At 37.4% G+C, this 60,948-nt stretch overlaps 1 protein-coding gene and 1 long non-coding RNA gene across 4 annotated transcripts; one reads left to right on the forward strand and one right to left on the reverse strand.

Moving 5' to 3' along the window:
- Positions 1–14,134: 14,134 nt before the first annotated feature.
- Positions 14,135–60,726, forward strand: ITGB1 (integrin subunit beta 1). 3 transcript variants are annotated; one of them, XM_019465175.2, is made up of 17 exons: positions 14,135–14,399; positions 31,772–31,838; positions 34,781–34,866; positions 37,382–37,604; positions 39,318–39,488; positions 39,985–40,223; positions 43,186–43,341; positions 44,121–44,216; positions 44,548–44,637; positions 46,296–46,436; positions 46,617–46,816; positions 48,277–48,515; positions 48,738–48,960; positions 49,573–49,805; positions 51,946–52,112; positions 53,056–53,136; positions 59,516–60,726. In XM_019465175.2, the coding sequence occupies exons 2-16, from the start codon at positions 31,772–31,774 to the stop codon at positions 53,128–53,130; spliced, it is 2,406 nt and encodes an 801-aa protein (XP_019320720.1). In that variant the 5' UTR covers positions 14,135–14,399; the 3' UTR covers positions 53,131–53,136; positions 59,516–60,726. The 3 variants fall into 3 exon arrangements, with proteins under 3 accessions (XP_019320720.1, XP_019320721.1, XP_019320722.1); XM_019465177.2 differs by lacking the exon at positions 14,135–14,399 and adding an exon at positions 14,841–14,860; XM_019465176.2 differs by lacking the exon at positions 53,056–53,136 and having other exon boundaries at positions 14,138–14,399.
- On the reverse strand, positions 20,921–27,260 carry LOC109276312 (uncharacterized). The gene is made up of 2 exons (XR_008419684.1): positions 26,708–27,260; positions 20,921–22,687 (listed from the first exon to the last, which is right to left on the reverse strand). It is a non-coding gene; the product is annotated as an uncharacterized LOC109276312 (long non-coding RNA).
- Positions 60,727–60,948: the final 222 nt, after the last annotated feature.

A 60,948-nucleotide genomic window follows, 5' to 3' on the forward strand; every position in this document is an offset into this window, starting at 1 on the left:
CACCATACAACACTATCACAATACCACTGACTGTATTCCCTACGCTGTACCCTTCACCCCATGACTTAATCTTTCCTTAACTGGAGGCTTTCAACATTTTTAAAAATCAATTTTCCACTAATTGTGTACATAACTCATAGTTTATACACCATAAAATGTAGTGTCTTTTTTCCAAAAAGTTATATTTTATAAGGATGTCATTATAATCACCAGATATTTAATGTCCAGAAGGGTACAACTGGTGCTTCATTGATTTGCTTCAGTCCAAAAGCCAGGGTATTTGAGAGAATAAGTTTTTTTCCCAGAGATATCAGAATTTACTCTCTTGAAAGAGGAAATTTATTTTGAAGTAGGTACTTATATTCAGTTTGGGTGGGAGGAAGAAGATGAAGTGATCAATTTATATTTTTATGAATGTGTAATTTTAATAACTAAATTTAAAGTATAAAAATTGCCTTCCTTATTATTTTCATTAATATTTATTTACTCTGATTATGGTTAAATTAAAATTAAAGCTCTTTGGTGTGTCCATTAATTTAAAGAAAAACAACAGAAAAGATGAAGTGCAGTGGACAAACCTACTCAAGGCATAAAGTTAGAATAAGATTGGAAGAAAAATCCAGGAAAATAAGGGGAGTTTTATTTGTTGAAATGGTGTTACTACATGTTTCAATTTAATAATACAGCATTTGTAATATATGATAACTCTAAATTTATAAACACGCACAAAAGCAAGCCTACTATTTTGAATAACGATGTGTACTACCTCCGTTCAATAATTACTAATCTTTTGTCATGCTTACTTCATCCATCTTTTTCTTTCTTTTCTTGTATTTTAAAACAAATCCCTGAGATATTCTATTATTTCACCATTTTTTCATGTCCTGTCACTCTTAAATATTTGCCTAAAAAAAGTTTCTTACATAATCACAATAGCAGTAACATGCCATCAAAAGAAATATTAATTCTTTAATATAATCCTCAGTCTATATTCAGTTCCCCCAGTTATCTTAGAAATATCTTTTTATACTTGGTTTGTTCATCAGGATCCAAAAAAGTTCCACTCTGAATTTGATAGTTAGGTCTCTTAAATCCCTTCACCTTTTTAGGTTTTCTTTTCAAGATCTTTCCTTATAAAACTCAAATCAGTCGTCCTGTAGAATATACCACAATCAAAGATTTTTCTGATGCTTTCTTGTAGTGTCATCTAAATTGTTTTTCCCTCCCCTGTATTTCCTATTAACTTGAAGTAATATCTAAATGTGATTAGATTCTGCATCATTTTTTTTCTCTTTTTTTTTTTTTTTGGCATAAATATTTTACAGGTAGTGCTCTGTACTTCACAATATATCACATTAAGGAGCACGTGTCTGGTTGACACACTTTTAGTGATGCTAAGATGGACCTCTGAGTTCAGATGAAAGCAGTCAATGCTTCCAGTGTGTAGCTCTCCATTAAACGTTACCCTAATAGTTCTTAGAAGAATCAATTATTTCAATAGAGATTGTCAAATAGTAGTTTTCTACTTTTATCATTCCTCTGTAGTTCTCAGCTGTCATTCTTCTTTAAAAAGAGCTTTGCTTAATAAACACATCAATTTAGATACCTTGTCAATTAATTTATACAGGAAAGGGAGGATAAATGATTAAGTCTTTTGTTCTAATTACATTTCCAGACTAAGAAGTTAGTTCTCTAGCCACCTCCAATGGCCTTTTCTTTTTTTTTAAAAAAAATTCTTGTTTGTTCAGTTTTTTAACTTTCCTGTTTTTTTCTTTTTTAAAAATAATGAACTCATAAATTTTTATAAATTCAGTGTGTTTGAATCAAGTAGTCACTTTTCCTTTGATGATCAAATTGTCCCATTTGTAACAGTTGGAAGGGCCTTTTTAATCTGGCTCCTATGTCCTTTTGAAAAAACCCAACTAATGCTTGATAGTTTCTTTGGTTTCTGGTATGCACACAAGTGCGCGCACACACAAACAGTCTCAATTCATCTCCTATATTTGCTATTTGAGGTTTGTAATCAATCATTTTCCAAGCTTCTAACTGGTTGGGAATTTCCAGTAGATAACAATTTGGATACCGGAAGTATTCCTTGCTTCCAACTTATTACTGTTTCTAGGCATGTCCAGTGTATTGAAGTAGGAAATACACATTTAAAAAATTGTGATAAAATACATATAAAATTGACCGTTTTAACAATTAAAATTTTTTTTCCTAATGTTTATTTATTTATTTTTGACAGAGAGAGAGAGAGAGAGAGAGAGAGAGAGAGAGAGAGCACAAGTGGGGGAGAAGCAGAGAGAGACACACACACACAGAAACCAAAGCAGGCTCCAGACTCCAAGCTGTCAGCACAGAGCCCAACGTGGGGCTTGAACCCATGAAGTGTGAGACCACGACCTAAGCTAAAGTTGAACGCTCAACCGACTAAGCCACCCAGGCACCCCTTAACTATTTTTTTAAATTTTTTAAGTTTATTTATTTATTATTGAGAGAGAGAGAGAGCACAATCTGGGGAGAGGCAGAGAGGGAGGGAGACACAGAATCTGAAGCAGGCTCAGCTGTCAGCACAGAGCCTGACTCAGGGCTCAAACCCACAGACCCCGATATCACGACCTCAAGCCAAAGTAAGACACTTAACTGACTGACCCAACCCAGGCACCCTATCCCTTAACTGTTTTGAAGTGTATAGTTCAACAGTATTAACTTCATTCATATTGTTGCATAACCAAGCTCCAGAACTCTCATTATCTTGCAAACCTGAAACTCTATGCTCATTTGTTGTTGTTTAAACTCCCCATTTCCCCAGCCTCCTAGCCCCTGGCAACCACATTTCTATTTTCTGTCTCATAAATTTTACTCTAGGTACCTCATACAACATTTGGTTTCTTTGTGACTGGTTTCTTTCATCTAGCATGATGTCCCTCGGGCCCATCCCTGTTGTAGCATGTGTCAGAATTCCCTTCCTCTTAGGACTGAATTAATATTCCCATTGTATTATGTATTATATGCCATATTTTGTTTACTCATTCATTCACCAATGGACAGCTGGGTTGCCTCCCCATTTGCCTGTTGTGCATAATGCTTTTAACATAGGTGTACAAACAGCTTTTGGAGACTCTGCTTTCTGTTCCTTTAGATATATAGATATATACCCAGAAGTGGAATCACTGGATTATATGGTAATTCTATTTTCCACTTTTTTAAAATTTCATTTATTTATTTTGAGAGAGAGAGTGCACTGATGGAGCAGAGAGGGAGAGAGAGAATCACAAGCAGGCTCTGCACCATCAGCGTGGAGCCTGATGCAGGGCTAGAGCTCACGAACAAGATCATGACCTGGACCAAATCAAGTCTGACACTTAACCGACTGAGCATCTATTGTCCATTTTCAAAGAAACCACCATACTTTTTCCATAGCAGCTGCACCATTTTACATTCCTGTCAATAGTCACAAAGTTTCCAATTTTTCCACCTCCTTGCCAATACTTATTTTTCTTTTTTAGTAATAGTCATCCTAATGGGTATAAGGTGGTATCTCATTGTGGTGTGATTTACATTTCCTTAATGGTTGGTGATGCTGAGCATGTTTTCATATGTTTGTTGGACATTTTTATATCTTCTTTGGAGAAATGTCTATTTGATCTCTTTGCCCATTTTTTATTGGCTTGCTTTTACTTTTGTTGAGTTGTGGAAGTTCTTTTTTTTTTTTTTCTGATGTTTATTTTTGAGAACGACAGAGAGACAGCATGAGCAGGGGAGGGAGAGAGTCAGAGAGAGTGGGAGACCAAATCTCCAGGCTCTGAGCTGTCAGCACAGAGCCCAGCGTGGGGCTCAAACTCACAAACTGTGAGATCATGACTTGAGCCAAAGTTGGATGCTTCACTAACTGAGCCACCCAGGAGCCCCTGGAAGTTCTTGATATATTCTGAATATTACTCCCTTATCAGATATATGATTTGAAAATATTTTCTCCCATTCCATAGGTTGCCCTTCATTCTGCTGATTGTGTCCTTTGATGCACAGAAGTTTTTAATATTGATGTTGTGCAATTTGTCTACTTTTACTTTTATTGCCTATGTGGGGTTTTGTTTTGTTTTTTTGTCCAACTAGTCTTTGCCAAATCCAATGTCATGAAGTTTTTCCCCTATGTTTTCTTCTTAGAGTTTTATAGTTTGGGGTCTTATGTTTATGAATCTTTGATCCATTTTGAGTTAATTTTTTATATAGTGTAAAGTAAGGATCCAACTTCATTCTTTTCCATGTGGCTATCCAAATTTCCAAATACTATTGGTTGAAGATACTGTCCCTTCCCCATTGAATAGTCTTGGCACCCTTGTCAAAAATCATTTGGCCATATATATGAGGACTTATGGTCTCTCTAGTCTGTTCCATTGATCTATATATGTCTGTCTTTATGCCAGCACCACACTATTTTGATTACTATATCTTTGAAATCAGGAAATTTGAATCTTCAACTTTGTTCTTCTTTTTCAAGATTATGTTGGCTATTCAGACTCCTTTGAAATCCAATACTTTAGGATGAATTTTTCTATATAAAAATTGCCATTGGGATTTTGATAGAGATTTTGTTGAATCTATAGATTACTTTGGGTTGACATTTTTACAATATTAAGTCTTCCAATTCATGAACAAGGGATGTCCTAAAATTTAGTTGTGTCTTCTTTAATTCAGCAATGTTTTACAGTTTTCAGTGTATAAGCCTTTTACCTCCTTGATTAAGTTTACTCCTGAGTAGTTTATTCTTTTTAAAGCTATTGTAAATGGAATTGATATCTTAATTTCCTCTTTTGGATTAATGTATATACATACAAAAAAGATACAACATACAAAAAACATACAACTGGTTTTTGTGCATTGATTTTGTATCCTACAACTTTCCTGGATTTACTTGTAGTTCTAACAGGTGTGTGTGTGTGTGTGTGTGTGTGTGTGTGTGTGCATGAGTGAGAGAGAGAAAGAGATCTTTAATGTTTTCTACAAATAAGATCATGACCTCTTCAAACAATCCTAATTTTACTTCCTCCTTTCATTTTGGATGCATTTTATTTCTTTTTCTTGCTTAATTACTCTGTTTGGAACTTCCAGGACTGTATTGAATAGATGTGGTGGAAAAGAACGCTCCCCTGAGCATTCTTATCTTGTGATCTCAGGGGAAAAGTTTTCAGTTTTTTACCACTGAGTATGGGTTTTTCACAAATTGCCTTTATTTTGAGATGATTTCCTTCTATCCCTAGTTTGTTGAGTGTTTTTATCAAGAATCACATGGAATATTTTAAGGAATAAGATTAAGGATGAAAGCTACACTAAATAATTGCTTTTTAAGATGTTATTTTAATGTTGCTTTGTAATCTTCACAAGGTATTGAAATAACCATAATATTTGTTGTTAATAGTAAACAAGCATTTACTCATTCATTGAATTGTTTACTCTCTGCATGTGTCAAGTACTTCTGGGAACTGGGTGAGGTAGACAAAGCAGTTACTCTCATGGAGTTTGGACTTTAGGGGAGGAATATAGAAAATAATCAAAGAAACAAATAAATAGAAAAATATCAGATAGTGACTGGTGCCATGTGGAGAATTAAAATATGGCAATGTGATGGAGAGGGTCAGGGGAGACTATTCTAAATTTTAAGGTAGGGAAGACCTTCTAAAGAGGTAATAGTTAAACTGAAACCTGATAAGAAGGAAGTAGACATATGAAGAGAAAGCATTTCAGAACGACAAAGACAGAAACTCCAAGATAAGAACACACCTGGTGAAGTCAGACTTCACGAAACAGAGAAGATCAATGTGATCAAAGTACAATGAGCAAAGGGGAGATGGTTTAAGATGAGGTCAGAGAAGAGTGGTAGTTATTTTACCTTAAATGTAAACAGAAGCAATATAATCATATATGTAAAGCCCTATGTTAAACACAAAAGCACTTAAGATATACTCACTGCCCTTAAGAAAGTTAGAATCTTACAAGGTCTCTAATAAAAAATATGTAACAGACCAATATTGGAATGTGTTTGAATAATCTTAGCTATGCGTATATGGTTGTTTACATTGATATATAACAATTAGAATCTCATGTCACCCTTTCCTTTTTGATATGTACATATCAAATATGTATATCTGATATATATTTATATAAATATAATATTCATATATTATACAAATATATATTAAGTTATTTATACTTATACATATAAAGAGATAAACAAGAAGTAACAGAGGGAAGTGAAAATGTCACCTTACTATTATTGAAAATGCTGGTATTGAAGAACATGGCTTATATCTAGAATTACAGACTGATCTGCCTAGTCACAGCAGAGATGTAACAGGGAAGACAATATCTCTATAAAGTTACACAAGGGATCAGAGACACTAAAGTACAATGAACACACATGTGAATCCTAGAGCCAGACTGCCCAGGTTCCAGTCTCGGTGCTCTAACTTTCTAGTGTTTCAGTGCAACCACTTGCTTCCATTTCCTCACCTATAAAATGTGGAAAATACTAATGTTACTTCTTATAAGGGATTATGCCATAATATGTTCTGCATCTTGCTAATAATGCACACATAATCTATATCAAATATCTTTACATATCCATACATTCAGGTCCAATGCATTATTTTTTTTTTTTATTTATTTTTGAGAGAGAGAGAGAAACAAAGTACAAGCAGAGGAGGATCAGAGAGAGAGGGAGACACAGAATCTGAAATGGGCTCCAGGCTCTGAGCTGTTAGCACAGAGCCCAACGTGGGGCTTGAACCTGTGAACTGTGAGATCATGACCTGAGCCAAAGTCGGATGCTAAACCAACTGAGCCACCCAGGCACCCCCAACGCATTGTTCTTTTTTAAGCTGCTGATTGTTATATTCCATGGATATATTAGAATTTAGTTAATCAATTTTGTCTTTTCCTGAATGTTACATAGTCCGAATCATACTGGAGGTAACCTTTTTAGACTGGCTTCTTTCACTTAGAATTTGCATTTAAGTTTCCTTGGCTTGATAGTTCATTTCTTTTTAACACTGAATAATATTTCATTGTCTGGATGGACCACAGTTTATTTATCCATTCATCTACTGAAGGATATCTTTGTTGCTTCCTGGTTTTGGCAATTACAAAGAGTGATTATAAAACATCTGTGTGCAGATTTTTGTCTTGACATAAGTTTTTACCTCCTTTTATCATATCACCAAGGAGGGTGATATGGGCAGAGTATGTTTAGTTTTGTATGAAAGCACCAAATTGTTTCTCCAAAGTGGCTATACCATTTTGCATTCTCACCAGCAATGAATGGAAGTTCCTATTGTTCTATATCCTCACCAGAGTTTGGTGTTATCAGTGTTTGGATTTTGGCTATTCTAGTAGGTGCATAGTTGGGACTTGTTGTAATTTGCAATTCCCTAAAGACATATGACATGGAACATCTTTTTCATATGCTTATTTGCCTTCTCTATATATCCTTTGGTGAGGTATCTGTTAAGGTCTTTGGTCTAATTTTATTTTTTTTTATATATTAAAACAAATTTTATTTTAGAGAGAGAGAGAGAGTGCACGAGTGGGGGAGAGGGGCAGAGGAAGAAAGAGAGAGAATCTTAAGAAGGCTCCACACTCAACACAGACCCCAATATCAGGGCTCCGTCCCACAACCCTGGGATCATGACCCGAGCCAAAATCAAGACTTGGATGCTTAACCAACTGAGCCACCTAGGCGCCCCTGGCCTATTTTTAATCAGGTTGTTTGTTTCCTTACTGTTAAGTTTTAAGGGTTCTTTATATATTTTGGATAACAGTCCTTTATCAGATATGTATTTTGTATGTATTTTCTCCCTGCTGGTGAAATTGAAGTGTTTCATTTCCAGAGCCAATGATCTGAGTACAGAAGAAACAGTTTAGTTGACATTTTAGGCATGTGGCAGCCATAAGCAGTTCTAAATAGGGAATTCTTGTGATCATAGAGTGAAAAGCCTATGACATCAGCCAGAAACAATGCAGAAATCCTAAAGTAGAAAAGCCACAGGGCTTATTCTTCTGAATGTTATATGGAAAATATTCCTAGGAAATATAATTAAAGTTTATTTAGAATTGTTATCTAATTAAAAATTTACAACGATTTTTGATTAGGAAAATTTTTAGATATAATTTGAAGGCATTTAAGTCCCAGTATATAAATTGGAGATTTGAAATAACAGGGTTCTAGTTTCTCTTTGAAGGATCATTTTACCTTAAAAATTAAATACAAACACTCTTTAGTTGTATGGTTTGGTCAAAAATGATTCTATTTTTTCTGTTCTACTTCCTACAGGTTAGATAACACTGCAGTGAATATCTTGTTATAACAAAATATTTGGACATTTATCTGATGTTTAAAAAATTAGATAAGACTAACCAATATTCAACTCAAAAATCTAGGGCAAAAAAAAAAAAATTAGTCTCTTGGTCTGTAAAAGGGACTGATTGCATCTGGGCTTAAAAAACTGATTCTTAATGTTTTGAGGTTAAGATCCCATTAAAACAAAAAATATCTGCAAAAATACAGAGCTGAATAAGTGAAATTCTATCTACAATTTTGGGAATTAATGTATTCATGGGTTGCCTGTGTTGACATATCAACAACTCTGTCTTAAATAATATGTTATGGGGATTAATCTGGGGGAGGAGGGTGCTTTTACTTCCAAACAAATATACCTTATATACCTTTCTACCTCTAATGAATCTGGCCTAAAATCAAGCTATTCTTAACTCAAAATAGCAAATTTTCTCGATACTCAAAAGTAATTAAATAAAGAAAGAAAATAACACTGTTTTATAGTCACTTGCCATAACTCACTGGTAGCACCACCATTTCCCGCACTGAATGACCCCGGTTCCTAAAAATAACTCCAGTGCTGTTCAACTGCTTATATTTGGCATATTCTTCATTCTTATTTGGGAAAGCACATTCCCTTCTCCAGCTGAAGAAACTCATGAAAAGAGCTGCTTAAAAACACTGCTCCCTCTGGGCTCTTAAAAATGTTCAGCATCTGAATGCTGGGAGAGAATGCTCACACCCAGTGGAAGCAATACTGGATGGATTGAGCAAGAGAAAAATGGGGATGCTATATATGGAAGACAGGAAACAGAACTAGTTGAGGAAGACTCACTCGTAAGTGACCCATCTTTACAGTCATAATCCAGCAACTGTTATCTAGAAAAGGAAAAGCTTGGGGCGCCTGGTGGCTCAGTCGGTTAAGCGTCCAACTTCGGCTCAGGTCCTGATCTCATGGTCCGTGAGTTAGAGCCCCGCGTCGGGCTCTGTGCTGACAGCTCAGAGCCTGGAGCCTGTTTCAGATTCTGTGTCTCCCTCTCTCTGACCCTCCCCCATTCATACTCTGTCTCTCTCTGTCTCAAAAATAAATAAAGGTTAAAAAATTTTTTTTTTAGAAAAGGAAAAGCTTTAATAGCTAGCCTAAGTTATAAGGGACACATTGAAAATCAGGCCAGACTGTTCTGACATGTTCCACCCTACTTTTAAATAAGCAAAAAGTAAAGAACTAAGTAAAGCCTCAGGACAGGACAGTCAACTACCCAGACACACACCATGTATACTGATGGTAGCTGTCTTGCTTCACGGTTGCTCTGGCAATTAGGGTATTGAGGAGTGTTCATGAAATCAAAGTCCCAAAGCCAAAAATACAAGTTGCAAAATAAATGAACTTCCAGTTTCTCTGCATTATATGATTATTTGCATGTTATTTATATATTTGGAGACAGAAAAAGAAGGAACTGGAAGGTCTGTCTCACCCTTTCTTGTTTTTCAAAAAGCCAGTAATTCCCATGGCTGTTTTGTTTTGTTTTGTTTTGAACCAAAGCACACAGATTCACATTTTAATAGAGAGATTTTAGTTTCCTAGGAAAAGAAATGGAGTTATTTGTGATTAACCCAGGGGAGTGTGGGTGGCTCAGTTGGTTAAGCATCTGACTCAATTTTGGCTCAGGTCATGACCTCATAGTTCATAGGATCGAGCCTGGCATTGGGCTTGGTGCTGACAGCACAGAGTCTGCTTGGGGTTCTCTCTCTCTCTCTCTCTCTCTCTCTCTCTCTCTCTGATTCTCTCCCTCCCTCCTTCTCTGCTCATGCTCTCTTTCTCTTCTCTCTCTCAAAATAAAGGTGTTCTTTTTTAAAGCACTTCCACATTAGCATTTTAAGACATTATCAGAGACTTTTTAGTCCTTCTCTCCCCATCCACTCATCTTTGTCCTTTTTGTTTTTTTAATGTTTAAAGAGAAGTTACAATCTAAGTGGCTGGAGATGGCAAATGAGGAAAATATACCTAGGTCACTCTGTAGAAACAGTTCTTAGAAAAGTAAATGAAGACTCACCTAGCCGTTGTCAATTTGTTCCAGAAACCACCACATACATTTATCATGGTATTTAAAACAAGTCTTGTTGATCAACCAGGTTACTGTCAAAGATTTTCCTCAATTAAAGTTACTAGTAGGGCATTTTCATCAATACAAACTGCTTCATTTACCACACTCATCCCTACACAATTTTCCCTCCCTATCATTAATGTTAGAATTGGTTTTCACCTATAAACCTGGAACGTGACTTGCAATGTGTCCCTATGTATCCTCTTTGAATTTCTAACACTATTTCTCATTCCTTATTGTCTGGACATTCTTATTTATTGGGCAACCACAGAATCTATCATCCATATCTTGGATGTACTTTTGGGAATTATGCATGGACAACAAACTGTGACTATCTTGGGCATACCAGGACACAAAGTCTCCCTGCTTATTTAAAAGTGATCTGGGGTTGGTGGGGGGAGGCGGGGGTGCCTGGGTGCCTCAGCTGGTTAAGCATCCAGCTCGTCGTTTCAGCTCAAGTCATGATGTCACCATTCTGAGATCAATGGAGCCCCGTGTCCAGCTCTGTGCCTGCTTAAGATTCTCTCTTCCTCTCCTTCTGCCCCTCCCTGGGTCTCCCACATGTGCTGCTCACTCTCTCTAAAAAATTTAAAAATAGAGGCAATCTGGTATATTGTGTGAGAGTGTGCCAGTCAGTAGCCAACACCAAGAAAAATTTGGTCTTAGGTATACTTCTATTCCTACAATGCAGACATTCATCCTTTGTTCTAATCCCACAGGATCCCCTGATGATTATTGCACGTTGAAAATGATTTATAGATGAACATGTACTAAACTATTAGCCCACAAAAGTTTATACTACTTAGGGTTATTTCTACTCTCAAAGATTGAAAAGCTGTCAAGTTATCATGGGATGCCTACTAAACACATTGATATGTGAGAGGGTAAGTCCCAAGACTGCTCAAACTGCAAGGGAAAGACAGCTATCCACTCCTGAAGCCAACATCGGCTTACTCACTCCCAATCCTGTATTTTATAATCACGGGATTAAATACAACCTGCTAGTTCTAAAGGTCAGTAATCAAATTGTGATCCTGCTGCTTAAAAGAGATAATCAAGTTCATAGAGAACCTTTAGTTTCTTTTGTGCCTCACTAAATATTAGTGGTTCCTTTCATTTATGTAAGCCTATCCTTTAATTATACATAGAAGTAGGATTAAATGCTGATTGAAAGGAACCTGAGTATCCAATAGTCTTTGCTGGTGAGCAACACTGAAACTTCACTTTGGAAAACGGGGTGAATAAAGATACATTTCAAAGAACATATAGTAGTGTGGTGGCAAAACTAAAGAAAAGGCCAACTTTTAATTATCTGACGTAATGACTTATGAGATAGAAGACAATTCACAATAATTGGGAGACAGTATAGGTACAATATAATTTGAAACATAAGCTACCAATAGATGTTCTATCATGATTTGATCTGGCAATGTGACTTGCACTATTCCTACTTACTAGGATTTCCTGTTCAGCATGGTAAGACTGACCAACCCTTTTATAGAGTATTCATAAATTTTATAGTTAGCTATCAATTGATTAATATTTTATGAAATCACAAGTAGAGCCATACTCTTGACCAATCACTGCTTTTCTCAATTACCATATTTCTTTAATTTCTCCTCTTCAGGGCTCATGACTTCTGTACATAAATTGCTACTCACACTTCAGTTTCGCCAAATGGTCTAACCTATCCCAAGGGAGCAAAAGGACCTTTTTATTTATTCATTTACCATACATTAGCTGAGCCACTATTATGTGTCCTGGAATAATGTTTGACCCTGGAATTAGACAGATGATTAAACTGCCCTTGAACTCATTTAGTTTAGGGTTGTACAAATCCAAACCTCATATTTTTTTTTTTTAATTTTTATTTTAGAGAGACATAGAGAGAGCATGAGCGAGGGAGAGGGGCAAAAGGATAGAGAATCTTAAGCAGGCTCCATGCTCAGCAGGGAGCTGAACGAGGGGGCTTGATCCCACGACCCTGGGATCATGATCTGAGCTGAAATCACAAGTCAGACACTCAACTGACTGAGCCACCCAGGCGCCCCTAAATCTCATAATATTCTTGTGGCAAAGAGTGCCTCCTCAAATCACATAAGAAAGAAAATTCTGGGAAATGTAGTGCAAAATCAGGCATATATCAATTATGCTTTATCTTTGAACTTCAGTCTCCCATGTTGAGACTAGGCCAATTCTTAGTAATTTTGAATAGTGGTATAACCAAGAATCCAAGATTCTTTAAATCCAAGAATGTTGAGGTCTTGTAGCAGCTTTACTCTTGGGATAACAATAAACATCATTTAGCGTCATCCATTAAGTGGGAAAAATCAAGCTCATCCCTTCGAGGTCTTCAGAGATTATCTAATCAACAGATTTGAATTTGCTGGTGAGCAATATGCAAACTTTCCATAAGTAGAATTATCTTATTTTATCTTATTTAAAATTGGCAGCCAAGGGGCACCTGGTGGCTGAGTCCGTTAAGCATCTGACCCTGGATTTCAGCTCAGGTCATGATCTTCTGGTTTGTGGGTTCTAGACCCTTGACAGGCTCTGTGCTGGCAGCACAAACCCTGCTTGAGATTCCCTCTCTCTCTCCCTCTCTCTCTGCCCCTTCCCCATTCGCGCACACACACTCCCTCTCAAAATAAACTTTTTTTTTTTTAAAGACTATAAAATTCACAGCCAAATGGGCATATCAGCTTCTAATTTCCCCCAAGTGAAACATTACTCAGTTTCATAAATCTCATTTGAACTCTATTCCCAACAGGGTGTTGCAGCTGGCCGGGCGGCATGGCTGTGACATTTTCTGTTAACAGGATGGCGGCCTGCCAGCAGCACAGTCTGAATTACTAGGTTTCAATATGATGTTGGTTGGTACAAGTTCCAAGCCTCTTATCAAAATGTGTCCAGCCATTCTCACAATGAATGTTTCCCTTCCATTTTAAATGTTCCTCCTCCAGCCCTCCTCTCCACCTACTAAAAAAAAGTGAAGAGAAACAGACACTGTATTCTTATGGATGGAACTTTCCCTCCTTATTCCTGTTCCCCATAAACGGACCTCCAGATTAATCTAACAAAAGCAGATCCCCAACTTACCAGTTTTTTTTTCTAAAACCTTCCTAAAATCCATCTTTCTTGGCATCGAACTCCTTCCCGTCTTCACCTTCTCAAAGACCCAAGTCAAGCAAACTATCACTCCAGAAAACAGTATTAGTTTTAGTTAACTGCATTCCAAAAGTTAAACATTTTTGGCCCCACGAAGCCTTGTAGGGTGGGTGACTGTCTCGATTTGCCTGAGGCTGAAGGGGATGCCGGGACAATCCAGGGCAAAAGGGACCCTTGGGTGTGTCCTGGGGGAAGCAGAACCTAAGGCCGAAAAGGAGTCCAGCCGCAGGTTCCCTGCGGCCCATCCAGCCCTCCCTCATGGTAAGGTATTACGGCTTGCCGGGGCCGCGCAGAGCGTTGGTGCAACACCAACGCCTCCGTCCCCAGGCATAAAAGGAAACTGAGGCACAGCGAAGGCCCGGCCGAGTCCTCCGCCCCGCCCCCCGCGGCTCCCCCAGGCCCACTCCCGCCCCGCTCTGCCAGCTCCTTTGTCCTGGGCCGCGGTCTTCCTGCCTCCTCCACCGCCTCCGCCGCCGCCTCCTCGCCTCGGGCGCGGCTGACGCGCCGGGGTAGGAATGCGTTTCCGGAGGGAGAGGACGGACGCAGCGACTTGGAGGAGCAGGATCAGCCGCGCAGAGAAGGAGGTGCCGCGGGGGTCGTTTCCTGCCAGGGGGCGGCTCTGGGCCGCCGAGTCTCCTCCTCCCGCCCCCAGGAGGAGGAGGAGCCGCAGCCGCCGCCGCCCGCCGCGCCCGAGACCCGGGAGGCCGCGCCAGCCCTCGGGAGAGACCCAGCGGGAGCCGCGGAGCAGCAGGCCCGAGCCGACCGCGCCGGGGCCTGGACGCCGCCCGGAGAAGGTAGGCGCCTTGGGGGGCGGGGCGGACGGCGGCCTCCGGGCTCCCGAGCGCGGCCGGACCTCGGGCGGTCCGCCGCGCGCCGGGCCCTGCGTGTGGGGCGTTGGGGCCGAGTGGGCCGCGGAGGCCGGGGCGGGGGTGCGAGCGGAATCCTGCCCGGGGCCGGAGAGGAAGTCTGGGCCGGCGGCCGCGCTCCCGGCTTCTCCCGGGGCCCTTCCTCCCTTCCCCCGGCCCGGGCGCCCCCAGGGCGCTGAGTCGACCCAGCGGCGCAGCGAGTGGGAGGGTCGTCGGCCTGGGCGCTGTCACGTCGGGGCTGGAGTCCGCGGAGGACCGGGGCCCGCGACCGGCCCCTCGGACACATGCCATTCGTAGCAACCCTTGTCTGATTCGTGGCCCGGACCCCGTTGAACGAACTGACCCCACGCGGTGCCCGGGTTTCCGTCCGCCGCCTTGGGCGCGTGCAGGTGAGACGGCGAATGGGGACAGGCCTCCCAGCGACTCGAAGCTTTAGGACTTTGAACAGTCCTTGACGGTTTCCCTTTGTCTGGGTTTCAGCGTTCGGTTTAGTAATTCGCTTCCAACTTCAGAAGTTGGGCCGTGGCCTTCAGGGCCTGTGGCCCGGGATGAATTGCCGGGTGGGCCCAAACAAAAGTTGGCATCGTGGAGCCGCTAGGAAGAGAAGGCGCAGTGTTGGCATATATTTTTTTCCACTTCGTGTTTATGAAGGCCGCACTTGAGTGTCGGCTCCCTCTGCAGTGAGAGTCCTGGGCCCGGGCTCCCTGCCGCTCCGCAAGTTTGAGTGCCCGACCTGCCCCTGGTGCCTGTCTTACTACGTGTCAGTTCCTTTGCTTCCTAACGAGTTGTAGTTTTAAGACTATCAATATTTTGTGTCCAAGTAGTTTTTATTTCACCAAATTTGTGCTTTTGAGTCAAAACCTAGCACCAGTAAATTACCCTCTTTAAGCTTTTATCATCTGTAAAATGGGATACAAGAATACCTACACTATAATAAAAGTAACTATTATTATAATAACGACAGTGTCAGCCATGCTTACCTGTAAACACTTTAAGTCTATTTTCTCATTTTATCCTGGAACCGATGCAGTGAGGTAGGTGCCATTTTCATCCCCATTTTACAAATGAAGAAACTGAGGCACAGGGAGCATAAGTAATTTGCCTGTGATCATCCAGCTAGCAAGTAGAGAACCCAAGGGGTCTAGCTCCAGAGCTCATGTTTGAGCCACAGGTAACTTTCCATAACTACAATATAGTTGTGAAAATCAAATGTAATATGGAAAACAGTTTAGGGTAGATAATAAATACAATTCCTTTTCATCTCTTCTTGGTGTATTAAAAAGATTTTTTTTTTTAAATCTGGGGATGTAATTAATAACATAATTAGCAAGGTTTCTTTGGGTCACATTCCACATAGATACTCATGTGGGTAGAATTACTGGGTTGTTATTTTTTGTTGTTTTGATGGTACAAAAATAACAATGCAAAATGAATTTTGATTAGGTGTTTTTCTTAAACTACACACAGCCTTTAGGTTATATTAATAGACAGCTTTTAGAAATGATTAAGAAATTTTAGTTGAAGTTTACCTCTTCTGCATTTGTGGAGAGCTAGGCTCAGAGGGGGTAGGACCGACCTAAGCGTTCCACTGCAGTGTTCATATTTTTAAATACTTTGAGTTCATTGATCAGTATTAAATGAGTGACTTAAGATAATGAAGTGGTACATAGAAAACAGAGGAAACAAGTCAGTATTTTGGGGACAGGTCTTTGAGGAAAAATCCATTTACTTATCCTCTAAAATTTGCTGTAAAATGGAAGATGTTATTAGAATGCTGGTTAAGAAGACAGGGGATGTGGTTAATACTTCTGCAAATGGAAAGCAAATCAACTCCAAATTAAGGCATCTGTGTTGACTTCACAGATCTAAAGTTTTAAGTTTTTGTAATGTTGACTTTTTTTAAAAAAGAATGCTAAATTCTATATTATTATCATTTTGTAAGACCCTCAACATTCTGTACATGAAAAAGTATAGAATCAACAATACTGAAAATTGCTAGATATAGTAATTTTAACAATCAGGTGCCTTTTTTCTTAATTTTCTGGTCAGTATAATTAAAATCTGGCTCAAATTTCCATCACTAAATGGATATATAGTTCTCTGTATTGTTACCCATAAATTCCTAATACCAGGAGCTTCTCTGGGGACATCTTGTCACTTTGTAATAGAATTAATCAGTTTAATGTGATAATTTTAATGGGATACTTGCCACATAATAGCTTTATTGTTTGACTTCTTGCCAGATAAATTGTGGCTTACAACATTGGTGGGGGGGGGGGTAGGGTAGTGTGATTTTCTACCTCCAGAAAATATTTTCTCGTTAATATTCTGTTAGTGCACTGGTTTGCTCTTAACTATACTGCTAGAATGATAAGATGAAACATCTACTTGGTGAAAGTTGCAGAACTTTTGAATTCGAGATTTTCAGTTTCTGAATGTGTAACAAGTTGAATTTATCTGAGGATTTATACAGGCCCTTGTTAAATTTTAGGTTTCCCCACTCTGTGTGGAAACTTAGGATGTGTCAGGTTGTGGGTAGAATCCTACAAGATTCTATTGTGCAAATATGTAAATATCTCTTGTTGTATTAGCAGGTCTATTCTAACTTTGGTTATATATTGCGGGATTTTGTCCTTTTTTGTTGTAGTGGGGTGGATGGATTGACAGGGATGTAAGGAAGAGTGCATTATTCTTCAGGATGGTGAATGGTAGCAGTATCTATAGATGTAGAAAGCTGAAAAAATATTTCAGTATATACTTGGGTTAAGGGAGGTACAGTGCATAAAGCCCGGAACATGAGCAGCCTTAGCGTATTTCAGTGGGTAGGTGAAAAAAATATGGTATCTCTCCTCCAGGAGCCATGTGCAAAAGGAGCCAAATTATACTTTGTCAATTTCTTGTCTTTTTAAAGATGGATAATTATAAGACTTACAGAATTGTTTTCTTTATAAAATAATATTGAGTGGGTGTTTAGAAGTCAGCTACCTTTAAACTTTTTGGTTTGTGGCCTTTAGTAAGGTTAACCATATTTAGCAGTATGCTAAAGCATTTGTATGTCATCTTGAAATATGTATGTGTGAGTAAAAAGAAAGGGCTTCAAATGCCTACTGCATACCTATATAAACACGTACACACATGCATACATATATATGTATATATATACATATGTGTGTGTGTATCTGTATATATATATATATATACATATATATATATATCTTATATATATATGAATATATACATATATATATCTTACTTATTGGACTAGTCTCATGTAGTCTCCAAAGTGCAGTTTCCTAGACTCCGGGGATGTGTAAAATAACTTACTGGAGCGTGGGAAGAACATATTAGATTTAATATTATATATATATATTTTTTATTTAAAGTTTAAAATTTTTATCATGACTTACAATCTTAACTGTACTGCTGTAGAAGTACATGAATTTTAATATATAAATAAATATGTACATATTTTAGGCATATGTTTGTTCAAAAATCTTTTCAGTAATAAAAGTGAGTGATGGAAAAGCTTTGGAGATCATTGGCATAGGGAATGATTTGGATGGGGTACAAGCGCTACTGTATTCAGGAGGGGGAATTGAGATTTGGTTTTCAAGGTAAGAGAGGTGAAAGAAACCCAAAGTGACACGGGTTTTTGGGTAGGTGGTGTCATTTGCCAAGATAGGCAGTATGATCACAAGGGGGTGGTACAGGTTGACTGGAGGGAGAGGAAATGATGAATTATAATGCCGAGTGTTTTTATAAGTGACTATGGGACGTTGGTAGAGATGTCTAAGAGCGTAGTTGAACACACAGATTGGGAGCTCAAAATAAGAAGTCTGGCTGGGGGCTTCAGATTCTGGAATTCTTAATCTACAAGGGCTAGTTGAAGCGATGGCCTGCAGATAAGACTACCAAAGGAGAGTGTGTAGAGTGAAAAGGGGCTGGACAGAAAGCCTGGGAACACTTACAAACTGTCCAGGGCTGGGTGGAGGAAAAGGAATCCAGGAAAGCATTTCCTGTCCTGTTTCTTCTCTTAATTCCTAATTCTTTTTGTGTGACAGTTTAGTGAGTGACTTGAGAATTCACAAGTTTTTCCTGTGGTTGACATTTTTGAGGTAAAGACAAAATGACTTAGTAGTCATTTTAGACTCATATTGGAAGAGCAGTTTGATGTAATAAAGGCTTTGTAATTGAGAGGTGGGAAACTTGGGTTTCGGTACAAGCTCTGCCACTGAATCCCTCTGTGACCTTTGTTGGAATACTTCACCTTCACCTTCCAGGGCTTTGGTTTCTACAGCTGCACCTTACAGAAGTGGTCAGTATGTTTCCATCATTCTGTCATTCTGTGAGTCACCAATGCAGTGTGGAGGGCAGCTCTCCTCCCGTGAGCAGCCATTTTTTTTGTATCATAACCAGAGAGGACAGGTACTGTGCCAAATTATTGCTTTAAGAAAACCTGCCAGTGTTGACCAGCGAAATCTATTACTGTTAGTTCTTTGTGGGATGTAACTCTGTAGTATGTTACATTTTAATCTATCTGTGTATGGAGAGCCAGTTACCTGGAAAATGCTATGCTGAGTGGAGGTGGAACAAGCAGTTGATGTGGACTTTACTGTTGAGTGTATTGTCTAGTTAGGACAAGTTGTGTTTATTCTAGGGAAACATAACAAATACCAAAGAATACTTTACTCATTGTACTGTACCAGATAATTTTCTTTAATAGATTTTGGGAAAAGATCAGCATTGGCTTAAGTGGTTTTGGAAGGCTTTTTTTTTTTTTTTTTTTTTTTTAATTTTTTTTTTTAACATTTATTTATTTTTGAGACAGAGAGAGACAGAGCATGAATGGGGGAGGGTCAGAGAGAGAGGGAGACACAGAATCTGAAACAGGCTCCAGGCTCTGAGCAGTCAGCACAGAGCCCGACGCGGGGCTCAAACTCACATACCGGGAGATCGTGACCTGAGCCGAAGTCGGACGCTTAACCGACTGAGCCACCCAGGCGCCCCTGGAAGGCTTTATAAAGGAGCTTGGAGTGGTATGAGCACAGAAATGGGTGACAGATGGGTGACATATTCCAAGGACACTGCAGGTATAAGGCAGAATTCAGTTTAATTTAGCAAAGTATGTGTGTGTGTGTGTGTGTGTGTGTTTGTGTGTGTGTGTATCTGTTGAAGGCCTGGATTTTGTCCTCCAACTTTTGTCTGGTGTGGTTCACAGATGTGAGTATAGTTATAATAGACGTTTGAATTAAAACAATATGATATTGAGCATCACTGAAGGTTTGTTATTTGCTGTGCTAGAAACTTAAATAAAGAATCAGAAAAGGAGTAGTTCTGCTTATTGTGGTGTGAAGAGATGAAGAACCAGTGAAGGCCAAAAAAAAAAAAAAAATTAGCATTTTATTTTGTTGTAGGGAATATAGTTTCAGTGGATGAGGAAAGTATTTACATGAAAAACTTACTGGGAATGTACCATTTGAAGTAGAGAAGTCACATTTGAGTGTATAAATGTTTATTGAATGTGAGTAATTTAAGCTTTTGTACTCTTTGTGAAATTCAGAATAATAATTAGCTCTCCAATATCTTACAGTTAATGTACGATTTTTCTTTTTTTTAGAGAGAGAAAGAGAGTGAGCATAAGCGGGAGAGGGGCAGAGAGAGAGAGGGAGGGAGGGAGGGAGGGAGGGAATCTTAAGCAGGCTCCATGCCCAGCGTGGAGCCCAGGGCATGGCTTGATCTCATGACCATGAGATTGTGACCTGAGCTGAAATCTGGAGTCGGTCAGGTAACCGGCTGAGCCCCCAGGCACCACTGTATGATTTATTTCATATTATGATTTCAGTGCTTCCTAAAAGGGGTCATGGTAGGTCATATTTGATTGTTGGAGAAGAAGGTTGTAGTTTGAAAAAGTGCATTCAACATTATATTAGGAAAAACAACAACAAAAAACACAATAGGAATGGATTTGTACTTGCTAAAGAAGTATGGATTTAAAAAGATTGAAAACCGTTTATTAAGTAGTCACTCAGGCATCTTATGTTTAGATGCCTATGACTAGTGAATGTGTTGGAGAGCAAGAAGAAAATTCAGAAATTAAGTAAAATGTAGTCTACAGATAATCGTAATGATGTGTGTTGCTAAGAGCTTTTACATTGATCATTGTATTTAGATATTATTCCCACCTAGTGCTGAGTACAATGGGAAATTGATTTCTCCCTTTGTATAGTTTGTTTTAAAACATGTGTTATATATTTAAAATATATGTAGTGCTGTTCTTGTTCCACTCCACTACAGGGCAGAGATGAGCTGTGGCAAAAGATATGGTCAAAATTTATTAGAGTTTTGATCAAGAAAGAATTTTAGAGTGATCTACCTAAAAGTAGGTAAAATTACACAATTTGGGAACATAATTTACAATTCCCTTTAATGAAAATAATGTGGAACAACTGTTACTTTCAGTGTTTATTGATGCTATTATAACAGGATGGTTAACATTTCACTTTTTGCTAGCTGCGTTCACAATTATCTTTGTAAACTTGCCCCATAGTTAAATTCTCAAACAAAACTCTTACTAACTTACTCCTTTCTCCTCCCAGGGAAGGGCCAAATCTATAGCCACAGGGAGTGTAGAGAAGGAACAGCTTACTAGGCTGGTTTGAAAAATATCAATTGCTAGGTAATGTTTTCTCTTTTGAGTGCAAAGAGGATCTTGGAACAATTCATTTCAGGCAACTTTCCATGCTCATTTTGGATCAGCCTTTAATAATACGGCTTAACAGTTTTGTTAAGGTGTTTAGTTTCCTGCTTGTGTTTAAGTTTGTCCTTCTTCAGTCTTTGAGTTTATTACATGCCCCCTCACCAGTTTTTTTTAGTTTAATGCTTGATTGTTTTCTATTTGCTTGTTTTGTCCTTACCAGGCTAACAGTTTATTATAAAAGGATATAACTCAAACAGCCAGGTGGAAGAGATGCATAGGACAAGGAATAGGGAAGGGGCAGGGAGCTTCTTCCATGCCCTCTCCCTAAATCTCCACAGTTTACCAACCCGAAAGCTCTGAATTCTTTTTTTTTTTTTTCATTCTCACATAGGCTCTCCTTTTGGAAGGGTGGTGGTAGTCTACCAGTTACCTGTTTACTAGATCACTACTGGTTCTATCATAATGTGTCTGATTCGCTTGAATTATTTTGAATTCGGTGTGGTTTTTCTCGTCCATGCTTTGCCTGCCATGTTGATTCTGTTGCTCATATTTAAGAGTTCTATAGGGATTTCAACTTAAATTTCCTCCCTGAGTTCTCTATGCTTTTCCTCTAGTTTTGTTGTCTTAACTGTTTTTGACTGATTGCTAGAAGACCTATTTGAGATTTTCTAAGTCTCTTCAAGAGCATAATGAGTTCATCTAGATTTTCTCCTGGAAGATTCTTCACTTCCTTTAACTTTTTCTTCTGTAGAAGTTTTTCCTGAATAAGTTCCATGCCCTTACCTGCCCACCCCCCACCCCACCCCCCAGCTGATTTATCTTTGAGGCTCTTTATGTGCCAACATGCAGTATATCCATTCTTTATCTTTCCTGTGCACTTGTGGACTGGGTGGTAGGTGATGGTGATCCATCTTCCATATTCATGTTGCCTTGGAGAAGGTGGGTAGAGTACTTACTAGTGATGAATTTTGCTTCAGTCTATTCAGTTATTGTCATTTTCTTAAAGCATCTAGTCCTGTCATGAGCCGTTCTCAGGTTTCAAATCATTTTGTGAGCCTGTAGCTTTGGAGCAGCCTGACCTTTGTTGTTGGAGCTCATTATCTTCAGGTTGATGCCACCTTTGGGGAAGAAGGGGTCAGTGCTCATAAAAAGCACTCTTTTCTTCTGGGCGGGAGTAGTGAATTATAGAAAGGTTTCTAGTTGAGACTACTGTTCTATTTCTCCGCATTAGGCAGAAAAAGACTTCTAGTGAGGTATTAGTTGCATCTTCACATTGGAGTTTTTAGCCTTTTCTCTTTCCTATTTTCTCTCTCTTTCTTTTTTTTCTTTTTTATCCTTTCTGCTAAGTTTTTGTTGATCATTAATTTTGGCTTATTGTTTGGGTCATAAACACTTTCACAGTCACCACCAGCACATACATCTTCCTGCCAGACAAAGGGAAGTAAAATGTTGACTTTCAGTGTTCTTCTTGTAGGGGAAAGATGCTCTTGCCTCAGAGGAATGTGTCCTCCCTCTCACCCTGAAATTTGATGGAATAGAGATCAGTAGCATTTCTGACCACCTTGCATGTGGACTTCCCCATCCTACTGCTCTCTGTGGGGAGAAGTGGGAAGAGCTGTATGTGAATTCTCTGAGGCTTGCAGTTTGGCTCTGTGTTGTTTTTATGGCCTACATTGATATTTAATACTATTCTTTTAGAATATTTTAGATTTTAGAAAAATCTAGATTTAGATGTTAGAAAAATATTTATTTTTTCCCTTTTAAAAAGCAGATACAGAAAATAATGATAGTGGGAGAGACTTGATGAATACAACTTTCTTATATTTTTAGGAGAGATTTATGATATACCTTAATGTAGGTATCCTCATCTTTTCTACCATTAAGGGGAAAAGATTTTAAAATGTTATGACATAGGGGCGCCTAGGTGACTTAGTTGGTTGAGCGTCCTACTCTTGATTTTGGCTCAGGTCATAATCTCACCGATCTCATGGTTTGTGGGACCGATCCCTGTGTCAAGGCCCATGTTGGGTTCTGTGCTGACAGCAGAGCCTGCTTGGGACTCACCCTCTGCCTCTCCCTGGCTCGCATGTGTGCTTTCTCTCTTTCAATACATAAACAAAAAGTTAGGACATAAAAAAGGAAGTAAATTCTACTGTCTGAAAGAGCATTTGAAAAGTGAAAACCCTTAACTTTTTTTTTAAGTTTTATTTATTTATTTTGAGAGAGAGAGTGCATATGTAGGGGAGGGGCAGAGAGAGAGAGAGGGAGAGAATCCCAGCAGACTGTGCATTCAGTGTGGAGCTTGAAGTGAGGCTCAAACTCACCAACTGTGATATTAACCAACTGAGCCACCCAAGCACCCCACCCTTAACTTTTCTTATTAGAAACCTACTTATATTGAAAGCTTGAGCTTTTGAATCAGACCTAGGTTCATATCCCAGCTGTGTCTAGCTTTATCTAGTATAGTAGATATGTAATAAATACTTGCTGACTTGAATTGGTTGTATTGAATAAAAATGTACCCTTTGCAAATATTTTATAGGAAGAAATCTTTTGTGGATGACTTCTTTTTGTACTAGTTGGCTTTGGCCACCTTATTTTAAAACTTGAAATAACTGTAACTCACCATATTTTTAAAAGTAATTTTTCTGTAAAATGTAATTGTTTAATTTCTATAAATTTAGTACATAAAAAGTTACTGAAGATGTTATATGTAAATATAAATGCCAAATGAGTTATTTGTGACAATGTTAAAAACATTAAAATAAGTATGTATTTAGAAGTTTGAATAGAACATAAAATCACACTTAATTTGGTGAATAAAGGTGAGTTTAGAGTGGAGATTAAAATAATTATGTGCAGTTTTGACAATGTATACAGTGCAGGCTATTAACCACGAAAATGTTATTGTTTGGGGGAGATGTTTAAGATGATCTATTGTTTAAGGAATGAATTATGACCCCTTAGATAAACTTGAATATGGTAAAAAAAAAATAATACTAGGGTAAAATGTCTCCATGGAAATAAGATGCAAAACCTGTGGGTACACTCATGAAATTTGACAATTAAAATAACTTGTTAGCCTCCATTCAGTTTGAAGCACTGAGAAATAAACTCACAGAACATTATAAATCCTTTCCATTTCTATGCTTTGAGTCAGTTCTCACACTGGACAGATAGTCTTTTTTTTTTTTTTTTTTTTTTTCAATAATGACTTGAGTAGGCCTTCAAAAACTTAGTTTCATGAAGCACAAATCCAGTCTCACAGGTTGTGATTCAGACAGTCTGATCTCCATTATACCTGTGTGACTCTGGAGAAGTTATTTAACCTCTCTGTGGTTTGGTTTCCTCATCTGTAAAGCAAAGGTAATATCATTGCCAACCACAGAGTCACTTGGGAGAGATAGCTGTTACTATTTTTTGTCATTATTATTATAATCATTTGAAGGTACTGAATTAAAAGTGAGATAACTTTGCTACAAATTACCCTAAATCATCAAAACTCAGTGTATTGTGTTATTCTTGTCTGTGCCTGCTGTATCCCTACTCTGGCCCTGTAAATGGACAAATAGATCTTCCTTTTGTGGAACTACAAACAGGACTACAAACAGTCCATGAATGAAATCCCACTGGTGTAGAGCATTCAGATTCATGTTTCTACTGGTAAGATGTCTTTTCAGGGAAGTTTCCTTCTTTCATCCTCTCCTAGGTTGCTTCTCCTTGACAGAAGCCTCAAGTCTTCTATTTGTATTAGGTATGTTCTCTCCTACCCTGATCTTGTGCAAGGTAATCTGTGATACTGATGTTCATAAATAACCTGTATTTTGCCTAATGTAATATAAAACATTGAGATTTTGCTGCTTTTATTATTTTACATATAAATTGTTAGGAATCCAAGTGTTAGAACGTGTATTTAGTAGAATAATCCTTAGATGTGGAACCTAAAATAAGTCATCTAGTTATATTTAATTAATACGATAATTGGTATCTAATATAATAGCATCTGATTAAACCTTATTGTTAAACAGCATAGAAAGGTTTTGGTAAGTCTCTGGATATAATAATGAACATTTATCTGTTCTTGGCAGTCGTGTTATTTCTAACCCTTATCCTTTCTTCCATATCTTGTTTCCCCCCTAACGTGAATCAGTCAAAAATTTTCTGGTTATAATTACGAATGAAAAAAAGCAAAATCTTCAAACATAGTTCAGAGATTTGGAGCTAGGCATTCTGTCCATGCTCTTAACTCTGTGCTAGCCTGTTACTGAAGTGCTGGGCATAACACACTCCTTGCCCTCCTTAAGCTTAACTAGTTTGGGTTTTGTTTTTGGTTTTTGGGTACCTCAATATTTTCAGTTACCTTTATCTTTAGTTTCTTTATTAAATATGAAGATACTGCGCTTCATACAAAGAACGCCAAGCACTGACTTCCAGGAGATAGCTATTTATAAGACAGGTTAGCTTCACACAGCTAGTAGACGGATAAGAGCTACATGTGTCTTAAATACTAAATTACAGTGTTTTTTTTTTAATTTATTTATTTATTTTGAGAGAGAGTGCACGTGTGTGCCAGTTGGGGAGGGAGGGAGAGGGGGAGAAAGGGAATTCCAAGCAGGCTGTGTGCTGTCAGTGCAGAGCCCTATTCGGGGCTCGATTGCACAAACCTCAAGATCATGACCTGAGCCAAGCTCAAGACTCTGATGCTTAACTCACTGAGCCACGTAGGCACCCCTTCAATACTAAATTTTTAAAACAGATTGTTTATATTTGATTTAGTACATGTATGTGTGTCTGACTTAAAACCCTCCACAGTTCTTGCCATCATCAGGGTCTTCAAGAGTTCATGCAGATAAAACTCACACTCTTTTCTAGCTGTTTTCTTGACTCTTTCAACTCCAGTGGCCTTTGAGCACTGAATTAGAGACCCCTTCTGTCCCCACCTCTTCCTGGCCTCTTCTCTGATTGCAGCCAGTGCTGCTGGGAACAGTTCGTTTTATGACTCACTTTTGGCTGACTGCAGCATGCCTCAGGTTCCTCTTGGGACCTCCCTTGTCTGTCTGTGGGGTGAGAAGCTGGTGCAGCCTTCTGGGCAGATGCACTGTAGTTCTTGGAAGTGTGGGGGAATTAATACTCCTTGGGGCAAACTTTTACCTGTGGGGACTAGAATTAATTAATGTACTTCTCCACATTGACCCTCTTCTGGACACAGTTTCTATATGCTTCTCAAAACTTCTCAGCCAGATCAAGCCCCCAGGCACCCCCATGGTAAATAAGTCTCCTGAATTGGCTGTCTCGGTTCACTCTTTTTAGTATCTGTGTCTTTCCCTGGGGTCACCTCGGTAATAATAATCGCCTGCACTCCTGTTTTTGTCTCGACCTCTACTTTCAGAAGGAACTCTGGCCAAAACAATTGCCCAAAACTGTAGCATCACTTAGACCTTTTTACCTAAGACTGCCTGTCTCTGAAATGATAAACCTGTCCTTATTTTCTAGCTCTCTTCCCTCCCCTGTTTACATGAGCCCCTTTTCTCTCACCTACCTGTTGTGCTCTTTGTTGTTAACTCTTTGTCAGCACAGCCAAGGCCTCCTCAGTGCCTGCACTTGTTCTGTAAACCAATGGATTAATGCAGTGATTTCGAGTGAAGTCTGAGAACCCAAGGGAAGTAGTCTCAGTGATTTGAGCTGTAAGAATTTGTAAAACAATGTTGTGCTTTTGTGCTAATAATTGTAACAGTATGCAACCAACATCTGGATTATCTGGTTGACTACCTTGTAACAGAGTAATTATTATTTTAGTGCCTAGTTTGTATTTGCATATGTAAATTTTGGTTCATAAAGTGTGAGAGCCAGGACTATGAAGCATTTTATATCTAGCTTTAAGTTGGCTGTATATACTTAAATGAATTGAAAATTGGTATCACTAGGGTGTCTACAGTAACTATTTTCTATTTAGAGAGGATCTGCACATTAATTCTGAGAACTCTTCTGGGCTTCTGAGTAATGTCAGAGAAAAATGTCATACAATTTAATATAGTTCTGCAAAACTTTTTGAGCATTGACTTTGTGCCAGGTGCTTCTAGGTACTAAAGCTGAATAAGACACACCAAGCCTCTGTCTTCTTGGAGCCCGGAGCCCATCAGGAAAGATGGGTGTGAGCAGGTAGTTTCGAGTGTTGCAGATGGGCCTTTGTAAGTCAGGGCCCTCAGCTCTGTGATGCTGCTATACGCATTCCTAGTGTCCTCCAGCCTTCAGCCCCACCTACTCCTGCCCTGCCCCTCCTGCAGAAGGGACCTAGGCTGCCCTGCTCTGCACTGACTGAGAGAAGCCCCTCTCCTTGGGCTCCTACACTCACCCGCACTCTGGATGCTCGCCCTCTCTGTGCCTTGGAGGCTCACCCTCTCCACACCATCAGTTACCCTCTGCTGTGTCTTCACAGTCTCCTCTGTTTCCTAGTTTCGGTTATGCCTCTATGCCATCCACTGTTGGGTAATCATCTCTGACCCTGACCTACCTCCTGAGATGAGGATCTGTGTCTTTACTTCCCCGTAGGTGTCGTCCTCCCTTGCTTCCCCTCAGACTTCTCACCTTTTGCAGATCTGTAGCTAAGACATTTTTGCTCCTCTAACTTCATTCTCCTTCTGCCTTCTTTGTTCAAAAATGGTGATTCTTTTCTTTCTCACACTTCGTTTTCTAAGCAACTGTCAGGCCCCACTGGGCTATCCTAATCGCACGTTTGTCTTCTTGTTCATCACTACCGTGTGAGTTCATTTAGGCCCAACCTCAGCAGTGAGAACGGTGCCCGTTTGTAGCTCTTGTCTTGACTCTCCTCCCCTCCCTCGCTGATTTTCTGCCATGAGTGTGTTGTGTGTGTGTGTGTGTGTGTGTGAGTGTGTGAGTGTATGTGTGTGGCATGTGCTGCTCCATCCTGTGGTGTCTCCCTGCTGTGTATCGGGTAGTATCTCAACTGGGCATGGCTGGCTGGCTGCAACCTAACTCCTCCTGCCTTGCTGTCCTCGGTTTCTCTTTTTCCCATCTCATAACTTAAGTTTCAGAAATGCATAAGTATGTTAAGATTCTTTTTGGCCTTTATGATTTTTTAAGATTTTAACATAGTTTGTACTTTAGAAAATTACAGGGATAAAAATATTCCTTCCCACAGACTAGATTTAGCTTACAAATAACATATAGATACATGTTTTCTAGTCTTCTGTAAAGCTAGAGCGAGACAATTCCAGTTGGGTGGTGAGGGTTGGGGAGTCACCCAAACGTGTATGTTTAGAAGTAAGATTGGAAAGAAGTTATCTAATTCTTCTCGGGACTCCATGACTTTGCAGGTACTAACCTCTTGCCTGGAACACTTCTCTCCATTTGCCTGGTTCCCGTATGTCTGCAGTTCTAGTGTTGCCAAACTCATGAAGCCACTGAACGTGGCTAGGCAGATTTTGGTGTCCTCAGTGCACTTTGTCCTTATTTTCACTACAGAAACCATCACATCATATTGTAATCATTTGTATTTTTGTCTTGGAATGGAAAATTCCTGAGACAGCAAATTTTGTATCTCCATATATAGCACAAAACTGGACATAGTTGGCAGAGGAGGAACTTCCAGAGCAGTGGGGGAGAAACCAGGAGAGCCCGAGGACTCGAGTGCATTAAGAAAGAATGGCGATGTGTATTAAGAGCTTTGTGTGAATTCTGTGGGTGGCAAACTGATGTATCTTGCAGAATACGTATTGTAGGCAGTCAAGACATTTTTGAATGAATGAATGAATGAATGAATGAATGCAGACAGTAAGATAAGGCCTGGAGGGTTCTCTTTTGCAAGAGCAGTTTCACATGCATGGTAGGAAATGGACACCAATTACAGCTGGTTGAGGAGGGAGTAGGGGATTATAGAATGGAAAACAGTGTAGACAACTATTTCTAGGCCTTTGATTTCAAACAGGAGACAAAAGATAGGATCAGGATAATGCCTGGAGGCATCTCTCCCTGTTGGCCCCTCATACTGAACTGTTCTGCATGGAATGCCTTTGGTAGGAAACTCCTTTGGCTTGGGAATCAGTGGAGCACAAGCCTCACCTACCGAGGTTGTGGTTTTAGGCCCTGGTGGGCATCCAGGTAAATCTGAAGTGGATACTTACAAGACCACACTTGGAAAGTACTTCCTGAGGAGGTTCTGAAATGCTGTAGGAAGCTCTTGGGGTGTCCTTCTTCTCCCCACCCATGCAGGAGTATCTAGTACCTTCAAGAGCTGGATTGACGGGGAGGCTGCTGAATCTTCTGTGCCATTTCCTCCGCATGTCCTGCTCTCTGTGGCGCACTTTCCTCCTGGCCACTTCTAACCCGGTCTCTTCTCAGCCTTGTCCTCACTGCTCTTTACTCTTCATTGCTGTCTTCTTCTGTCTCCAGTGGCTTCTCTGTTTCCTTGAGGGAAAGACTGGCCTTTTACAGGCGTAACCAGCCAATGACAGTGCCTCTCTATGTCTTGTGAGTGTGCTGACCAGTCACAGGAGAGTTGACAAGTGTCCTTGAAACTGTTCTCAGCTCCTGTCCTGTTCTCTCAGCTGTTCTCTAACACTAAAGCCTTGTTCTGCCTTCTGGGTCTGGAGCTCTTCCAGAAGCTGATCTCTGGCTTGTCAAGGTTTGCAGAAGGAAAAGGACAGGGTGGTTAAAGTAATATTTTAAAGGTACATAGCATACGGTTGCGAGGCTGACTAATAATAGAATGTTTCTGTGACCTAGTAACTTTAGCTTAGTGGTAACCCTCTGAATTGTGTAATATTTTAAAAGGTTTTTCAAAGCAGTCTAGTGGTCATGAAGTAGCCTGAGGAATATCCTGAGGAAACACATATCAGCCCATATATGGAACAAATATTTGTTCTGTTCACTTTGTGTAGAAACTGCCCAGATGGTCCATTCATCACAGTCTTAATGTTCCAGGCCCTTTTTGTCATAACTTTGGAATTGATAACATTATGCAAATTGCTTAGAATTTTAGCCTACGTGGATTTATGGCACATAAACCTGTTGGAAAGGCCATAGAAGGCAAACTGTAGGCATGGCCTGTTTCCATGACACTCTGCCTCTGTCGGTCTTTCGGATGCAGTTACAAGTGATATGTAAGCAAAACTATAAGCTCGTGGCACAGCAGAACTTTCTGGTCTGAGCACAGTGTAGAGTATGTAGCTACGCAAGTTATTCTTACTGCTCTTCTCTGGGAAGCCAACAGAGAAAGCTTAAACAGCATTTAACAGCAGAAGAGGCACGGGAATCCTGGGGTGCGCAGAGCACAATTTTGAAGCACTCTCCCAGAGCAGTGGGAATAGCATCCTAGAATAGAAGCTTTTGAAGCTAGAGGTTTGTTTATTTGTTTGTTTTTTAAGAAATGTTTTTCCTACTAAAGGAAATTACCAAGACAGAAGAAAATCCAACACAGTTACGCAGCCATAATTGTTTTTATGAAGAAAGTGAAAAGAAGAAAACACTATGACAGTTTTAAAACAAAGAAACCTATTATTTTTATATTATGTGTATGTACTTTATGTTTGTACACTGTAATTTTTACATACATGTCATCTGAATATGTACTTTACATTCAAAATCATTTTAAAAACATTTTTGGTCTATACTGTATTTGGTTTTTGTATTCTTGTGGGAGAGGCAGATATTCATGCATAATTGGCTCCTGGTCCAAGAACAGTAAACAGTTAAAGGATAGGGTTAGTGACCTGTGGCGAGACCCATCTTTGACAGCTCTGCTAAAGTGTAGATTAATATTATGAAAATGGAAAATAGTCCTATACCTAATGGGTGCAGGTTGGGATAATTCTGAATAATATACAGGATAATACTTAATTTTTCTTTGGAGATTCTGGGAGACATTTAAGCCTCTGTCAGGTCTTCTTAAGCTACCCTCCCAAACTTTTTCTTTTTAGGTCTCATTTGTAGATCTAGAAATTACAGGGAATTGAATGGAATATTTCACTAATCCCATGCATAGAAGTTGATTTTAGTTAAAAAGATAACTAATTCTAGGAGATCAGACTCAAAAATTAAGTCAGGCCTTCCTTGTATAGGATGTTGGTCTTAGCCTGAGGAGAAATGGAAATTATTGAAAAGTTGTAATCAAGGGGGTGAACCGTGAGGATTTCGACGGGTTCACTCAAAATTCAGTATTGAGGTAACGGAGGCATCTGGATGTGGCTGGCTGTGTGGCCCCCATAGGAGCCACAGAAGGTAATAGGCATAGAGAGAGATTCCGTGGAACAAAGACTGTTAAATAGCTTTTATGGTGTTAGCGAATACTTGGCACTTTTTTGAGCACTGTTAATTAGATGTTAAAATATATTTGATAGGGAGAAAGGCAAGAATGGATTCAGGGATCTGGCACGGAAACTATTGTAGAGTAAGTGAAAGATGAGGTAACTGGGAAGGGGAGGTGGTGGGAAAAAAGATATAAAGAAGGATGGCAGAAGAAATGGTCTGAGAGGTATTATGTTTATGAAATCAACAGAAGATAAGGTGACTGGGAATGTTTTGTGTTTAACGTGTTATCTTTTTTGTTATTTTCTTAATATTTAGCCATGTACATTTTGTATTTCAGATGAATTTACAACTGATTTTCTGGATTGGACTGATCAGTTCAATTTGCTGTGTGTTTGGCCAAGCAGGTAAAAAAAAAAAAAAAAAAAAAAAAAGTTTTCTGGTTATCTTTTCATTTCAGTGTCTTGTATTACTTCTTGATGACTTAGATTCCATCATGCTGCTCCTTCTGAAAGCCCTGCAGTGCCCCATCTCACTCAGGGTGACAGGCAGTGTTCTCACAGAGGCCTGCAAGGCCCTTCGGCATCCGGCTCCTCTCGCCGCTACCACCCAGAATAGAGATAAGGCCAGTTGGCTAAGGAAATGCCGAAGCGACAGGAATATAGTATGCTGCAGAAAGGTCTTTTAAGATTGTAACAGAGGTTTAAGTGAGCAGAGAGAAAGCAAAGGTGTGTAATGTATTAGAAGAAAATAAAGTAAGTGTGTAGGATGATGGATTATGAACAAGCCATTACTATCACAACTGACGTTCTAGAAGATGTTCTCCCTCTTTGATCATAAAATCTTGGCAAAATGTTTATCTAGAAGATGAATAAAAAGTAAAGCTGAAAATGTATTTAATCCTCTTACAAACCATGGTGCACCCACCTCTGGAATAATGGATGTGTAGTTCCCTTCTCCAAATCTCAAAACATACATTACATGTGACATTTATTTGATCTCAGGACAGGAAGGAGTTACTACATGGAAAAATGAAGGAAGAAACTTTAAAGGAAATTATTGATAATGTTGATTTACTTAAAACCAACAACAACATAAAATCTCAAAGTGTGTAGATGTCAGAACACCATCAGCTTCTCAACAAGATGAGAAACTCAATAAAGGTTTAATTTCATTAGCATGTATAGAGACCTAATAAAAACAGATGAATGCCATAGAGGAATCATTTGCAAACAAAATTTACAAAACAAATGGTCAGTAAAATATGGTAAGAATGAAACCTTAAATAAGTGACAAGTGAATCGATACTCTAATTTATATGGGTTAAATGAGTAAAAGATTTTTTATATTAAGTACTTGGAGGCGCCTGGGTGGTTCAGTCGGTTGAGCAGCCGACTTAGGCTCAAGTCATGATCTTTTGGTTCATGAGTTCGAGTCTCTCATCAGGCTCTTTGATGACAGCTTGGAGCCTGGAGCCTGCTTCGGATTCTGTGTCTCCTCTTTCTGCTCCTCCCTGCTCCTGCACACTCTTTCTCTCTGTCTCTGAAAAACATAAGTAAACATTAAAAACAATTTTTTAAAAAAGTACTTGGTGCTTGCTGAAGGTTTGGTGAACATGGTATTTTGTATACTGTTTGTGGGATTATAAATTTAAATATTACTTTTGGATAGAAGTTAGTGTATATTAAGAATGTTAGGGGCGCCTGTGTGGCTCAGTCGGTTGAGTGGCCGACTTCGGCTCAGGTCATGATCTCGCGGTCCGGTCCGTGAGTTCGGGCCCCGCGTCGGGCTCTGTGCTGATAGCTCAGAGCCTGGAGCCTGTTTCAGATTCTGTGTCTCCCTCTCTCTGACCCTCCCCATTCATGCTCTGTCTCTCTCTGTCTCAAAATAAATAAACGTTAAAAAAAAAAAATTTTTTTTTTAAAAAAAGAATATTAAAAACATTAATAGTTTTCCACTCAGTGTTTCTATTGTTTTTCATCTGTGATAAGGAAATCATTAGAGTTTTACATTGTGAGAATGGTCACCACAGTGGGTACATATATGTGTGTGCATGTATGTTTATATTTGTGTTTGGAGAATTTGTGTGTGCACGTGAGCAAGTGTGTGAATGATGCACTTATGCAATTGAAAAAAATCTAAATTTGCCCAACATTAAATAGGGTACATTAATATAATGTAATATATAACCATTAAAAGGCATATTTTTGAAGATTTTTTTTTTTTTTAAGTTTAATTATTTTGAGAGAGAACATGAGTACCTGAGCGGGGTAGAAGCAGAGAGAGAGGAGAGAGAGAATCCCAAGCAGGCCCCATGCTGTCAGTGCAGAGCCCATCATAGGGCTCAATCTTATGAACTATGAGATCATGACCTGAGCCAAAATCAACAGTTGGACACTTAACCGACTGAGCCACCCAGGCTTCCAGTTCCAAAGAACTGGAAATGAAACAGGATAAAGTATAAAAAGTAGTATGCAAAATATATATTCTCTATATAAATAATGTCTCTATGTGTGGTTCCTTGCTATTTTTTTTTTTTTTAAATCTGTCTTTATAGAAAAAAGACTGGAAAGAAATATACAAAAGTGTTAACAGTAGTTATCTCTTAGGGAGTGGATTATGGGTGATTTTTTTGTTTTTTATGCTTTTATATATTTTCCAAATTTTCTATTATGGGTATATGCTGGGTTTATAATTAGAGAATACACATTGGAGACAGACCATGTTAGTGCTTACCACATGAAAGGCATGCTGATCCTTAGGTAGGTTCAAAGAAATGTGAGACATACTTTGGACATAGAGCTTGAAAAATCATGAGATTGTGGACTGGATGAATTGGGCTTTTCAAGTATTTACATGCTAAAAATAAAAGGAAAGCAGTTGCAGATGCTTCTGGAGGTATGGATATGGTAGTATGAGTTAATTGAAAATAAATAATATTTTACCCAGTTGTAAGAAAACTGACAATTACGACCATCAAACAATAGATCCTGAAATTATGCCTTTGAGGAAAAGAATAAGCGTATAGATTACTGGTACGTAGTCTGCTATAGAAGACAAGAAAAAGATCACTATTTTTTCATGGGTCTCTATGCCAAGGTAATCTGAAATCACCAGTCTTTGGAGTACATCTGGATCAGTTCAGTAACTATTATGTAACATAACGTAATGTAACGTAACATGATGTGATATGATATGATATAATATAATATATAGTATTATGTAACAATATATGGCATATTTTGTTATTCATATTTAACGTTTATATATGTTGCATTTTAATCATTTTTCATTATTTTCTCTCTTGAAACTTCAAGTAAAGTTGTCTGTTCTTTGTTTCTCCTGACAGATGAAAATAGATGTTTAAAAGCAAATGCCAAATCCTGTGGAGAATGTATACAAGCAGGGCCAAATTGTGGATGGTGTGTAAATTCAGTAAGTAAGATTGCTCAAGGCATTTACTCTCTAGTCATTTACTGTTGCCCAATTTTGTACCCTTACGAAATGTTAGATATGATTTTCAGTTAAATCAGTGTTTATCGAATAAGTATCAATTCTGTGTCTAACACTATGTGATGGTCTGGAGGTGTGCTATTTAAACACAGTAGCCACTAGGCACATGTAGCTATTGAGCACTTTAAATATGCTCCAAGATGTTCCAAATTGAGAATTACTGTAAGCCCCAGATACATCCCAAAGTTTGAAGACTTAATGATTAAAAAAATCATTAATAATGTTGAAATGATAATATTTTGTATATATTGTTAAAATTAGTTTCCTGTTTCATTTTATTTTTTCTTTTTGTGTGGCTACTAGATAATTTTAAAGTACATTGGTAGCTCGCCTTTGTGGCATGCATTATATTTCTGTTGAATAGCCTCCCATAAATCCCTAGCCATTTAATTTGACTGTTGTAGATTTTTCTCTTTTTTTGACAGGAGAGGTAGAAATTAACCTTCCTAATTATATTTGAGTTAAAACTAAGATAGAATTGATTTGCAGCGTAATAAAAGCCCATTGAGGTTAGGGTTTAAATTTTATTCAGTGGTCATCTCTGTACATTGCTTACTTGATACCTTTCACAAAGCTTACTAATGTTAAATGAAAAAGTAAATATGAATGAATGAATCAAAACAGAATAAAGGGAAGTCATTTTGAGGATTTATAATTTATTCACAGGGTAAATAATATCAGAAGGTCAAAGGTTAATTGCTTGATTTTAGTCAGACATTTGACCCCACACATTTCAACTGCTTGTTTGTAGCTGTACGTAACTGGTCAAATATCAGATATTTTGTATGGTTTAACCATATGAAAGGGAAAATCAGAGGTTTTTGTTTTGTTATTTCAAAGTTTTCCTAGTGACACTTTCTGTTCTCATAAAAATGGTATTCTGGAATTCAGTTGGAGACAGTGGAAGAAATAGGGAGTGCTCTGAGTTTTGTCTCAGGCAAGGCTTACTTGCCAAACTGTTCTTAAGCCTTTGATATTTGTGGCATAATTCTTAAATTATTAAAGGGTATTTCAGAGTGTGTTTAGTGAAACTTTGAGTGTTACAGTCTTAAGTTTTCCACGCTAGGCTCCTGTGCTTTGGTAGTATTTTAGGTTTGATAATACAAGAAAGTAGTTCAGCTTTGAATTATCTGCCCTTTGGTATTCCCTTCCAGGTGTTTTTCTAGTTACATAAATGCTCTTTATGTAACCGATCAAAAAAAGTAACTGATCAAAACCATTATATATTCTTTGTATTTAAATATCCTCATTACACAGCACTGTGAAATTTGTAGATAGTAAACAAATACCATATGAAATTGAAGATAAAGTGACCCAAAATAAAAGGCATTTCCTCATTTTCCCAGTGTCAAAATTAAAAAACAAAAAAAGCAAACAACTCTGGCCTAGTACAACTATATACAATTTTTAGGGATATATGTGAAATACTCAAATGTCTATTATAATAATTGATTGTTATAGGTACACATTTTGAAGTGACACATACCCACCTATACACTAAGGTCATTGTTTTTCTCCTCAGATTTCATGAAAAATTTTTATTCAGAGATTTTACGTGCATCTTAACAGCAGTGTTTTTGCTTTCACTGAGATACTTCTTCAGTCATCTGATAATATTTTTATTTCCATCTAATTTGTTTGAGATATAACACATTTTGAGGTCATATCACTACTGGAAATTTTACCCCAAGCCACAAGTACCATTTATATACCATTCAGACCTTTTTTATTTTTAGTCTTTTAAAATGCACTCTGTGGATATATATTCATGACCTTGTCAGGTAATCAAATTTTACTGCGATTATTGTTTTGTATTGTCACATAATCACCACCGTGATTATTGTTTTTAAAAATAAATTTTAAAAGACTTATTTAAAATACTAGCCAATACTTGAAATTTTTTCAAACCTCTAGGAATACTTACTAATTCTGTGTTAAGTTTCTTGGTCTCCTTTTTAAAAATTGTATCATTAATTGAGACATCTTCAGGCTAATGAGAGACTTATATAAGATTTTTCTAAGGGAAATTTTGGGAAAAAAATACTTGTCCAGTAGTTGGGTATATACATTATTAGTGGCCATTAAGCATTCTGAATAAGTGATTTCACTGAAGAAATTCCTTTGATTAAATACTTATAATTTGAAAGTGGGACAGTTAAAATGTACATTTAGGTCAGTCCTAAATATTACCAAAGTAATAAATTATTAATAATATATTAACAAAGGTATTACTTTTCTAGAGAATGAGTTTGTTTGTTTTTAAACAAGAGCATATGATTTGGGTGAAGAGGGTATTTTGTTTAAAAACCAAAAATGAAGTGTGTTAGTTGTGTCACCTGATTTTTGCATTTAAATATTGCATGTTTGCAATTATGATTAAACAGAATGTTTGACTATTATACTTACTATTTATACCTATATTTTGTATGTCACTTAGACATTTTTACAAGAAGGAATGCCTACGTCTGCGCGATGCGATGATTTAGAAGCTTTGAAAAAGAAGGGTTGCCATCCAGATGACATAGAAAATCCCAGAGGCTCCAAAGATGTAAAGAAAAATAAAAATGTAACGAACCGTAGCAAAGGAACGGCAGAGAAGCTCCAGCCAGAAGATATTACTCAAATCCAGCCTCAGCAGTTGGTTTTGCAGTTGCGATCAGGTACAGAAATCTAATTGCATGAATACCTTTATTTCAACAGGAGCTTTTTGACAACTTTATATTTGCCATCAAGGGGTTTTCACATACGGACTGGTACTCACATAGAAATGTGGAATGTGTCAAACTTTAGAAATTTGTAGCAGACATAGCATTCTGCAAGTCACATATATTTGAAATAATAAAGGTTGCCTCATGTTCAAAGCAAATTCTGTTAAAGAGTCAGAAAGTATTATATTTAATGGGTTTTAAAAATAAAAGTATCCATCCTGAGGTATAATTACTTAATATACAGACAACATTCTAACCTGTGTTTTCCTTGTATTTGTTTAATGTTGTGAAAATAGTAAGTTTTTATGAGAATCTGTGGCAGTCCTGCATCTGAAAAAAGAAAGAAGAAAACAAGCCTTCTTCCTCCACTTCCCAGTTTCCATCCCTTTTCTCTCAACAGAATGGTGCACACTTGTGGTCTCCATGACTTCCCCTCTTGAGCACTTTTCAGTCTGCTTCTCTACCTGTTTTGGCAAAGCTCTACCATCACTTTGACCACCAAACCTAGTGGATCCCTGTCAGGGCCTTTTTTCTTCTTTTAACCTTTCTGTACCGTTCCTTGAAACTTCTTGAAATGCTCTCCTCTTGGCTTCAGCAGTAGCACTCCTAGTTTTTATCTCTTAACATTACTTTCCAGTCTCCTTTTTGTGTCTTTTTTCTTCCTTCCTCTTTGTAGTGCAGTTAATTGTTGCTTTTCCCTCGTAACTTTAAAGCCATTTGTGTGCTGTAACACAGCCTTTCTCCTAAGCCCCAAACACATTTACTCAGCTGCCTACTAGAAATCTGTATAGAGAACATCCACAAGTTAACAAGCAATGAGTTTTCACCCAAACCTCCTCTTTCTTCTGTGTTTTCTAAATGAATTTTACCTTCTGCCTCTTTTATCCCTCCCCTCTTCTTCTTCCTCATGGTTTCAGTTCAGATCTTCATGTCTTCCTCAAGGATTTTTGCAGTAGTTTCTTAACAAGGCTCTTTGTCTCTACAGTTCATTTTTAAAACTTTTTTTTTGGCCAGGTTTTCTGAAGTAAAAATCAGACGATGTTTACTTAACATATAAACAGAGTACAGAATGTCTTACAACTTCACCCTCTAGAAGTCAGGTATACTCTCTAATGTGCCCTGCCTTACCCACCCCAGTCTAATTTATGCAGTTTCATCTATCTCTTGTCCTTGGTCATAGTTATAAATCTACTGTTTGTCTGTCTTGCCCATGGAAGTATTGTCTTTTTCATCTTGAATGCCCAGTGCTTAGCATGGTAAGTATTTGTTGAATGAAATGGAGTATACACTCATTTAGTTAACCAGTGAAATTCCCAGGTTTTTGTAAAGATTATGGCAGTGGGGTGTCTGGGTGGCTCAGTTGGTTGAGCTTCCGACTTCGGCTCAGGTCATGATCTCATGGCTCGTGAGTTCGCGCCCTGCGTTGGATTCTGTGCTGACAGCTCGGAGCCTGGAGCCTGCTTTGGATTCTGTGTCTTCCTCTCTCTCTGCCCCTCCCCTGCTCATGCTCTGTCTCTCTCTCTCAAAAATAAACATTTAAAAAAAAAGATTATGGCAGTAATACATTTCATTTTATAGTGTTTATTTTTTGAATCCAATTTGGTTTTTCTCATTTGCTTTTGATTGCTGGAAACTAACTTCATTTTCTAATCTCTGTTTAATTAGGGGAGCCGCAGACATTTACATTAAAATTCAAGAGAGCTGAAGACTATCCTATTGATCTCTACTACCTTATGGACCTCTCCTACTCTATGAAAGATGATTTGGAGAATGTCAAAAGTCTTGGAACAGATCTGATGAATGAAATGAGAAGGATTACTTCAGATTTCCGGATTGGTAGGGATATCAAGAAAACTAATAATTTTCATTTGTCTAAGTCTTGGCATTTTTGTTCTTCATCACATACTTATGAAATAAACAGGCCAGTTTTTAGCCTTTTCTTTCTGAGAGGAAACCTATTCCTGTCACATATCTAGTAATCTTTGTCCCTCTGTTACTTTATGCTACCATGTTACTTAACACACATCATACCACCATAGATAATGAAACAGGGACTTATTCCATTCATGTGTTGTATTGTAAACATGTTGAGTACTCAAATTCTAATTCGTTACTAATTAATGACTACACCTGTCAGTACAACCTAATCTCATTTTACATCTGGATTTTTTGTGTTAGAATGATCTCCTTTCCAAACTTTATTATTAAAATCTTATTTCTCATTAAAGAAAAAGGTTGACTTCTATGTGGTAACATACTTTATTCTTTTTAATGCAAGTTCATGTCTGTCCATCCATCTATCCTTCTCTCTACATGCATTTTTCCTTCACAGGATTTGGCTCATTTGTGGAGAAGACCGTGATGCCTTACATTAGTACAACACCAGCCAAGCTCAGGAACCCTTGCACAAGTGAACAAAACTGCACCAGCCCATTTAGCTACAAAAATGTGCTCAGTCTTACTGATAAAGGGGAAGTATTTAATGAACTTGTTGGTAAACAGCGCATATCTGGAAATTTGGATTCTCCAGAAGGTGGCTTCGATGCAATCATGCAAGTTGCAGTTTGCGGAGTAAGTGCATTCATTCCTACAAAGGGCTATTGTATGAATTTTAGGTGTGATTTTACTCTCAGTACAGAAACATTACCTACTTACCAAATCATCCTTCCTTATCCCAGAGAAATACAGAATTGGATCCCTTAAATTCCCTCCAGCTACACAAGTGTTTTGTAAAAGCATATTTAATCATTACGTCCTTATTTCAACCAGGCAATTACTTCTTTTATATGGGATTTTAAAAGCCAGAATGCTCACCATTTGAAACAGTGGGGCAGTTTAGCTATGCTTGGCTAGCATTCTACGTGTTTAGAAGAGGCACAGGTGTCCTGACTTTCTGGCTTGTGCCAGAGATGGAATTGATCTTGTCCAAGGTATCACCAGGAGAATTAAAAGAGCTCAAATGGAATTGTATCTCCAATACCATTTTCCTATGATCAGTTTTCTTCTCATTGTCTTTGAAAGATGTGTTCCTGTGTCTTAGTAATTCAAAAAGAACTTTTTAAATTCTGCTTTGTAATCTATATGAACATATATATTTTGAGAAGCCCTACAATATTACTAATTGTATTTATTTTTTAAATTTATTTTTGAGAGAGAGAACACATGATGGGGGGAGACAGAGAGAATCTGAAGCAGGTCCCATGCTCAGCTGGAACCCACTGTGGGGCTCAATCCCACAACTGTGAGATCCTGTGAGCCAAAATCAAGAGTGAATAGGACATTTAACTGACTGAGCCACCCAGGCGCCCTTATTAATAATTTTAATTGTAAGGTTTTTAGTAAGCTCATCTCCATTAGACTAGTGATAGAATTCTATGACCCATTTAGCAGCTGAAGATTTTGAGATGACATTTTCATGACATGGCTGAAGCTGAAACCAGTAAGCATTGTGAGGTATTAAATAAGATTTGTCTTAAGACCTACTTCTGTCTCATTTTTCCTCTTTTTTTTCCTTATGGTACCCCTGTTCCCTAGAACACTCATATATGTTCCCTGTTCCTTGATTCCTGAAGCTTCCTAATGGTTATTTTTCAACCAGTTTTTGCTAAGGTGCTATATCTTATATCCAAGATATCCAAGATAATGATATGGTGTAGCAGTATGGTATAGTGTTTAAGAGAATAGACTGTTAGAACGTGGTTTCACATTTTCCCATGGCTACTGATGCTAGACAATTTACTTAGCCACACTTGAGGACTGTATCCTTCTCAGTATGAAGGGACAATAGTAGATATACCTGGTAGGACTGTTAAGAAATACAAATACAGTAATCCATATAAAGTGGCAGTAAGCACTCAGCAAATATTAAGTACTATATTGTTGTTACTTTTGATTTCTCCCTGGGGCAATTGTAATTTAAAGATAGTCTCGGCTTTTATTTATTTATTTATTTTTTTAAACGTTTTATTTATTTTTGAGACAGGGAGAGACAGAGCATGAACAGGGGAGGGTCAGAGAGAGGGAGACACAGAATCCGAAACAGGCTCCAGGCTCCAAGCTGTCAGCACAGAGCCCGTCGCGGGGCTCGAACTCACGGACCGCGAGATCATGACCTGAGCCGAAGTCGGCTGCTTAACCGACTGAGCCACCCAGGCGCCCCTAGTCTCGGCTTTTAAAGGGGAAGAAAGATTAATATTCCAGGTAGTGCCTAGCCTGCCACCCTTTCTCACATTTATTTGTGATCCTGTTGGCAGCTCCCTGTGGAGAGAACATTCTTTGGGCTGCCTCCAGCTATGCCTCAGCCTGTGGGATTAGAGCAAGCCATAGCATCCATGGCCTCTACTGTCTTTCCATGGTTATCATGCTGACTGGGAGTAACTGTTCCACCTACTTCCCTAGATGCAAGAGACACTTGGATTGCCAGCATTAGTAAACTGAATTCATATCTTCAAGGAATTTACAGCTTTATGAGGATATATACAAGATGTATTGAGTAAATTTAGGCAAATGTAATTACAAATTTACCATAGAAGAGGATTTCATTGCTACTTTTTTTTAAATTTTATTTTTTAAGTAATCTCTACACTCCGCATGGGGCTCGAACTTACAACCCTGAGATCAAGAGTTGCACACTCCACAGGCTGAGCCAGCCAGGTGCCCCTTTATTGCTACTTTAAATTCTTTGTTGAATAAAGAAGAGAATAAAATAAATGAACAAATAGTACTTATGAGGTAGACTGGATGGAATTAGGTAGGGCAGGTGTTTGGAGAAGATGATTTTTTCTGTAGTTAAAAAAAGGAAGGCCTAATACAGAGGGCTGATAAAGGAGGCATATACTATAGAAGGTGGGAGCAAGGATGGAAGGATGGATGAGAACAAGGCAGCAGCAGTAGGTAAAGGACGGAATGGGCTGAGACATTTCTGTTTCCCCAGCAAATATTCATTAGGTACCTACTGTGTGCCGGGCCCTGTGCTTGCTACTGGAGAAGCAGATGTGCTCCCTGCGCACCCCCCCCCCCCCATAGAGTTAGCCTACCTTCTAGTGGGGAAGGGAGACGTTGATTTTAAAAGATACAGTTTTTTATTTTTATTATTTTTTAAATATTTATTTATTTTGAGAGAGCATGCACAAGTTGGGGAGGGGCAAAGAGAGAGAATCCCAAGTAGGCTCCACACTGTCAGTACAGAGCCCGACGCAGGGCTTGATCCCACGAACTGTGAGATCATGACCTGAGCCAAAATCAAGAGTCAGATGCTTAACTGACTGAGCCATCCAGACGCCCCAAAGATAGTTTTCAAAAACTAGCTGAGAGAAATGGGCAACCAGGCAAGACATAGTTTTCCAATGGGGTGGAGGAGCCTTAATGCGTGGGCTCTGTGCATTTATTGGCAAGAGTATTAGCACTGCAAAAAAAGAAGCTAAAAAGATACAGAATTAGGTTAAAAGTACAATGACAGCCTATATGAGGGTTAAAGATTTATTTGCAGTGATCGTGGATAGTATTTTTAAATTGAAATCATTTTCTTTTCAAGTCATTGATTGGCTGGAGGAATGTTACACGGCTGCTGGTGTTTTCCACGGATGCTGGGTTTCACTTTGCTGGAGATGGGAAACTTGGTGGCATTGTTTTACCCAATGATGGACAGTGTCACCTGGAAAATGATGTGTACACAATGAGCCATTATTATGTAAGTGCTGAATTCCTTATACATTGAATGAACTCATGTGGAATTTTAGTGTTTAATACTAAGAGTATTGTGGGTGATTAAGCTTGTAGGTTTTACTAGGTTTGGGGGTTTGTTATTTTGGTAAGTGTGGGCTCTAACCTAATGTGCAAGGAAGCTAGTGTTGCTGTTCTGAAGATGTGGCTTTGTGCTTGCTTCCTGCTGCTGAGCCAAGGGCCTCCACCTGTGAAAGGAGCTGCTTGAATACTATTTTTTTTTTTCCATGCCTCAACCTGTCGCTGTGGCTTTTCTCACTTGCTCATATCATTTGGTAGCAAAGTTGATATTATTCCTAAGTAAATAATTTGTATAGTAATATACTCCTCATCTTATTTCTATAAGATTTTTGAAAGTAGGCACTCTATTTTTACTGAAAACAAAGATTGTCAAATTATTCAAGTTCTAGAAGAAATCTAAACCCTGGCAAAATTTGGTCTTTTTCTTAAGTGATTTATGATACAGCCTTTAATTATTGACAATTCTTCAATTTAATTGTTCTAACATTTAATACACATAGGCCTTGCTTTTCAAAATCTTTTTATTGAAGTTTTTATACATACATAAAGATAGAAAATTAGAAACCCATGTGCACACATCTCCCATGTCTGCAGTTGTTTGTGTTATTTCAAGCAGTCCTGTGTAAGTAATCCAGTTGTATATGCAGATCATTATTACTTTCAAAAAGTATTGGAAAACCGGAATACATTGGATGTAATTACTTACAAATTTTATTAATTTCTTAGGATTATCCTTCTATTGCTCACCTTGTCCAGAAACTAAGTGAAAATAACATTCAGACAATTTTTGCAGTTACTGAAGAATTTCAGCCCGTTTACAAGGTAACTATCTATCTATCTATCTATATGCATATATGGGTTAAAAAGAAGAACCAGTTTCTAGACCCTTTATGTTTAGTCATTAGAGGCAAAATCATATGTCTGAATTGAAATGTGGGAAAGTGTCACTAGCCAGACTGGCTGGATTTTACATAAGTGGTTTTTATTAAGTTTTAATCACATATAAAATGAGTTGTTTTTTCTGGTCTGACCCCTTATGTTATTTAGGAAATGAATAGGGAACTCATTAAAAATAAATATTGTATATTCAGTAGATGCTGATTGGTTGAATGAATAGTATTTGTATCTCATGTGTTTTATCTTTTAATTTCAGGAACTGAAAAATTTGATCCCTAAGTCAGCAGTAGGAACTTTATCTGCAAATTCCAGCAATGTAATTCAGTTGATTATTGATGCATACAATGTAAGTACATATTAAATAAACTGTTTTAGACAATACCCTGTTGAGAATACTTTGCTTAAAGAAAGTAAAACTCTCTCCATATGCAGTTTAGCAAGCCCAGAGGACAACACAAAACTAACATTCTGTATATCTGGAAGAAAACATCTTATATTCTCTTGCTAAAGCATAATTATTTACATAGCCTCAACAAAGCAAAAATATGATGAAGACATGTGGAGAAGATTCTAAATATTCAATGTCACTAAATAGGTTTCCTTGTCAGAAAACAAGTGGAACATAACTTACATTTAGATTTACAGGATTACTTCAGTCTTCTCTTCCCCTTTCTCAATCCTTTGTAGATTGGTTGTGATGAATTATTCTGGAAAAGTTTTTTGCCAGTTCTTCTCTTGCCATGTATTCAGAGACGCAGTTTTCTATTCTCAAGGGATACACAGACACTCATATGTACCATAAAATATCTACATATATATATATATATATATATATATATATATATATATATATATATATGCTTTAACTGTTTTAAAAAGATTTATAAGATTTTTTTTCCCCACACATGAAGTTGAATTGTGTACAGCTAATTCTGATGCTTAAGCATTGATGAATAATCATTTTAAGTAGTCAGGAGACATTTCTAACATTATGGTAATCAATGTGTGTCTACCCTCAACCTTTTAACAGGTTGAATTTAAGATACTTTTTACCTCATGTTAGGGTTTCCTAAAATGTTTTGGAAAGACCCTACGCAAAGAGACGGGTTTTGTATTACAAAGATTTTCAGGATTCCGTTTGGTTCATGTCTTCCCCATAGTTCTCCACCCAACAGAATATTTTAATATTTTCCTTAGTCACAGGCATGTAGGCATGTGACAGCTTGCCGCTGAGTCTTCTCTTTGTCCTGAGCATTCTGATATTCTAAAAAAAAAAAAACAAAAACATTGGCTTGAATTCTTCGTACTTGGGGTTTTGAGTTTGCTGGTGTTTTTTTTGTTTTTTGTTTGTTTGGTTTTTTTGGCTTGGTCTATAATGGCTCTTAAGCATATGTGTTCCCAGACTGTGTATAGTCAGTTGTTTACCTTAGTCCCTAGTTGGCTGGAAGTGGTAGGGCCAGAGAAGAGCCATATTGCCAAATGGGGACAGAAAATGTTTGTTCTGAGGTCTTAGGACTTTTCATAATTTATATTAGGCCTTTTCTGCACTGTATGATCATCAATAATTCAAGCACAAATAATCTTATTATATATTTTTAGTTTATTTATTTTGAGAGAGAGAGAGAGACAGTGCAAGCAGGGAAGGGGGAGAGAGAGAGAATCCCAAGCAGGCTCCACATTGTCAGTGCAAAGCCTGATGCAGGGCTTGAACTCATGAACCATGAGATCATGACCCAACCCGAAATCAGGGGTTGGATGCTTAACCGACTGAGCTACCTGGATGCCCCAGTACTCTTACTTTTTAATCATGTACATTATTTTGAAAAATTTTAATTAGAGCCTGTTTCTTTGGGGTCTGTGTTTTCTAGTCACTCAGAATTTGGCTCCAAGCCTTTTATTTAAATGATACTATTTTCTTAATAGTTCATTTTGCCCATTGGTTTTACCCAATCATTGTACTTTATTTTGTTTGCCTTTCCTGTGTGTGATTAGTGTTTCTTTTAGTCCCTTTCCTCAGAAGTCATTTTGGAAAACAGCAAATTGCCAGAAGGAGTAACAATAAACTACAAATCTTACTGCAAGAATGGGGTGAATGGAACAGGGGAAAATGGAAGAAAATGTTCCAATATTTCCATTGGAGATGAGGTATGTTGTATAAGCATTTTCTGAAGGAAAGAAAAAATTGCTTGTTTATAATCTAGTTGTAGATTTGAGAAACAGTTTATAATTTGAGAAACAGTGAAAGAAATTAGTAGCTTTTTGAAATACTTTTTTAGCAGATTCAGATTGCTTTGTTGTTAATTTAATTGTTTTTTTTCCTTCAAGGTTCAATTTGAAATTAGCATAACTTCAAATAAATGTCCAAATAAGAATTCTGAAATCATTAAAATTAAGCCTCTGGGCTTTACTGAAGAAGTAGAAATTATTCTTCAGTTCATCTGTGAATGTGAGTGCCAAAATGAAGGCATCCCTAGCAGTCCAAAGTGTCATGAAGGAAATGGAACGTTCGAGTGTGGAGCTTGCAGGTGAGCTGAGGTTGTTGGAGAGTGACAGAGAAAGATCTAGGTTTAGAAAGTTATAGACAGGCTACTTTGAGACCTCGAGGAGAAAAATCTCTATATGGAGGAAATAAATTCTTTGTTCCAACCACTGTTGCTCATCACGTTACCAATTTGACAATCTTGTGTGTGATATTTCTAGAAAGTTCTTCGTTGCCCGCCCCCCTTTTTTTCCTTAAGAAGACTGCTCTTTGAAATAAAAGGTTTTATAGCCATCTAAGACATATATTTAACAAATTGTTAAGGTAGCCTTTGGGTTTTTCCCTCATATAATAGCATAGCAGCCTGTATTTTCTAGAGCTAAATAAGCTCAGATAAAATATGTTTACAGAAAAATGTTTTAGGAAAATATATCAAACTTAACAATGGTGGTTTTATCTAGGAAATAGAACTAGGAAGCAGTAAAGGGTGTTCACCTTGTGCGTGTACCTCTGCATTGTTGGAATAATTTTTTAAAAAATATATTTGCAAAGAACACTATTTTATGAACATAGATCTATTACTAACAAAACTTTAATCAAATTATTTTAAATTTTTTTTTAGACTATGATATTTACCTCTTATCTAAAAATTAAAATTGAGTATACTCTGAATACAGCTGTCTCCTTAAAGGATAGGAGGAAGGAGAGAGTATTTTGATCTAAATATCAGCCCCAAATGACTTGGCTTTGAAGAGTTTTCAATTGTGAAAAATACTGTATTTCACCATCAGTTATTAGTTGTCTAAGTAATAATTAAAATATTTTAATTTTTTATGTTGCACATATCCTGATTGAGTCATGTAGATTTGTTTTATTTTTAAATGGTATTTTTAAATGATATGTTCAATATGTTTTTCTTCACCTTCCATGATCTTTTTGGGGTGTGTTTCTGGTACTTTTTAAAAAATATTTATTTAAGTAATCTCTACACCCACCATGGGACTTGAACTTGACCCCGAGATCCAGAATTGGCATGTTCTTTGGACTGAGCCAGCCTGGCACCCCTTATTGTACTTTTTTAGATTAACAATTGGACCACTGCTTTAAATTTAGAGTTACTTCACCTATACTACCAAATGTAATAGCATATCATTTGAATACAGCTGTTACACTCTTTTAAAGTAAGTTGATCCTGTGTTTCCAAATGTTTTGTTTACCTTTTCAATGCTAGATTATATTTTCATCTTGATCAAAATGGTTATTTTTCTGAAGACAGGTTTTTTCCCATGCCTTTGCATATATTCCATATGAACTTGACTGGTGCACCCATGTGTGTATGCGCATATAGGTACACTTTTGTACACGTCTGTGATGTGTGGCATGAACACTCCCATGTAATAGAATTGTAGTTTGAAGATACTGTTCATAGTCTTATTTCCTCTCCCATTCTTTCTCACAGTATGACTTGTTATTTTATGTGATTGAAATTTTGGATTCTTTCTTTAGGTGCAACGAGGGACGTGTTGGTAGACATTGTGAATGTAGCACAGATGAAGTTAACAGTGAAGATATGGATGCTTACTGCAGGAAAGAAAACAGTTCAGAAATCTGTAGTAACAATGGAGAGTGTGTCTGTGGACAGTGTGTTTGTAGGAAGAGGGATAATACAAATGAAATTTATTCTGGCAAATTCTGCGAATGTGATAATTTCAACTGTGATAGATCCAATGGCTTAATTTGTGGAGGTGAGAAAGGGTCTGAGAATGGTCATAAAATGTGATCCTATCTAATGCAGTAAGAAACGTCTAAGAATTTGCTTGATGAATAAGTAGAAAAGGACAGCATTGAGGGGTCTGTCCATCTTTAGCTACATTTTCTTCCACATTACTGCTGATTTTTACTATTAAGTCAGTGCTGCAATTTTATATTTTGACCATTGTTATGACAAACGATATTTTTAATCACAGGAAATGGCGTTTGCAAGTGTCGTGTATGTGAATGCAATCCCAACTACACCGGCAGCGCCTGTGACTGTTCTTTGGATACTACTTCGTGCATGGCCACAAATGGACAGATCTGCAATGGCAGGGGCATCTGTGAGTGTGGCGCCTGTAAGTGTACAGATCCGAAGTTTCAAGGGCCAACTTGTGAGATGTGTCAGACCTGCCTTGGTGTCTGTGCTGAGCATAAGTAAGTATTTCCTAGTTGCTTGAAGAAGTTGATACTGTCTGTTGGCCTAACTAGGTTTTCTCTCTACAACCAGAACAGTACTGATAATAAGTTACAGTGTAAATATCTGACACTGTAGCCCACTCTAAATCTTTGAAATTCTTTCTCATTAGGGAGTGTTTGTCATATGATACTTAATGTGTGTCATATGAAAATAGTTGGTACCATTATTTTGGTCTGAATTTGCTGTATAATTGAATCCACATAGTAACCTTTGTTAAATTAGTGTTATAGCTGTTTAATTATTATCTTTTCACTAAACTAAGCAAAATTGAAGGTTTTTGCCTTCTGAAGAACTATTGTACCAACAACACGTTGTTTAAATTCTTTTGATTTTGTGTTTTATATTTATGTTTGATAGGGCTAGTTTTATTTTACTACTCTGTTTTCTTTTTCTTTTTGGATTTTAGTTTGAACTGTACTAAATCTATAATTTCACTTGGGAAACTGCATCTTTACGTTTAGTTTTCCCATCTAGAAGTGTCATGCCTCTCCCATTTATTCACACGAAATAATCTTTAAGCAAATATTTAATTTTTAAATAAATTTTTAATATAATTTGTGTTTTAACAGAGAATGTGTTCAGTGCAGAGCCTTCAATAAAGGAGAAAAGAAAGACACATGCGCACAGGAGTGTTCACATTTCAACATTACCAAGGTTGAAAATCGAGACAAATTACCACAGCCAGGCCAGGTCGATCCCCTGTCCCATTGTAAAGAGAAAGATGTTGATGATTGCTGGTTTTATTTCACGTATTCAGTGAATGGGAACAATGAGGCCATTGTTCATGTTGTAGAGACTCCAGGTAAAAATCTGATCATTTCAAAATTCTTTGCATTTTCTTTTATGTCTTGTTTTTACTACTACTTAGGCCTCTTGGTGGTTTCCCGGACACCCAGAAACAGCCTCCAGCATTCAAGTTAGGGCATTTTTAGTCTCAAAGCTTAAAATAGTATTTCATTGACTGTATAAGAAATAAGGAAAAGAGAAAACAAATTTTGAGTTTTATGAGTGGAGAGTTTGAAAATTAAATGTGTGAATACACACAAAACACTTGGCATTCTGCCTGACAATTATTTAAACAGATACTCACTAAGAGTTATATCATTATTGATAATATTTAAGTTTGAGCTTGATTTAGGCTTGGACATTGGGAAAAATAACTTGTTAAAGGATATTATAAGGCATGAATTTGCTCAGCTTCTCAGAAGGTGAAACATTTTTTATTTTGTTTTTTCTAGGCGCCTTTTTATATATTCTTTGAATTTTCTACATTTGTGTACAGATTTTTGTGGGAATGTAAATTTTCATTTCTTTTGAATATATAGTAGGAATGCATTTAGGGGGCATCTGGTAAGCCTGTATTTAACTTTAAAGAAATAGCCAAAATGTTTTTTTGAAGTCTCTATTGTTTCAGATAACATGTTTCGCAAATATTGTTTCCTGGTTTATGCTTCCTTGTCTTTTCACCTTTTTTAAAATTATTATTATTTTTAGTGTTTAGTTTTGAGACAGGCAGAGCATGGGCATGGGAGGGGCAGAGAGAGAGGGAGACATAGAATCTGAAGCAGGCTCTAGGCTCTGAGCTGTCAGCATAGAGCCCTACGTGGGGCTTGAACTCATGAACCCGCAAGATCATGACCTGAGCTGAGTTGGATGCTTAACCAACATCTTTTCACTTTTTTAAGTGTTTTTTAAAGTATACATCTTTTAAGCATATTTAGGTATTTTGCAAGAGAGAATGCAAATGGGAAAGGGGCAGAGAGGGAGAGAGAGAGAGCACGCAGCCCAATGCGGGGCTCAAATTCGTGAGAGCATGACCTGAGCTGAAATCAAGAGTTGGATGCTTAACTGACTGAGCCACCCAGGCGCTCCTTAACAGTGTTTTCTTAAAGAGTATCGAAGCTTTAATTTTGATGAACTAGAATTTGCCAGGTTTTTCTTTTATGGATATTGCTTTTACTTTTATTATATCTAGAATTTCTTGCCTAACTCAGCTTCATAAAGCTTTTTCTCCTGTATTCCAGAGGTTTTGTAGTTTCTGGTTTTCCACTTAGGTTCATAGCCCATTTTGAGTTATTCTTAGAATATGGAATAAGGTTCAGTTTTTTGCATATGGATGTCCTGGAGTTCTAGCACCATTTGTGGAAAAGACTGACCTTTCTCTACCTTTGCTGAAAATCAGGTGATCTTATGTTATTTCTAATTCTAATACTTTCTAAAATTATTTCTCTTTATTCTGTTCCATTACTCTGTGCATCTGTCCTTTATAGCCAATATACCACACTGTCTCAATTACGGTCACTTTACAGCTAGTCTTGAAATCTGATAAGGTAAAATGTCCAACTTTGATCTTTTCCAAAGTGTTTTTGAAACACTTGCCTAGTTCTCTGCCTTCCTTATACATTTTGAATTAACTTGCTGATATCTACAAAAATCTTGCCAGCATTTTGATTGGTAATGCATTGAGTTTAAATAGATCAAATTTGAGGAAAATTGACATCTTAATAATATTGAGCCTTCCAACCCATGAACATGGAATACCTCTCCATTTATTCAGGTTTTCGTTGGTTTCTTTAATCAGTGTTTAGTAATTTTTAGCATGTGAATCTTGCACATATTTTGTTAGATTTATGCATAAGTATTTAATGATTTTTGATGCTATTGTAGAAGGTACTGTTTTCTAAATTTCAGTTTCCAATATGTAGAAACAAACTTCTGTATAATATATAGAAATACATATGATTTTTGTTTATTGGTTATATATCCTCATGTTAGTTCTAGTCTCTTTTTTATACTTTTGGATAGTATGCATTTACTTATCTTGGGTTTTTATTCCTATATGTTTTGCTAAGAGACTAACCAGGACTTTGTAGTTTGGGCCCTACTTTGCTTATATCAATCCCTTGTGTGCTCATTCTTTCCTTTCAACTTTGACTTTACAGAGTGCCCCACTGGTCCAGACATCATTCCAATTGTAGCTGGTGTGGTTGCTGGAATTGTTCTTATTGGCCTTGCATTGCTGCTTATTTGGAAGCTTTTAATGATAATTCATGACAGAAGGGAATTTGCCAAATTTGAAAAGGAAAAGATGAATGCCAAATGGGACACGGTAAGTTGAAAAACATGTAAAAAAGCAAGATTGTTCACAGAGTAAATGTAACACTTCTAAGACTCATCTGTTAACTCTAAAGTTATTAAAGTCCTCTTTAAATATTTTATTTCCCCAAAAGTTCACTATCCAGAGAACATGCATTTAGCAAAAAACAGAAGACATCTTAAATATGTCCCATTAAAATAAAACATTATGAGAAAGTATCCTTTGGATACTGTGGTCAGTGTTTTTATTTCCTTAATTTTGATCTTGAATCTGCTCTTCTGCCTTTTCTTCTAATGTAAAATACAATTCTAAATATTGTCCGTATAGCAAGATACTCAGTGGAAAACATCTCTCTCTCTCTTTTTTTGTTTTTTTTGTTTTTTTTGTTTTATTCAACAAAGAACCTTAAGTCAAAAGGAGCCATACTCAAAAGACTACATATTGTATGATACCATTTATATGACATTCTGGAAAAGGCAAACCTACAGGGGCAGAAATTGTGGTTTTCAGAGGCTGGAGTGGGGGGAGGAGAGCATTGAGGGATCTTCTTGGGATGATCTTGATTGTGGGCATGTTTATACAACTCTCTACTTAAAAAGGGTATTTTTAATTCTCTGCAAATTATAACTCAATAAAATTTGCTTTGTAAAAATTTTTAAAAGCTGAAAGTGAAATGTAATAGCATTTAATGTGCTTTGAAATACAAAGTCCAAGGGTAGACTAGCCAAATGTTGGCCTTCATGTATTATCTTTTGATGCAACAAGGCAGTCTTCGCTATTTTTAAATTGTAAATGAATTTAGTCATTTGCATTTTACTACAGTTGGCTTGGGTTTTTTTTTAAAACATGATATTCAGAAGTGCAAAAATAGTAAAAATTCTCTTACAGTGTTTAAACACTATACATGTCAGTTTTTTCCTGAAGAAATCATTAGAAACTATTTCTTTTACTTTAGCAAGAAAATCCGATTTACAAGAGTCCTATTAATAATTTCAAGAATCCAAACTATGGACGTAAAGCTGGTCTCTAAGTTGCCGTTCGTATTTTCTTTCATTTTCTGTGTTTGCATGTGAACTTTTATCCCTTTTACCTGCACTGTGTGTCCTTTATCACAACTGCTGTTTTTTTTAAGTCTGGCTTTATTTATATGGCCATACCATGGCTTTTGTGTGTGTATGCGTGTGTTAATTTAGAGTGAGTGTTTAGAAGGGCTTTAAAACAGGCTTTATGGTAAAGAAGCAGCAACTGGTTTGTAGTAAAAAAGAGGATGTGCTTTGTGGTCAGACAGACCTAGGGTCAGATCCCAGCTCTTCAACAGCACTGACTCACTTCCCTGTTTAGACCTTTTAGTTCATATTTTTAATTATTTTTTTAACATTTACTCATTTTTGAGAGACAGAGAGAGAGCTCAAGCAGGGGAGGGGCAGAGAGAGAGAGGGAGACACAGAATTTTGAAGCAGACTCCAGGCTCTGAGCTGTCAGCACAGAGCCTGACATGGAGGTCAAACTCACAAACCACAAGATCATGACCTGAGCCGAAGTCGGAAACTTAACTGACTGAGCCAGCCAGGCACCCCTAGTTTTTCATACCTTTAATAGGGTGTTATTAATAATATCTATGGTGTGGGTCTGGGTGTTTTGGCTGATGAACTACAGTATATGATATCAGCCTGTGAGTTTTAATTTTCACTACAGTCCTGTGTTTTAAATGGTATTATCTTTATATACAAATTACTATATGCAGATTTTAGGGTGAAATAGGGAAAAGTGAAATCTAAATTGCAAAATAGAAAAATAAATGTAACTTGGTGAAACATTTATATATTATACAACTCCAGTATCATTGTTACTGCTTCTAGAACTATTTTGAGATTCTTTAGTTCTTGATTTAAGTTGAAATTCCATTAAAAACAGAAGACTTAGGTGCCTGGGTAGCTCATTTGGTTAAGCGTCCGATTCTTGATTTCAGCTCGGGTCATGATCTCATGGTTGGTGTGTTTGAGCCCCACAGTGGGCTTCCCTGTTAACAGTGCAGAGTCCCTCCCCCGTGTGTGCTCTCTTTCACACACACACACTCTCTCTCTCTCTCTCTCTCTCTCTCTCTCTCTCTCTCTCTCAAATAAATAAACTTAAAAAATAAAAAAAACCTAGAATATCTTTTACATTTATTTTTTTTTCTGGTTATTGAATGATTCTGATATTCAAATCTAACATTGAACTTTTAAAAAAAGATAACAGACTTTAAAGAGAAAGTCCTATTTACAGTTTTCAATAAAAACTTCGTTGAAAATTTCAGAGCTGTAATGAGGCTTGCCGATCACTCTTCACTAAGCTAGGATAAGCTATTTGGTGAATGTTTATTTTACCTGAATGACAAATTTATTGTCTTTTACTAGTGGACGGATTCTACCTTATATCTGAATTTTCATGAAATGCTTTTAGCATATTTTAATATAATCATGTAAGTCCCTAAAGCTGATTGAAAAGGTTAAGATAAGAACACATTTTCCTGGCTGGTGATCTAGAATTCCTCTTTCCTTTCCCCACAACTTTTATTTTTATTTCACATATTAGAAAACTGAGGCACAGAAGGAGTAGGTAATTTGACTAGGGAGTGGAAGAGCTCAGATGTAGACTCAGGCAGTTTGGACTCCAGAGTCTGTTTTCTTACCCACTGCAGTATGCTGGCAGCAATCACATGTCTTCAGGGGACTGTTAGTGGTTAAGAAGAGGTAGCTCATTCTCTATAGAGAATTAAGGCTTTTTGACATTTGTAGTAACTTAGAGTAGTATTACCGCATTGGACAAACATTGTAATAGAGTTACCACTTCATGACCTAGAAACCAACACTACTGTTTTTCTCATTTAGTGGGAGTGTACTTAAAATATAGGAATGTTTAATATTTTTAAGAGGTAGGAAGGCCCAATAATAGAAACCATTACTTGTCAGATTTTCCTTTTATTTCTGAGCAGGTTAAGACTTTGGCAATGGCAAAATTAAATTTGATGGCAGAAGATTACAGTTACACTCATATATGGGCAGGCTGTTATGGTTTTGAATTAGTCTGAGACTTGATGCATCTTTCATTTTCTCACCTCACCTAATCCTTACCAGAGTAGTTTATTTATTTATTTAATTTTTTAATTTACATCCAAGTTAATTAGCGTATAGTACAATAATAACTTCAGGAGTATATTCCAGTGATTCATCCCCTATAACACCGAGTGCTCATCCCATCAAGCATCTTCCTTACTGCCCCTTACCCATTTAGCATATCCTCCCACCCACAGCCCCTCCAGCAACCCTCAATTTGTTCTCTGTATTTAAGAGTCTCTTATGTTTTGTCCCCCTCCTTGTTTTTATATTATTTTTGCCTCCCTTCCCTTATGTTCATCTGTTTTGTATCTTAAATTCCACATATGAGTGAAGTCATATGATATTTGTCTTTCTCTGACTAATTTCACTTAGCATAATACCTTCTAGTTCCATCCACATAGTTGCACACAGCCAGATTTTATTCTTTTTGATTGCCGAGTAATACTCCATTGTATATATATATACCACATCTTCTTTATCCATTCTTCTGTTGATGGACATTAATTACCACAGTATTTTTAGAAAGAAACTGACTTGCTAGGGCCTGCCTTCCTTCATGCCTTCGTGCCTTCCTGCCTTCCTACCTTCCTTCCTTCCCTCCTTCCCTCCTTCCCTCCTCCTCCTCCTCCTCCTCCTCCTTTTCTTTCTTTTTTCTTTTTCTTTCTTTCTTTCTTTCTTTCTTTCTTTCTTTCTTTCTTTCTTTTTTCTTCATCAGAAACAAACATTGGCAGTTCCATATGGTTACTTCTCAAATGAGATGAATTTCTATGTATTCTATTGAAAGGTGAAATTTACACCTTTACTATACATTTAATTGTACTTTGAAGGAAATGATCAATAATTAATAGTGAAACTTAATGTTTATATCATTAAATTAATTTCTAGCTGAAATGTTACTACCTCAGCCAAAATAAAAGCCTTTTGGATAACCCGAGAAGCATGAGTTTGGTTAAAATTTTATTATTCATTAGTGAAATCCAGGCAAGTTAATAGCTACAGGTTAGTCTGAGATGTTTTCTCACAAAAATTAAAGTAGAAATAAATAATAGACATTAATGAATGAGGATCAAGAAATGAAAAAACAAATTATGGCTCATAAAACACTTTTCTGACATGAGACCAGGGTTTGCCAGTCAGTAAGTTATGTCATTAACATATTTTGGGTAATGAGCAGGAACTGTAGTTATGTTACTGCATAAGACTATCATGTAGGTACATTTAAAAAATCAAATTATCAACTTTATAATTTTAAGGTAGATTAAAAAATTGTCTAATTTCCCTGCTGTTATGCACACTTAAATGTGGATTTCTAATCTGACAGTTGTGTGTTGTATATCTAAAGTGTTATATTATAGAGATGATTCTGTAGCCACCATTGTCCGTGATTCCAGAGTAAGCACAAAGATGATGTTTTACTGAGTACAGAGGACTTCATTTCTGAATATAACCCTGTTCTCTTGATTTAAATATGCTTTGATTTTTTTCCTAGAGATAGGGGTGGGGTTGCACTCTGTACAATGGAAACTAATCTGATTTATTTTAGTTTACCTCCATTTAAAATGATGCCTGACACAGATAGTTTAACTTTACCTCTAACCTTGCATGTTAAAATTTTGCTTGGATGTAATAATGAATATAAATGTTTGTGTATATGAAATGGTAAACTTCTCCCAAGGTAAGTTTCTGCCTTACATACTTTGGACTCGTCAATAATTTGGGTATTTTTTTCTTCTTTTGTTTTTTGTTTTGTTTTCTGGGGGTAAGGGTGTTGTGTGTATGTGTTTACTTCCCTTATAATTCTTAAGTATTAAATATATATCTAATGTATTGTTTTAAACTTAAATGGTAATTTGTTTTCTCAGTATATTTGAAAGAATGCAGGTTCTAGCCTCTTATGCTGACGAGGAAGATGGAAATAAAGAGTGTAACTTATTTGTACTGTATAACTTGTTAAGAATGTAGTTGCTAGGATGCAGTTTCCTGTCTCTTATGAAATGTCTCCTGTAATGTCTGTATATTTGCTTCAGTTGGACTAGAGATCAGAAATTGATATGGTTTTTTTTTTTCTCCTATATGTATGTCTCTGAGGGATCCTGAGTTCCTCCATGGTTCTGAAATGACTAGTTCTAAAATGACAGAGTTGTATACTATGGGATGGGGTTAGGGCAGGGCTAGGACATATTGTCATGTCTTAATTGGAATTCAGACTAACTGCTGAGCTGAAATCGTAATAGTTTACTTGGTGTGTTTCACGACCACTCCACCCTTTTCATGCTCAGCTTTTTCTCAGTGATTTCCCATCTACAGGATAAAATTTAGTCTTTTTAGCATGGCATACAGGACCTTTTATGATTTGGCACTTTCTTCTGTCTTATGTCCCCCTCCCTTGCTCACACCTCAAAACATACACTCACACATGCACCCTTAAAAACTTCAAAACTGTGTGTGTGTGTGTGTATAAATGTTTATTTTTGAGAGAGAAAGAGAGCGTGAGTGGAGGGTGGTTGGTGGTGGAGGCTGAGGGAGAGGGAGATACAGAATCCAAAGCAGGCTCCAGGCTCTGAGCTGTCAGCACAGAGTCCGACACAGGGCTTGAACCCACGATGAGTGAGATCATGACCTGAGCTGAAGTCAGACACTTAACTGACTGAGCCACCCAGATGCCCCTATATATATTTCTACGTAAATATGCCATTCTTTTCCCTAGGGCTTAACTTTGCACATGACCCTTTGCATGCGTTTCTACTCATCTTTTAATATTTTATCTATAGTCAATTTCTCTATGAAAATACCCCTGATCTTCTCAAAGTCCATTCCTTTTTTTATACTGTTCCCATACTGTGTACATAATTCTATTTTGTGCTCTATCAGAGTGCCTTAACTTATTTGCATGTCTGTCATCCACCAAACTGTACCCTCCTAGAGGGCAGAAATTGTGGCAATACAAGCCATATCCAAATATAACCTGCAGTGAAGTAAGTGTAAATAAAATTTAAAAGTAAAAATTACTATTTAGATGCTTCCTATAAATATTTTTTAAAATCACCACAAATTTCTCTATAGTACAATATAAAACCAAACAGCATTTCAAAATCTTAATTTTTGTCTAAAAATGTAGTATTTTAAGTTTTAATTTAACATTTACTGATTTGTGCTCACTGTAAATTTCCTCTGATATAGATTATTTGGCTGTATTTCTTACTTGGCTTTCAAGCCTACTTTCAGTTCATAAGGATAGGAGAAATAAAATGTTATAGTAGATATTTAAATGTATCACTTAGCATAAGATTTTTTTTTTTTAAGAAATTGGTAGTGTGCAATTGTATGTTATTTGTCTGCTTAAAACATCAATCTCAGGCTATTTTTGGATCTTGAAAGAATTCTTGGGTTTGTGGCTTGGAGTCATTTGCTGGGCTTGATTTCAGTACTCTTTACTAAAATTTAGTATTGCAATAAAAATGAAACACTTCATCAATATGATTCTAAAAAATAATGGAGAATGGTAATTATTTTTGTTAACATTCTTTTTTTTTTTTTTTTTTTTAACGTTTATTTTTGAGACGGAGAGAGAGAGACAGAGCATGAATGGGGGAGGGGCAGAGAGAGAGGGAGACACAGAATCGGAAGCAGGCTCCAGGCTCTGGGCCATCAGCCCAGAGCCCGACGCAGGGCTCGAACTCACGGACCGCGAGATGGTGACCTGAGCTGAAGTCAGACGCTTAATCGACTGAGCCACCCAGGCACCCCTATTTTTGTTAACATTCTAAGTAGATTTGGCAACACAGTGCCTTGTGGAGGCACAGTACCCTCAGTGACAGTACGACAACCTTATCCCACAACTCTCCATGTCAATAACTTCTGTGGTGGAAGAACCTCTGGAGAACACTTCCCTCACAGGGTTGACAGCCAGGGATTCCTAGTAATTATCAAGAACCTTCTTCACCACAATAAAGGGTTAAGAATCAGACAGTTAATGACAAAAGAGTTACTACTTCTTTAAGGGCATTCAAAACTAGTTTAAAGGAGAGAAGCCATAACAGCACATTCTCTGCTCTGGAGGACATTCTGAAATCAGTCCCTGTGTAGGAAGGACTCAGGAATGAAATAATGCCAAATTTACAGGGTCACCTTTCAATTTGTAGAGAGCAAAGATTTCATGTTTCATTTTTGTGTAAACTTTTTATTAATGTCCTTTTAAAAAGTGGAGTGTGATATGAACGACTTCTGAAAATGACCATAACTTTCAACATTGTCTTATAAAATAATATTGCATGATTTTAGTAGAGTGATAATTTTTCTTTCTTTTTTTTTTTTTAGGGTGAAAATCCTATTTATAAGAGTGCCGTGACAACTGTTGTCAATCCAAAATATGAGGGAAAATGAGCACTACCCATGCAAATTTCACAGCACTGAATGCAAAGTCGTAGTTTTCATAGTCACAGTAAGGTAGAGATAGGGCAGTATCACCATGGTTTTTCTCATGTGCAGGTTTTGAAAATGTACAATATGTATAATTTAAATTTTTTTTTATTATTTTGAAAATAATGTAATAATGCCAGGGACTGACAAAAAATTTGAGACAGGATGGCTATCCTTGTCAGCTAAGGTCACATTGTGCCTTTTCGACCTTTTCCTCCTGGACTATTGAAATCAGGCTCTTACTGGATGAAATGATATTTCTAGAGCGATTGAAAGAGAGTAAAGTAATGAGTATGATGAGAGTTTCTGTTAATCAAGTATTAAAATTGATTTCTAGCTTTACAGACATGTCAGGTTTTAGTTATACAGAATCCAAAGTAAATATCCTACTTAACTAGAATTGTTTTAAATTTGTTATTTTGCTATTTGCCTATTAGACAAGACTGGATGACATGTGAGTATGTTGGGAATTACTGATGTAAAATACTTTTGGAATATTTGATCTACAGAGGCCATTGGAAAAAGTCACAATTAGGAAGGGAAAACATAGCTTTAAAACCTGTGTGCCATTTTAAGAGTTACTTAATCTTGGTAACTCTTACGCCTTCTCTTTAGAAAATCAAGCCTTGGATAAAAGTATCGGGAAATTTTCTGCAGAAAAGTCCTTAATTTAGCATTATTTACATAAAGGCCTTACTTTACATAATTGCCGAATTGAGGACCTTTGGGTGAATTTATTCGTTTTATTTTGTTTAAAGCCTGGTGCTTTTTTATCACCTCTTCTAATCATTTAATGTATTTGTTTGCAATTTGGGGTAAGACTTTTTTTTTTTTTTTAACCAATACTTTTTCTTTGATGTTCCAGCTGTAAATTTGCCTTTTTAATGAACATGTGAAGTTGTCCTGTGACTTTCGCAACAGCTATCACTTACGCACGTCTTACTTTCAGCGCTGTAACAGACCACTGTATAGTTCCTTCTCACCATTTGCCCGTGTTGTTTCATGCGATTCACGTTCTTGTGTTAAGTGCCTTTTAATTTTAACAGTTCACTTTTTACATGCTGTTTACTGAAGTTATTTATTAAATAAAAATGCCTAAAATATTTAAATTGCATGTTTTTGCTCTGTATTGATATATTTTGTCAATTTCTGTGCGTGAAATTTTTATAGCTTAGGCTGACAATATTTCTGGTTAATGGATATTTCACTTAAGAAACTAAAATCTGTATCTTAAAAAAAAAGATGTGCCATGGACATAAGGAAAGTGGTATGGTTAAATAGATTTGTCAGACTATCTTTGGGCTCTTTAGATAATATTGTATAGATCCTCA

Source organism: Panthera pardus, unplaced genomic scaffold (genome assembly GCF_024362965.1).
Source record: "Panthera pardus isolate Hobbes unplaced genomic scaffold, ASM2436296v1 HiC_scaffold_6, whole genome shotgun sequence".
NCBI classification, from domain to species: domain Eukaryota; kingdom Metazoa; phylum Chordata; class Mammalia; order Carnivora; family Felidae; genus Panthera; species Panthera pardus.

Bases quoted from the DNA above. Each gene is read 5' to 3' on its own strand.
- ITGB1 (XM_019465175.2), top strand. From the start codon at position 31,772: ATGAATTTACAACTGATTTTCTGGATTGGACTGATCAGTTCAATTTGC. The intron at 37,605-39,317 runs GTACAGAAATCT...CTGTTTAATTAG, and splicing joins GGTTTTGCAGTTGCGATCAG to GGGAGCCGCAGACATTTACA. The intron at 46,817-48,276 runs GTGAGCTGAGGT...TTCTTTCTTTAG, and splicing joins TTCGAGTGTGGAGCTTGCAG to GTGCAACGAGGGACGTGTTG.